Raw genomic sequence first — 60,948 nt, forward strand, 5'->3', positions numbered from 1 at the left:
GTAATATTCAGTAGACTTGAACGGTTTTTATATGACGTTTGATTTGGTGAAAATTGTCGGGAACAGTTGGCTTTGTCGTTCTCTACATGTTTACGTCAGCAATAAAAATAAAATTTAATTCAATTAGTCTTTCGTTCCGGTGAAGTGAGGAATGGCAGAAGACTCAATGTGCCCTCTTCTTGTTTGATTACAATAGGAAACGTGAAATGCCAAAGCAAATGTAAAAATAAAAGATTATAACGACTTCGTGCAAAACAAAAAGAAAGAAACAGTGCAACGGATAGGCTACAATAAAGTTAATCGAAGAAGCAAAAACCTTCGCTGCATGGAGAAAACCGATGCCCACACTCGTCTAGAGCGAACAGAGACTGCATCATGAAAATTATCTTCTTTGTTTGACCATTTGAGGCCGAAGGTCTATTCTTTCTATCTCAGGTTGATGATGTTTCCTGGAATAATTGAAAAGCTAATATAGAAAGCGGTCAGTTTTCGGGTTCACCATCCAAGACACGTGAACCTTTTGCTTCAATTAGTGGGTTGGAGATGGTTGATGACGTTGATGACGTTGATGACATTGATGACGTTGATGACGTAGTTTACGGTCTATTTACCACACTTTTAGTAAGGGGAAGATGCCACTCTCTATTGGTGCATGGCTGAGAAGAAAAGTCTGACACAAGTCCGAAAACGGTTTAAACTCAACCACGCCTGTCTCTATACAGATCGACGACCGACGTGATGGGTGTCGAGCGTCGGAGATAAACGAACAGAGTTCGGTGGTACTTGACTTCCATTTCGATTCTAATTTATGGCTGCCCAATCCGCCTAATCCGCTCAATTAGCCGCAGAGATACTTTGTTTGTCAGCTTTAATGAGCAGAAGGTGAGTGGCTGGTAGCCTAGGAATGGGTGCTTTGATTCCAGTCAACAAGGTGCTCGTATGAAAGCGAAAAGAAGACAATAAAGCGGAGAAAAGACATAGTGACAAACAAAGATTTATCGACTGAGGGGCAAATTGGCTTCTTCTCGACGAACCTCAGCGTATTGGATGCCAATAAGAATAGAGAGATTGTCCAATGGTGTGAGACGCAGGCATCCCGTCACTATGGGCAGTGATCCATTGATGTTATGGCAATGAGCACTGTGGCACCAAACATGTGCATAATATTGTGCTGATGGGTAGAGAAATGCTAGGGCTGCTGTCATAGGCGTAGCCAGGGGGGGCGAACGGGGCCATGGCCCCCCCCAAATTTTCAAAGTTTGGATTCCGAAGTTGAACCCTTTGTTGAAAATATAATATAATTTGTATTGTTTTCCAAGACATTTGGCGATTAACACCCCCCAGGACTTGTTTTAGACACACAGAAAGACACCAATAAATTTTGCAAATCGTACATCGCGCAAAGTTTACGCGATTTACGCTTCTTTTAACTAATCTGTGGAAGCAATTTCAGAATCGCTTACTCTGTAGGGTTTTTGTGTAGCTGAGTTTTTTGTGTTCTCTAATTTTATCCGCAGTTTTTGCCCGTTTGTGTGTAGATAAGAGCTACCTTTAATAAGTTAATAGCTGTTTATCTGCTAATAAGTTTCATACAAATATTACCCTGAAAGTGTTTCCAGAAAGCGTTATAATCCATTATTTAAGTGTAATTTTGCAAAAATTTTCCGGGGGAGCATGCCCCCGGACCCCCCTAGAGTACGCGTGCCTTCGGCACGCTCTAATCCCCACCAGCTTTATTGCTTCCCTTGCTTAACCAACCAGGATGCGCCACTGCACATCAGGTGGCGATGTCTTAAATCAAACATTTCGTCGTTCTCTTCAATTCATCAAATATTTGGCCCCCCCCAAAAATTTTTTCTGGCTACGCCACTGGCTGCTGTGCGCAAAGTGTCAGCCCTTGCTGCTGCCTAGCTTGAGCCTGTCAGGCGCTTGAATAGCGCAGCGCGCGATGAGCGTTTTCGCTCAAAGACGCCAAATGGTGGCGGTATATGAGCGATCTGTCTAATGTTACCCAGAAGCATTTGGTTTGTCCCAGAAAGACAAAGATTTTCCATTGTCATTGACATTCAGCTTACGATCAGCTTCCCGAACATGTAAATTGAACTCTGCCGCCACAGTTTTGTTGAGTTTCAATCGTTATTTCAAGAAGCTCAAGTTTTTACGTTTTGTCTCGAAGTTTCTTGTAGGTTTTCTCACGACGTTAAGCAATGGAGAATTGCCAAATTTTAATTGTTCTACCTTCAAGGCGGAAAATCATCCCACCAAATAAACACATTTCACCAGGCAATTAAGGTCAACCCGGGTCTTTGATAAAGCGATTCGGGCTCTTTAACAATCAAGTCCGCATTGGTGCTAATTAACGTGGCTACCTGGAGATGTGACCTGATTTGTTACATTTTGCAGAGTTGTCCGAATATTCTTATCTGACTGAAATTTTCTAAAATTTGAATTTTCTAGCAATGATGTAAAAGCTTTTTATTGTTAGCAAGTGGCTTTTGCACTGTTAGTAAATGGCTAACAGTCTGACTGAAATTTTCCGAACAAAGTTTGCTTCATTTCACCAATCCTGGTGACGTTAAAACACATTGTGTCACCTAGGCGAGGAAGTAATAAAGAATTCAAAATATGATTTGTATTTTACACAAAATAGTTCAATCTGGTTCAATTGCAAACTCTTTGTGGCTCACTAGTGATCCATATTCTACCCGTTGAGAAACCGTGCTCGGTACGAACCTTCAAAGTCAACTAAATAAATTGAGTTGACAAGTCGTGGAAGAAGGCTCGTTTCTACATGACTGTTAAACTTGAAAACGTTGGGCCTACTAATGCCGCATATTGCATGGGTAGGCTCCGGCGATTCCTATCTGCTATCATTATAATGTAAGCAATAATGAGACCCGAGTGAGCATGATTATATTCAAAAGAGAAAAGTAGCGACGAGTGGCAAAGATTATATTTTAAAGTTTGAATTTTTGGCCCTGCGTTCAAGATTTCAGCACTTTGCGTATTAGACACGAAATACAACAAAATTGCTCAATTAAGTTTTGAAAAGAAACAAAACTCTTAGCTAAAAAATATTTTATCTCGAAACGAAAAGAAATCAAGGCAAGGAATTAAGTTTTCTTTCAAACAAATTTCCCAAACCAGTGTCTTCTTATTTTTCAAATATAGGTATTTTAATTGCATTAAATCATAAAACGAAAAATTGAAACTATTCGACAGTTACCGATACGACATTATATATTACACTGCGAATATCAGAGTAGCCTAATTGAGCCTACTTTAAACCCAATGGAGCCCATATAAAAACTACGTTTAAAGACTTTTGTTTTGGAAAGATATAGTCTATTTAGCAAAGAAGTTAGCAGTAGGCTACTGTAAAACATTCTGCATTTTTGCAACATTGCGCTATAAAGGGCAAAATGAAAAAGTTTTGTGTAATTTTTTCAGAAACCTTCTTTCCACTCTACCAAAGTTCCTAGGCTGCTCCCCCAAAATCTACGTTGATTATGCAACATGAGGCGCTACAGGGTTTACAATTCTACAGGGATTGGATCATCAAGAAAGCATTGGGAAACTCTGCCATTACTCTACAAAAAACACCGAATGCTTGAGTTGAAAATCAAACAACATAATGTTTTCATAACTTTGTTCAAGTGGACAACTCTATCATTCTCAACATAGGCTAATTGGTGAATGCACAAAAGTGTACATCTAAACGTTTGCTTTTTTATGGACAGTAATATAACAAGAGAAGCTTTTAAGAATTATAAAACTTGTAGATCGCAAAATTTCCTTTAATGCTACACCAGAAGAGATAAGAAATTCCTACTTCACAGCAATCGGAAACACATAACACAAAATTTCAAATATACCAAATATAATGTAGGCTATCATACAATGATAAATCAAGTTGATAATCAAGAAAAAATGTAAGCTACCGTACTAAAAAGGGCCTACTTTTTACTCCGGCCTTTCACAAAGCGAAACAGTCTACTTTTGAAATGAAAGTAACAAAAAAATACAGTTTTCAAGGAAAACGAAAATTGTAGCCTGTATTGTAGGCTATGTACTGTATGTAGGCTACAGTAGCTTACATTGGTGGCATGCGAAACAGCGTAGGCCTACTTAGTAAAGTAGGCTACATATCAGACTATAAGCTTTAATAAAACATGGATTACGTTGTAGATCTATATGAGAAAGGTGACGTTTTATTTTGGAAATCGACACTTTAACGAGTACAAAAAAGCTGCCAGGGAAAATCCGCAAAGACGAATGAAGAACAAACCATGGCTGCAGCGACCAGGGAATAAACTGGAAAAGTTTTCGTGAATACAGGATCCTAAATGCGATAAGAACAACAAACTGTAAAAACTTTGTCACTCAATGCTTGATTTCTTCACATAGTATCCCTTTTCGTTTGGCCGAGTGCTTTAACTTTCTACCTAGGCTATAGTGTCAATCAAATCAAACGCCACATGATGTTGACCTGCATGCACACTTCGTGGATCAATTGGTTTTAAAAAAAGATTTTTAAATATTTTTAATACATGTCATCTGTTTTACTTTTTACTATCAAAATGCAGTTTTATTGGTTATTGCCTCTCCTCAATTTCAGAAAAGAATTGGATATTCAGAGTAACCTGAATATGAAACTGATGCATAGTTAGCGAAACCAAAAGCAAGGTGACCAGACAGGACGCTTTTGCTTAAGTTTGCAATTTCATAGTTTTCATGCCATGCCATCATACAACTGTTTTCCAAGAAAATGTGCAGTGATAACAATAACTTAGAATTAGGAATGAGTAGCAGCCACGTTTTCCATTTGTAAGGAACAAACAGCGATTGTATTTGTTAAATGCGCAAAAGTGTAGGCTACCTTTAAGCTGTTGATTTTTTACGAAAAGTAATTATTATTATTATTATTATTTATTTGCGTCAGACAAAGTTGTCCATATCCAAAACAAAACAACGAAATAATACACAAACTTCAAATGCACAGAGGTCACAGAGAGCCACTTTGGATGTCGTCAGTTTAAACTCTCACTAAATAGGCTATCTACTGTTACAAGTTTACATACAATGGTACGGTAGTGTTACAAGTTAATAGAATTGAAAGTATTCAGAACGATAAAAACAATCAGATGACACGGCAGCCATCAAGACTATAGGTGATAGTATACATAGAATTATTACAATGAAGACGGTAATTTGATATACAATGGCAATCGGACCTCATCAGGGAGGCAACCATAGAGTTAGACAATACTTCACATCTTCCAACAAAAGAAAAAAAAACATATTTACGAAGTAATGCATCAAATGTTATAATTTGCACAAGCCTTGATGTTCACGTACGCTATAGTGTTTAGGCAAATTCTGTATAGTGTTTAGGCAAATTGTGTAATATAGCCTAAAAAGTTGGCTTTTAAAAATGATAAAAACTTAGGGACCGCTAAGTCTCTTAGAATGTTACACCAGATGAGATAAGAAACTCCTACTTTACAGCAAACAAACATAATATATAACACAAAAATTTCAGATATGTCTAAGTAATTTGACAAAATATATACAATAGGCTACGACGATAAATCATCTTAAAAATTAAGAGAAGATAATAAGCTACTAAAAAAAGTCTAGCTTTTACTTCGAACTAAGGCCTTTCACAAAGCGAAATATTTTTGAAAACAAATGGACAAAAAATTACAGATTTTAAGAAAAAGGAAGGTTGTAGACTGCATTGTATGCACATTGCACAACAGCTTACATTGGTTGCATTTGAAACAGCCAATTAGTAGGGTAACCTACATAGCCCAATAGACTGTAGACTTTAATAAAATGTGGTTACGTTATAGGACTGTATGAATTAGATGACATTTTATTGCGGAGACCGATAAGTTATAACTTTATCGTGTTATAAAAAAGCTACCAATAAAAGTTTACAAAAAAAAGTTCAAGATCCAAGCATGGCTGCAGCAACCAAAAGATAAACTGGAGAATTCCTCCTGAAGAGCCTAAATGCAACAAAATAACGATCTGTAAAAGCTTGGATCTCTGAGTGCTTATTTTCCCCATAATGTATCAAACAGTAGCTTATCTCACATTAAATGTTGAAAACTTAAAGAAAAGAAAACATAATGTCCAATTGTCCATCCTTGTCTTGAGAAATTCATTCCTGTTCTTCTTTCTTCAAGCGTTCCAAGCAAAGATTTTGATTTCGTAAGTTTTCCTCCGTCTGTTCTGTTGAGGTTCGTTTCTTTAATTTCTCGAACCGGTAGTTTAATTCATCTCTGAATTGAGAAAGAGCAGCAGCAACGTTTCCCATTTGTAAGTAACACAAAGCAATCGCTTTTTTGTTTTCGGCAATTTTTTTTTTGTGATGATTTTTAGGACGATAGTTTTCTTTACAACAAAGACAATTCTCTACTTGTCGGTATTTTTCCATTGCCAAGTCATAGTCACCTTCCAGAAATTCGTACCGAGCTTTTAGTTCTGTTATTTCGCCCATGCACAAGGCCACATCTCGAATAACCACTTTACTGTAAGCGTTCAAGATAAATGCCCAATCTTTTACTTCAAAAATAAGCAAGAAAATAGGGTTTTTGTCGTTGATAGCTTTTTTAAATTCATTAATCTTAAGCAAGTTGTTCTTGGTGACATCAACTCTATCAGGCCACTCACCTATGCCGTCTTCCAAGTCATCAAAATCAAAAAATCCGTCATCCATCATTTTTACACTGATTTGCAGAATTTTATTCGGAGTAACCCAATCGTTAGTCGTGTATTTAAGTTGCTCCAATTGCAATTTAGTTTCCTTCAAGGAACTAGTTATTCGGTCAAGAGCGTTGTACCTTTCTTTACTTACTTTTTTATTTTCCAGTGCAGAGAGAAAGAGCTTTTTGAAGTGACGAAAATTCGATGTAAAATCGGCAATCTTGAATATCAAATGTAGTACATTGGGAAGTTGAGAGGCTAAATAACGGTCTTCAATGTAGCCGTTCACTAACCTTTGTACTTTTTGCACGGATGCTACAAACTGACGAAACTCTGTGGAATCTTGATTGTTGCAACCTGGTTCAAAAAAGCGCTCAGCTATGTCTGCGTTGGTCGATACAGGTTTGGGATTTAAATCACTGCGTTGTGCGAAACCCAAGTTACAATCTTGCACTGCATTCAGTACTCCTTCACATTTGAAAACCACAAATTTTTCATCAGACTGAAGCCTTACTTTCTCATCGTCGCAATGAAAATCGTCATATTTTGAAATCATTGCAACCATATCCCGAAAGACGTCAACAAGCATCAACGAAAACACTTTTGCTAAAGGGACAGCATCAGCTAATCCACCTGCTAGAGGATCATCACCCAACATTGCAAGCTTTTCTTCTTCGCTAAGTTCAGATCGATCGATCAAGAGACCTAATGAAGCGTACACCGCTCGAGTAGCACTCTCGCTTCCGCCTCTCATTGAACCTCTTAAAATCCCGGAGTCCTGTATATTTTGTTGTCCAAACACAAATCGTCGAAGTGAAAGCCATAAGCAACGAATGATATCAAAAAAGTCCAGAATGCTACGTTTTCCGACAATTTCTTTAAGGGCAGATGCCTTAGAAGTACTGGGTAAACGGAGGTCAACTTCTCTCACTTGTTCGTTGGCTGTTTTGTAAACTTTCATTCTCACTTCATTTGCAACAGCAACTGCATACTTTAAGTTATGCCCTGCTTCTTCAGAAATGCGCTGAGTGTCGATCAAGATGTCTATAATTGCAAAGCAATTAGGTTCTCGGATTTGAAGCAAGTTCCCTATGTATGATATCAATAAGGTGGATGCTCGAAACATCAAGTTTTTGATTGCTGGCTTTTGTTTGCCACCACAAAGCTCATCCAGCGAATCAAACGATTTTAAACTCTTTGTTAACATAGGAACAATTTTGTCTTGGTTTTCATCCAGTCGTTGGTTTACAGCATCTTTGTATTGATTGTACAAGCCTTCATCTCCTGCAACAAAAGCAGATCTAGATAAAACATTGGACAAATGAAAGTCACTGTCTTCTGTGTCTGCTTCAGATTCCTTTTCAAGTTGATTCTTGAAGATATATGAAACCATATCAGCAACTGACTTTATCAAGCCCCTTTCTAAAGGAAATGCAGCTGAAATCTGACGTCCCAAAGGATGCACGCATGCATTAGATTCGTTGCTGTCAAACTGAATGCCACATTTAGTGACGTAGTCATAAAACCAATCTTTTGACTTGTCTTTTACTGTGAAATCGTTCAATGCTGGAATGCCCAAAAGACGAAGAGGGGATTCCTCTAAACCGATAATGATCATTTGAAATATAACTGAGTACCACTTAAATCTGTCCGTGATATAATCATCATTTAAAACATTGTTATCAATTAAGATCATGTTTTCAAAGTCCGAGTACACAGTTGCATCTTGCCTTGCTAAGGATCCCAGTGCAACGTGTGAAAATTTACACGGTGGTTCACCATTGAACAGGATTGAACAACAGATGTCGGAAATGCTTTTCATTATTACAATGTATTGTTCTGAGATATGAGCCAATAAAACTTCTTGAATGAAAAAAATTTTACTTCTTTCCTGATCTTGTTTGTCATGAGCATTGTCTTGCACTTGGGGAACTTCATTCAATAAGTTTGATACATCATCTCGCAAGGACATAAATGAAGCCTTTACATTTCGAGTTATCTCCAAGAAAGTAGAGTTTGCATTGAGAGCATTGGCTTCTGTTAATAACTTTTGCCAGAGGATTTGCATATCTGAATAAATACTTTCATGTTTCTCAGGATTCCTCACAGCAGCTGCAGCAAAAAGTCCAGCACTGTAAATGTAATTAAATTTGTTGTTTCCACTTTCCATGTAAAGGTTTCCTAACCTTTGAAAAAGTTCAGGCATTTTCTTTTTTTTGGAAGAATTACCATTGTCATCCTTATACTGCCCATTCTCGAATTTGCAACACTCTTTCACTTCTTTTGCAACAATATCAATTTCTTTTAAAACGTCGCAATTCATATCAAATCAACTTTTGCATTTAAAGACATCAACGAAATATCTCACAAGTTTAATATTGCTTCACCAATTCTAAATAATTAAAAAAAAAACCGTAAATTACACAATTCAATTTGTGGTCTTTACTGTTGAACTCATAGCCTTACGAGCCAGGGGAACAGGGGAGGCAGCTGCCCCCCCCCTGTTGTTTCAAAACGTCGCGAATTCGGGCGAAATCTTGCAACTATTAGGGCAAAAATTGCTATATGAAAAGCTTCAAAATTGCATGAATTAAGAAAAGTTACAAAGTAATATCTTTTACTTATCAAACTAAGTAGGCTACGGTACAGCCTCTTATTTGCACAAGAAATGTGCCGCAAAATTTTCATTGGGCACACCCGTATTGATGTATTGTATGGTGATCAAACTGTAGTACGAAATGCATTTAACCAACTGCATCATGCCAATTTGGGCAGCCACCAAAATATGTCTCTAATACTTTTGTGAAACTGCCCAAATCAAAACACAAAATTTGCTATATAGCTAATTTCATTAATTTTCACAAATGCATCGTGTTGATTTGGGCAGCTGAAAACATGACATTATCTGATGAAACTGATTAGTCTGTTTATGCAACTGCCCAAATTAGCGTGAGGCAGTTTCCCCAAAATGAACAAATTCATTAATTTTTCCCATTTACATAACTGTATCGTTTAGATTTGGGCAACAAAAAAATATGAAATTATCTGATCATAGTCTATTTATAAAACTGCCCAAATTGGCATGATGCAGTTGCCTCGGCATCAAAATTTACAAAGTCTTTAATTTTTTTCATAATATCCATAAATGCATCATCTTGATTTGGGCAACTACAAAATATGAATTTATATAGGCCTACATCTGGTGAATACTTTTATAAAACAATTCGGGTGGAGAGGTTAGAGTACTTTTTCAACCATAAACGGACATAGCTAAGCAACACCACAACATTTAACAAAAAATGTTAATTCAGGCCCGTAACTAGCTTGGAGCAGCAGGGGGGGCAAAAATTATTCTAGAGGGGGCCCAACTTTTACTTTCCGTATCATGTACGAAAACGACGTTTGTACACAATGTGGGTATATTTACGCAAGAACATTAATCGTAGGCCTAATACAACGTTTACATTAAACTAGTTTATCATAGATCCAGTCAGTGGCGTAACCAGGAATTTTGAAAGGGGGTGGGGGTTGACGGCCGACGGGCAAAGACCGACGGCGTCTTCGCCAAAGGCGACACTCAGCGGCGGGGGGTCTGGGGGGCCTCCCCCAGAAAATTTTGAAAAATTACTTTGAATTTGGTGCATTCTGAAATCATTTTCAACAAACATGTGGGTATAAATATTCCTGTAAAATGGTGCTGTCCGGTGGCATAGCAAAAGGATAAGATCATGTTTTCTTGGGCATTTTTCGGTAATAAAGCTAAGTCTCTATGTTTTCTTGTTGCTAATTCATGGCTGAGATATTTGAATGTTTGGTATTGGCAAAACTCGCTCTTTTAATGCAGTTTCGTTTAAAATTAAGGCAAACTTTATTTTAGAGACAACATTCTACCACACCCTTAAACACACAATGTTTACAATTAAATAACACAAGAAAATTGAGTATAAAACTGAAAAGTCAGCGAACAGAGCTAATTAACATAATTTTTTCCAGGGGGTGCCAACATTTTTGCAGGGGGGCTTCGCCCCCCTGCGCCCCCCTAGTTACGGGCCTGAATGTTATACCTGTTAAATGTAATGTTAATGTTGTGGTGTTGCTTAGCTTTGTTTGGTTACTTTTATAAAACTACCCAAATTGAAATGATGCAGTGTGCCCCAAAATAAATATTTAGTTTGGATATGCAACTGTGTCATGTTAATTTCACCAACATTTAAAATGCTACAGCTGAAATATATAATACTTCTAAATGTTACTCCTACCTACCATGCCAAAGTGCAGAAGCATCGAGCAATGCACAAGCAAGGTATATTTAAAAATGAATTCAGTTGTTCTATCTTGATTACTTTGGTAAGAAATTCTAGCTAGCTGGTGATCTTGTTAGGTTAGTTTTTCACTGTTATCATGCACCGCATACATTATATTTGGGCAATTTCTATAAAAGCGTGCAGATTTGGGCAAATTTATGTTCTGCCCCCCAAAATGGTTTGGTCTCGTACGGCTATGGTTGAACTTGACCACCAAATCCAAAAATAAAATATACCGAAACTCGCACTCGACTAAAAAAATACCGTAATCAAATTTGGGTTCAATACGCCTATTTTACGAAATTTAACGTTTAGATTTACCGCATCAAAGCAGGCATAATATACTAGTATCGCCGGGGAAAGAATTAACGGGAAAGTTTGATGATAAGTCATTGTTGTTTTTACATAGGCTAGTACTTTTTTAATTTTTCAAAACAGCATTTTTCCAGAAGAAAACATTAAAATTGTTGAAAAACCACGAAACTCAAATTTGAAAACAAGCTAAAAGTGAGTCACTCAAGCGTAAATTGACTCGAAATGCGTGTTGGCAAATTTTGTGCTCTGCATTGATTGAAACCAGGCAAGAGAACTGAACGATTTAGCGTAGCCTACAGGCTACTGTGTTCAATACAGGTTTACAGGTTTTCGGGCTTTTAGGTTTTCAGGTTTTCATAGATGTAGAAAATCCAAGAGTTGAAACCAAGACACCAGGCGTTGTGAACTGAAATTGAGTTGTAAATCTAAATTAAGATAAATCTTTGAAACCAAACTCGAACAATGACATTTTTCAAATAAAAAAACAACAGTAACACACTCCCAAAAATATTTAGTTTACTTTAGCTTTTTTTGAAAGCTTCAACTTCTGATGACTCTAAACATGGCAAATTTAAAACTTTTTTTAATTTTTTTCTCACAGCATAATAATGTCGTGACAAATGTCTCACAGCATAATAGTAGGGGTGGGCAAATAAAGGCATTTTGATAATAGTATTTCCAGGACCCAATTTTTTTATGGCCATTTTTTTCTCTGAATAAGAATCCGATGAGTTCTTTTGTCTATGACGTCATTTTAGGTTGGTTCAGCGGCCATTTTCAAAATGGCCGCTGAAAAATTGATATTTTCTATCAATCAGATGAAGATTTGATCATATGGGTCATGTAATATGTCTAAATATAGGTTGTTTGGGGCGTAGATTCTAAAAATTAACTCAGTTTTGCGATTCACTGCATTGCTGTGGCGATATCATCTGAAAGTACGAAAAAAAACGCTTTTTACATGAAAAATTAAAATTTTTTAGTGTGTTTCACCATCTAACCGAAAGCAATCATACGAATATCTCATTGACAATCATTCTCGCATAATTACACATGCCAGTTCACATAATTCTGCTCAAAAGAGAGTCCACAGTCGTCGTAATGTTGGATACTGGCTTTAGTACATTTTTAATGGAGGACTTCAGTTCTTCTGCACCAAATTTTTCAACCCGGTATCGTCCGTCAGCCGCCTTAACTCGTCTCATTTGTCGAATTTCGGGTGCTATAGTTAGTCAAAGATGGCTAACTTCGGCTAAAAGTTGTTTTCCACTCAAACATTCCAATAAATCAAGCGATGTACTTGTAACTGGACCGCCATGCAACTTGCACAAGTCGATCTGACGTAAGGTCTTCTGTGTCTTCTTGTTCTTTAGATCTGCTTTTTTAATCAGTGAAAGTTTTTTTGTTGCCTCGACAGTAGCCAGAAAGTCCGATTCCAGTTTTTTCACGCTGTTGACTTCTTCTGAGCATCTTGCCCATTTCCAGCGTGCTTTCTTTTCCAATACAGATTTTTGTTCAAAGCTGGAGTCCACCAGTAAGCAATTTGTGAAAACCACATTTTTCCGCGAGTGTGTAGTAACAGACGTACTCCCACCTGTAACTCTTACACGATTGTCAAATTTTGCAAACTGTGACTCGCAGCCCAAATTTGTCAGTGGTGCCTGCTTCAGTGCTTCTCTATTTACGCCCACGTTTACATCTTGCCACAGGAATTCGACTGCCGAAAGTTGCCTCTCCACAGAATCAATAACTTCCCCCATCACTGCAGCTTCCAACTTATCCAGACCACTTGGTTCGCCTTCTCGCTTGGCCTCCATCACTTCTTTCATCACATTCAATTTTTGATAAAAAAAGCCTTCACTCCATTGCAATTTCTGTCGTCATGCCGCACCTTGTTGTCAGTCTCATCAATGCCCAAAAATTGCATCAGAGGGAATATGATTACATTTCCCATTTTGGTGTAGATTTCTGAGCATCGAGTGAACCATTCATTCTGAACGTATGCGGCAACTGCAAGCACCAACTTATTGCTGTTGATGTCTACCACTTGGTTAAAGAACGCATCTATGTGCACACGATGTTGTAAATACAACCGCGCTAAATCTGCAATACGCCCAAATCGGTTAGATACAAATCCTCTGAATCCTCGGTGATCAATTTTATTATCTTCCATCCACTGTGTATAGTCATTGTAAAGCGAAACACTGTGAGACGCATGACTTGGCGAAAACAACTTAACGAGTGCTATGAGTCCTAAGGTATGAACTGATGTGCCATGGGAGCCGAAGACTTTCTCACCAACAGTTAGTGGTAAGAGATTTTGCAATCCAATTTTCTGCTCAGCATTTTTGTACACTTTATCTATGCCGTGGTCAACACACAATATTATGTGAGCACAACATTTTAATCGCTTGTTGGTGTCTATGTCCAGTTTGTCCAGTAAAGCATTACAATCAGCTGCCCGGTCAGACATCCAAAAGTCAATTTGACTCTTGATATCCTCCACAGTGCAGTTCGCGAGGACAGCTAAGGTTTTCAATTTGAAACTGTACGCTTTCGCTCCGTCTTTACCGGAATGACTCAAATACTCGGCAGCAGTGGCCGAGTGGTTAGCGCGTTGGGCTCACAGTCGAGAGCCTGCATGTTCGACTCCAGCCACCCGCACTTGCTGTTGTTTCTCTAGGCAAGAAACTTTACGATAATTGCCTCTACCCAGTGATCAATTTCGAGTAATGGGTAGTACCAAATTTCAGTCATAAGTAGAGTAGACAACCGGAAACAGACATTGCCGTCGGCTGCAGCGTGGGTCAGGTGTACGTCGGAAGGCGTACACCGATGCATAGCGCTCAAGTCCGCTTTCCCGCAATGCAGGATAAAGATAAACAAACAAACAAACAAAACAAATTTCCACGTAGTAGTAAATGACCTTTTATCACCAGCATTTCCAACGATTGTAATGTGATCTCTTTTAACATCGTAATGACGGTGACCGGCAGCTTTCTGTGTGTCATCGAGGCCTGTAGTGATAACTTTATCATCTTTGTGCAGCAGCTGTCGCGCGACGTACTCGAGATTCAAATACGATGCGTCTTCCAGATAACGCGATATCGTACGTCGACTTGGGAGTACGTAAGTCAGATCACGTACTGTTTGGTCAGGTTCATCATCATTATCGTCATCGCTATTCATTCCATCATCATATTTGTTCCCGGCATTGCAGTTTTCCTCGTTCTCGGTTCGCCATTGTTGACCAAATATCATATTAGCTACGTTGACGATTAGTTTGCATATTTCATTGGGCGATGCGGCCGTTTCTGAGAAACACTGGACCAAGCAACGTATGACTGTCTCATTGAAAGATTTTCGGCCAGTCCTCACCTTCACTGACGGGAACTTTATTTCTTCTGATGTTACGGTTTGTTTCTCAGCTGACTCTTTTGACGAATGAAGCTTTCTGTTGGGAAATGTTATTTGGGATGTCGATGGTTCAGAAGCCTCGTAGCTGACATCCTTGTTTGTGTCGACTGCACAATTCATTGCTTCTATGCTCTCTAGATTATCCAGTTCTCGCTGTTCTCTCTTCCTTTCCTCAATCGCAAGATGCTTCCTTTTCAGCGAAATTTCTCTATTTTCCTTCCTCTTTTTTGATCTAAGCCAATCTTTTGGCACAGTATTACTACACACAGCTCTGTATGGGCCAACACAGTTATCTTCATAAAACTTCTGATCTTCTGCTGTCATTTTTACTTGATATTTATTTTCTAACTTTTTCTAGTAGTCTATGTTTCTGCAGCGGATGTCATATCCATAATTAGTAAGCCTGTCATTGAATTCAGATGCTTTTTTGAACCAAGCATCACTTTTAGGTTTGCTTGTACATTTCTCGGCCTTTCGCAACTCATTGAATTTTTCATAATCTTCCTTAATTTTGGCAGCAACAAACTTTTTCTTCATAGGATACACATTTTTTGTATGTATCCAATCACATCTCATTTCTCTAGCTACAACTTTACTCGCTTCAGTCCTGCTTAAGGCTTGCTTCCCCTTCTGTCGTTTGCATAGCTGTAGCATTCGTCCAATTACAACAGTCCCATTAGCTAGTTTTCCTGTGGGTTTATATTCCTGTATTTCAGTGTAGTTGAATCCAAAAAGTTCTTTCCTGCTTTCACTTCTTACTCGTCGTTCAGTTTTCATAATTGATTAACTATATTGCATTAGTTAGTGCAACAACTAGTCAACCTGGATGTAGACAAAGGAGCCTAAGGTCAGTAAATATGCATATAACAAGAAGCTCAAACGATCATTGGCGTAATAAATACACAAATAATAACCTAAAAATGATCTTTTCTGCAGAAAAATACAAGAAGGTGTCATGCCAGGTAGCTAAAAGTGCTTTTATTGGAATCTTTGACCCTCAAAACATATTTTTAGACATATTGCACAGGTATATTCGTCTCACTCGTATGTCCTGAGAGCAAAATAGCCATTTTTGGCCGCCATTTTGAAAATTGCCACTGAACCAACCTATTATGACGTCATAGAGCAAAAAAATCAACGGATTCATATTTACCAGCCCAAATGGCATTAGAAACAATGGGTCCTGAAAAATCGACCTGGATTCGCCTACCCCTAATAATAGCCTAGCTGGCGCGTTAAGCCTTGTCTCTTTAAATTTAGTTTTAAATTTATATAACTGAAGAAGGCAAATGAATTGTGTGACTTTGGAAAAACTTAGGCTAAAGAAATTACAAAGCCCAATACAAAACAAGCTAATTTACACAAAGACAATATTTTATCCACCTAAATAAAGGAGCCCTATTTCTGAAAGCAACACAGCATTCTTTTGTTAAAAGAACAAAAGAGTTTTTTTTTAATTAACACTGCTTCCTTTTTTTGAAACATTGAGTTGCCGGTTGTAGTTATTCACGCTAGCGTTTGTTTCTTTAAAATATCAAATGACATTTTGGCACAGCGTTTTTTTTTCAGGACTAGGCTACCTTGTGAAAGGGAGTAAAAAGTTTTTTGTGTTCCACAAAAACTAACAAAATGATGTAATATTCCAAAGTAAACACTGCGTACTCAAATAGCCTGGTTAACCAACAATTAAATTGATAAATTTCAATGAATTTAAATGTGCCGTGAAAATGCTATCGGTGAAACGAAGGTCAGATCACCTTAGATAGATTTTTGAGGTTCTAGACTGCTGAAAGGCTGCACCATACTGGGCTATAGCCAGTAAAGTTTCAAGAAACAACTTATTGAAATCCTTCTGTGATCATGCATGATTTTTTTTTAAATGGTAAGCTAACTAATATTTTAAACTAAACATTCTACCCCAGTCTAATTTTTATTTGATAAATTTGGTTACATGCCAATGGTGCGTCTTAATACAAAAAAACAAATTGTTCCTAAAAAACATTATTGTTCCTAAAAATGTCAAAAAAGTGAACAATACAAGCCTATATTTGTTACCTCCCACATCCCCCTTTAATTTTTTCACCTTTCCCAACTTTGTTCCACATTGCCACTGCATTGTCGACATAACCTATTTATTTTTTCTTCCAGAAAATCTTAAAAGTTGTTTAGCGTACTCTTTGCTAAGATAGTGAATATATATTTTTCCCCACATTGAAAGAGTCCATGACCCTAAATCAGTGGTTCCCAACCTTTCACCCCAAAGTATTGTAAAACGCACCCCGTTGGGAATCACTGTAGCCTACTATAAATCTTTTCTTATCTTATTTTTAAGCGCCATCACTAAACATAAGGACCGCTAGTGAATTTCTGGAGGGGGGGGGCAAGACGGTGCTCACACGGCCCTGGGTATAATAATAAAACGTGCAATGTCAAATTTTCATAAGCGTGACATCGCTAAAACGTCTTCTAGAATCTAGATAGACTGCTTAATCAAAACGGTAAATCGTCTTCAATTGGCTACGCTGAGTCACTACCATTTCCGGGTCTACTTGCTACACCACTGTCTGACACAAGCCTTACGCAAACCTGTAGCAAGTAGCAACGTCACTGACTATATTCTAATGCTATCAAGTTTTAACTCGTTTCTTACTGTACCGAAATGTAAGTTTGAATTTTAAAAGCACCCTTTAGTTAGGTGACCGCAGGCTACTGCTGTGATTCAGAACACACCAGATCGGAAACTATGTCTTGTGATGATGGTAACTGCCGCAATTTTGCTGAGCAATAATAAACTTAACAAAAACAATAGGCTACACAGAACAGCGAAGAAAGCTTTCTTGTAATAAAATGACCTGTGATAAGAGGAAACAACGGTTGCTATTGAAAACTGTTTTGTCAGTGTAATAGGAACTCTTTTGTCCACGCTCTATCGCACAACAATCGTATGTTACGGTTTTGCAACTTGTGTAGTTTTCGCTCAAGTTTAGGATTAGAAGAAAACTCTTTTCTATCGTGCGTTATAAACCCGTTTTGTAAGATGTAACCTACTACATGACGTCACGAAACATAAAACCTGCATGAAAGTGTCAAATTTTGAAAAAAATGAGTAGGCTATCTATTATCGAGTTAAAGGTGGGCCTAATTAGATTTCCATGCCTTGATCAGGGTTTCTTAAAAGTTTTACTCATGAAACCCCAAGTTTTATTATTTTGCTTATATGGAACACTGAGGCACAAAACACAATTTTGTCAGGATTACAAATGAACTTCCATAATAGGCCTACACGTTACAAATGACATAAAAACTTAAAATTCTTAAAAAAATATGTAAAGGATTTCATTTACCATTTTTACGTTTTGTTTACTACCTTTTAATTTGGCTATAAATGCACAAGAATGAACTGGCAAATGTGAGGAAAGGTACATCACATAACGGTTAATTACGCAAGAAAAAAACTCATCACATGTTGCATAAAAAGCCTAAGTAAAGACATTTAGCAGACGCCTGCGGCAAACAACTGGCTATTGAAGTGAGGATAGCAAGATTTTATATACGCAAAGTCTCCTGGATTTTAATTTCAAATTCGGTAAAACATCTACGCACAATTTAAAAAAGACTCCAAGGATGGTTTCTTGTTTAAACAAGTTTGGCAATCGAGTAGCCCATATGGTCTTTAATAGTAGCCTACTTTTTTTCTGTTGAGAGCAGTTACATCTAAATGCTCCCGCACTCTCGTAGCCAAATGTCGCGTGGACATATCAACAAGGCATTTCAAGAGTCAAGACTGCTCTCCATTTAGCCGTAGTCCATCTAGTGCAGTGGTTCCCAAACTGTGGTACGCGTAGGCTGCCACTAGTGGTACGCGAAGGTCTTTCAGATGGTGGATAAGATAGTTTGGACAAGTTGACACGTGGGTGTCCGCGGTTGACAGCAGTTAAAATAAAATAATGCAAGCAGAAACTCAACAAATGATACAAGAATGATTACGAGTAAATAACACAGTAGAAAACAGATCACATGAAGTATAAAACACAAATAGGCTATATGTGACAACAATTAGAACACACACAAAAGGAAAGATGAGCCACAGGAAAATAATTGCCTGTTGAGAAACGGATTATTACGCTTGATTCGTACGGCTTCTATGATCTTAGTCTGAAATTTAGATCTGCCTCGAGAGATGATTTTAAATTGGACGATCTAGACCAGGGGTTCCCAACTTTTTTTTACACCGTGGCCCCTTTGAAAATTTTGAAAAATCAATGGCCCCCCTATTTGTTTCAACCTTTTCAAAAAATTAAGAAACGTCATATTAATTAAAAAACTTGTTTACGGTATACAGTAACCGGTAGTTAGAATGATAAAATGATATATAAAAGTACAACACACAATAAACATGATATGGTACATTAATTAGTTATTATCATATTCAGTTAATATGATGGTTGAACTTGTTTTTGCTCTGACAATGTCTTAATTGCTAGTTTGGTGGTGGAAAGAACAAGCCGCATGTCATATTGCATATCCAAGACATTGCGCTGCTTTGTCTTTAGAAGTAACATTGTTGAAAATTAACATTCTCAACGATATGTTGACAGGCCCGTAGCCAGCCGGGGGCCAGGGGCCTCGCCCACTATGAAAAAAGTGTCGCCTTCCCTGGCAAAATCCCAACATTCTCGAGCAACAGCTACAATTATAATGATTCAAGTTTTTCGGCCCCCCCCTAAAAAAAGGTGGCCCCTCTTGCTTTGCGGTCTGGCTACGGCCCTGTATGTTGATGGGAAAGGCAACAGCAATGGGATGACAATTTCTTTAAGCTTAGAGTACGATTTGCTTAGTTTTGCCCAAAATGTGGTCAAACTATCTTTCTCAAAGCTCAATCGGGTTGCCGTCTCTTCTTGCAGCTTCAAGAGTTCGCTTTGCGCACCATCGTTTGTGTCTGGAATATTAGTAACAGGACAGTGCAAAGGATCTTTTACTAGTGTAGCTGTAGCAGCTTTATCTGGTATGTCAGGGAAATTAAAAAAATTATCATTTTTCAAATTTTTCCATGGCCCCCTTGAAAAAGGCTCATGGCCCACTAGGGGGCCATGGCCCCCAGGTTGGGAACCCCTGATCTAGACATTGTCAATTCATATTATACAAGAGGCGATGTGCTCTTTAATTGCACTTTTAGTGCAATTCTTAATTTGTGTTTAAGTGCTCCCAGGCCCTCGTCAACAAATGTCTGGCTATAGCATACCAATGAAGCCTACATCTGGTTTAGGCTAGTGGTTTGCGTTGTTAGAAACGATTCCCCGCCCATTTAATATTATTGTTGTATCTCTGCTCCATTCTATTTTCATGCTTGAGTGACCCGGCCATGCATTAACAATTTTTGCTAGTTGATCTTTCTTTTTACGTTTTGGCATGGACTGGAGTGGTCATTGCAAGGATGCCAGATTGGGCTACTTATCGCGAATTGGGCTACTTTTAATTCGCTTCGCGACTTGAATTTGAAGGTTTGCGATTTTTTGAAATTTGCGACTTTTTGGGCTACTTTTTACTTCCCAAATCTCAATGCCTAACAAAGATGAAAGTGGAAAGAATCACAGAATAATCGACTTGCATCACGTCCCTCACTTTGGAGAGTTTTTACGTTTTTCTCTTCTCTTTTTTTTTGGTAAAATTGGCGTGATTATCCCTTCCACGTGACCACGTGTACTGTTCCTAGCTGATGAGCGAGTAGCGTCTTGCTGAGTTTTACCCAGTCGGCCGAGTCGAACTCGAGTATTGGCTATTGTCGCCTCACTATCAGCATCTAGATCTATGCGTTTGTTGTTATAAGGCAGAAGTTTCCCAGGGGTTTTTGTAAGTAGTTGCTATTGATAGATTAGACTTAAGAGTGTGAATTTTGTGATAGACTTATTTTTTGTGGTTAAGATTTGGGTTTAAGTTTGAATTAGTAAACGTTAAACAAGATATGTACGGTATTGTTTAATTAGACAAAGACTAGAGGCAGGTGCGGCTTTATGGAGGGGGCCCAGGAGGCCCGGGCCCCCCCCGAAATTTTGTGAAAAATTGTATGTTTCCGCATCAAATGGTTTGATATGCTTCTAAACAGCTGATGTTAGTCCCTCGGCATCACAATTGATGAAAATGGTTGTTTTAATGTCTATTTTCTAGCATATCGTATATGTCGTACAGTCGTAGTATCATTGTTCATATCTGTTTAGCTTTTTCTTTCTTTTTAATTGATTTTCAAATTTTCTGGCCCCCCCCGAAAAAAACTCTTAGATTCGCGCCTGACTAGAGGTGTAGTGGGTAGTAATGTAGCAAATGTTATTAGCCCAATGGAGGCTAGCTGTGACAGTCTTTTAATATTTTAAGTCAGCAACAATTTTGTGACCAGTTTTCCTCTGGTTAGCGCTACCAACTAAACTCTTCTCGTTAATCTTTGTTGTGCTACCATCATTGCTCACTTTTATTAAATCTTAAAATAAGTGGAAACAATAGGCAATAATTTTATGTTGAAAAAATAGTCAATAAACAATCCAATAAACAAAATAGTCAATAAACAAAGTTTAATTGTACAGTAGGAACTGATAGGCCTATACAATGCAATATCTTACAATTGGGACATGTTAGAAAATTATGCAACATACAAAATACAGTTTTCTTTGAAAGAAACACATCGCGCAAAAATTGGGCTACTTTCAAATCCATTTTGCTACTTTTGTGCTACTTTTTGTAAAAAAAATCTGGCAAGCCTGGTCATTGTTTTATAAATCTGGAGAACTGGAGATTTGGAGTGACTAGGGAATATGTAAGAATTCGGTAAGCAACTGTTAGTTTTGTTTTATTATTGTCGTTTTCAATACACCATTTCTTCTAATAAGTAAGGCCTGCACTTTATCCAGTCTAGGCAGAAAACGTTTTAGACATGCGTAGCCTAAACTTTTAAACTTATATAAACAGCATTCGAAGAAAGAGCAAAGAGGGTAGGCTACTTCAGATACGGTAAAGATATTGATGAACTTTAAACGTTTTATATAAGCCTAGAGGATGAATGTCACACAAAAATTTCTTTTTTGTAAGTTTTCTATACTTTTTGCAAACCTTGTTGTTTGTTTGTTTGTTTGTTTATCTTTATCCTGCACTGCGGGAAAGCGGACTTGAGCGCTATGCATCGGTGTACGCCTTCCGACATACACCTGACCCAGGCTGCAGCCGACAGCAATGTCTGTTTCCGGTTGTCTACTCTACTTATGACTTAAATTTGGTACTACCCATTACTCGAAATCGATCACGAGGTAGAGGCAATTATCGTAAAGTTTCTTGCCCAGAGAAACAACAGCAAGTGCGGGTGGCTGGAGTCGAACATGCAGACTCTCGACTGCGAGCCCAACGCGCTAACCACTCAGCCACGGCTGCCGAATTTTGCGTGTGTTCTAATAGTTGTTACATAGCCTATAGGCTAATGCTATAGGCCTATTATTTTTCACCTCTTGTGATCAGTGGCGGATTTAGGGCAAAATTTTAGGGGGCGCCAAAGAAGTATGGAACAACCTCGCCACAAATGGCTTGGGAAATTTTTTTGCGTTCTTATCAATAAAATTGCCTATCTAAGTCAGGTAGGCTACCAGTCATTCCCACATCACAAATCAACACCACAAGTGACAATCAGTTGTAAAGTTGAGGCAATAATGCCATAATGCCGCTCGTGGCAATTAAAAGCAATAACAAACGTGAAACGATAATTTAGGTATTTTCCACTAAAACTTTAGGCTATACAACCACAGTCTCTATATTACATTTACACTATATAGTGTAATAATTACCTGAATAGTGTTGCCAGATAAGGAATTCTGGTCTAATTTGAGAAAAGTTTAAAGCTGTTGAAAACAAAAGCCTGAATTTTGTAATTTTTTTTAGTCTTGGGCAAAGATGAAAACGCTAATCTTATTCCTAACTCTAACCCTTACCTTGACCCTTCTTAACTTTAATCCTAACTCTGGCAACACCTGCTTGTAACCACGGCGTTAAGTGTGGAAAAGTAGCCACTTCCAATTGAGTATATGGTGAGGAAAAATATGCAAACACTAATAAAACGTAACTTTAGTATTATAAACATTTCACTATAACATTTAAAATCATAAGACTACATGGAATCGCCAATAATATAAGACTGTATATATTCATTTTTTTGGAAAATTAAACAAAGATAATGAATACCGCTGCAACGCCAACATTGTTAGGCCTATGTGTTTCCGGTGGCTCCAGGTCCCCTGCTGCCATGGGCAAGCATATTAACCCTTGAAAGGGGGGTATCACGGCTGCCACGTCGCTCATTGTTGCCTGGTTTCGGAGGATGTTTGAAGTTCCTTGATTGGGGTAGGATCTCTACACAAACATATAGAAAATCATGTAGTGCAGTCAACCATCTGTAGGAGCTGACAAACCTCCACGATCAGCTAACTCAAACAACTGGGCATATTCCTCTGGTACACAGTCTTGGATTTTATGTACATTTATAATCTTGCACAAGCAATTCTTTGCAAGCCGAGCACTTTCTTCGGTGAGATACACTACGTCCAATGTGTCCACTAACAAAGCACGTAACATTAGCATCAACAGTTCAACATCAGATAAATCATCTATGCTAACTACAACAAAGAAATCATCAAGCCAATTGAAAGAGAAATTCACATTCAAATGACCGTCGCGACCCCCAGGTTGAGAAACGCTGCTATACCGGTATATGCTATATAATATATATAATACAAGTTAAATCTCAGAACTTTTAACCTTTGTCGCTTTAAATTACTGAACCTGCATACTTACCAGTACCGTACTTAAAATTGTCTTGCTAATGCTCTTTGTTTACAAATTATTTTTGGGAGTGACTATTTTGAGTGCCACAGATTGAAACATATCAACTTTTTGTTGTAGGCCTATCACTAAATAAAACAACTTTATGCACTTATGTAAGTGTCAACTGAATTAATTGATCAATCAATGTTTTTGGAAATGATGCTGGCTAAGTAGCATCTGCCAATTACGGTACTAATTTTAAGCCTACTTCAGCTTAAAGCTTCCACAAATATTTAGTAATTATAAACCCTTCAATTATTAAGCTGCTGTATATACTTGGTACATTGAAACTTATGAACTTTAAAGACCACTACTTCAAACTATAAAGTAATCAATTCCTTAGCAATTTGAAAACTCACATCATATTTTAACTACTTGTAGTCATGCTAGATATTAACTGTAACTAACATCCTAAACATTCTACATTAGTTAAAAACAGTCTGCAACCACAATATCATGCAGTTTCACCGTTGATAGTTGGCAATATGCCTGTATTTGCATAGCCTACCTTCCAAGCAGATTATGTAATTTGACCACAGTCTCCATATTAAAATCTTAAGACTAACTTAGAAGGATAATCTGGTAATAAGAAAAAATAGCCTAGGGCTAGGCCTATTTAGCGGTAATCTGCAAATAAGAACTTAGCCTACTAAAAGTTAAAACAACCTGCAGTTGACATTACTCGGCTAAGCCTACCTACTGCCTAGACTTTTGGCTACGACTTGCAAAAGTACTCTACCAACACTTGAGGCGTTGTCTCAAATGCAAAGACACAGCCTTGCCTAGCAACGCCATTGAGTTTCCAGACTAGTATTATAGAGACTGTGATACAACAGTGATTGCTCCAAGTGAATGAAAAGGGGTAGGCTGACTACCAAAATCCATTTCAATAAATCACCAACCTAGAGTGCCTGAAGCTCACTGGCGCATAGCCCAAAAAAATGCACTATAAAATACATTCAAACGGTGAGGCCAAGGTGTACTTAGTACGGTACTACGACAGTTTATCGAACGACAGTTCATCGAACGACAGTTTATCGAACGACAGTTTATCGAAACGACAGTTTATCGAACGACAATTCATCGAACGACAGTTTATCGAAACGACAGTTTATCGAAACGACAGTTTATCGAACGACAGTTTATCGAACGACAATTTATCGAACGACACAGGGCCGTAGCCAGACCGCAGAGCAAGGGGGGGCCAAATTTTTTTAAGGGGGGCCGAAAAAATTTAAATGGGCAAAATCATTATAAATGTAGCTGTTGCTCTTGAATGTTTGGATTTTGCCAGGGGGGGCGGATTTGTTTTTAAGGGGGGCGAGGCCTCCCTGGCTCCCTGCTGGCTAGGGGCCTGGAACAACAGTTAATCGAAAACCTAACCCCTAAAACCTAACCCTAACCCCTAACCCCCAACCCCTAACCCCCAACCCCTAACCACTAACCACTAACCCCTAACCGTAACCCTACCCCTAACCCTTAACCCCCAACCCCTAACTCCTAACCACTACCCAGGTAGCAATAGTCGGCGTGCAGCTGGCGTCATCAGGGCGACAAGCGCTCACATTGGCGACATCGAAAATCGTTAGCTGTAGGACAGCGCCTCACTGGCGAATATCGTCATGATTTTTTTTCTTTAAAGTCATGACGATATTCGCCAGTCAGGCGCTGTCCTACAGCTAACGATTTTCGATGTCGCCAATGTGAGCGTTTTCTGCTAGCTTCGCGCCGTCGACTTTCGAGCGAGAGACGCGCTTCCGATTTTCGCTCGCTTTCCGCTGGCAACGCGCCGTCGAGTTTCGTCAGATGGTGTTGGTTTCGTACGAAAGGCCGAGCTTCGCGCTGGATTAGAAAAATTTCGCCATCATACCGTTTAGTTGCGCTTGATTGAAGTCACGTGCCATTTCAAACACGCGGTTGATTTGATTTGAAGAGCCTGTTTGTCTGATTAATTGTCTTTTGCGCTTGCTCAGTTATTGGGTAGAGTGGTAGACTGCTGGACAATAAAGCTTACTTTGCACTTATTTTGCTGTACCCGGTTACGCCTACAGCATGTAAGAAAGTGTCGAAAGAGGGAACTGTGTCCTAGTCTGTTGTGTTTTAACCTTAATTACATGAAGATTTAAGCAAGCTAACAAACTCTCTATTTTTGATCTGGAAGAAAAGTTAGAAGAAGATGCGGATGTTTTGGCAGCTATTGTAAGTCACTGTACTCATTTTTTATACACTTTTATGCCACAAGCTACTGTACATGTGTGGTAGGCCATGTCGGAATAGCTACATGCAATCCTATTCCGACATGGCTACACCAGTCTTATGTCATGCAACAACCGATCAGTTAAATTTTAACATGACCTGTTGACAAAATATTTGTTATTGCACCTATAAAGTAACTGTTGTCATATTAGTTACATGTTTGTTTTCGCTTTGCAGGTGGTAACTACAGTAAATCATACTCAAAAAAGATTAGAACCTCCCAGACAGCAAAACCCGTCATTTTTACATTGATGTGACGTCTGCGGACATTGAACCAATGTAAAAATGACAGATTTTGCTGTCTGGGCTTTTAATTATTCAACTGCTCAGTTTCAATTTTTAAAACTTGTTTGTTTTGCTCTAAATGCTTCCACATACATTTTGTGTGCAGAAATACTTTAGTTTGTAAAATAGAATCATGTTTATTAAACCAATTTATGATGATTTTTAAAGAATAACCTAACGATTAACCAATATATAGAACGTGTGGTTGTTTGGTTTGTGTTCACGATCTAGACTTCGCTTGTTACCTTGTTCTGATCTAAACTGACTATTGAGTAACGTGTGGATGTTCATTTAACAGCGATGGAAAATAACAACGGTTGGATGAAATGATTGTACGGAAACTGTGTGGAGAGTTATGCGACTTTTAATGAATTACGATCTGGCCGCTCAGTTTAATTGAAGTGGAAAAAACGAAAAAACTGCCTTTCTTGATCTGAAAATAAAAAAATGTAATTTGGTAAGTTTGTATTTATATAATTGTATATTTAAGTAGTTTTACGAGCTACCGTCAGTAATAAGTGCTGCAATGCTATTGCTAACACCATGCATACTACAGTACGATGGTGGAAAATGCCAGGCTTCTTTGTTTTTATTAATATAAATCAAATCAACTGAGGATTGACAAGTTGGACGATTTATCAAGGAATGGAATATTTTTCTGTAATATAAACGTTAAAATGTGACAACGTCCTGTAATAAGTTATATCAGTTTCTACTATTTAGCCATGCCTTCCCAATATCACATGCGTGGTTGTTGTTGCAGGATAAAACACGGGTTTCAGCAGCACCTTATCACAAAAGATGTTTCAATAATGCTGAGTATTATCACTGATGAATTATATTAAACCCCCTCTCCCACCGATGTGACGCTAACGTGACGCTTTACATAACCCCCCCCCCCCCCCCCGTCGAAGGCGTTACGCAATATTTGAACGTTCCCTAATTACAATTTTTTTATATTACTACCCGTCTTGCTACGTCATAGGGGGGTTTATACAGTTTATTGTAATGAACCCCGCTCATGTCCTCATGCAGGTTAAGGATACTTGCCATCGGTTCGATCCCTAATAATGAGTTAGTAGTGTAATTAAGTTGTTATTGTGAGCGAAATTGTTTTCACAGAGAGCTCATATTGTATTATTACAGATGTGATTCGAAGGCAAGCCAAGGCGACAGACAAAGTTTACAAATCTGCAGTGAAGCGGTATTTGAAGGCGGCTGGTGACAGAAATGAAAAAAAAAACGACGATACATGAACGCTATCTGTTTTTTGATTGTTTGTTGACCTTTTAGTGTTCTATTTTAACATCTTGCTGCGAATTATTATTTTTGTGCCTCTTAATTCGGTTTGCTTCCTTCGTACAGTAGTTGTATTTGGAAAAATCTTATCCCGACAACCTATTGCCAAACACTGTAGTGCCGTCTATTCACTAATATTAATTCTTGTAGTGAAGTCGAGTTTAATGTTATTAATCATTTAATTAATATGTTTAATGTTGTTATTCAAACGTGTTTTCGGAGGGGTGTTTTGCCGCCAGTCCTAATCCCTAACATTACCCCGAACCAAAGCTCTTTGGCGTCAAAACAACCTGTTCCCATTTTTTTTATATTTACCTAATGGATGTCGGAACGCAATAATCACTTATGATTGTTGGTATACTGCATGTATCATACGTGGATTTACATTTGTTTTCATGCAATGGTATGTTATGAGGGTTCGTTTGAATTTTGTGCTATCTGGCTTTGAAGGTTGCCAGCATGACAGCCACAACAGATGTGCAAACGAAAATGCGTTATGGTCGTCGTTCAGGCGGCCCTTCCTTATAATTGTGGTTGCCGTGCTGGCAACCCTCAAAGCCAGATAGCCCAAAAAAATCATTAATTTGAATTTCCCTGCTGGCTACGTATTAATCTTTATTACATCATAGAGTACAGTGCAAGCAATAGTAGTGTTCTTGATGTTGCTGTGTATTTTCTTCCAGTGCTGTGATTTAGACGTATTGCAATACCTATCATATATGCTTATATAATTATGACACTGTCGTATGTAGTACACAATTGGTTTCTAACCGGGAGTAAATTTTACTTACCCCTACCCTGGGCCTAAGGTTAATCTTCCAATCAAACATTTTAATCAAACTCATTATAGTTTGGAAAACCAAGAAAGTTCTTTTTTAATAGAATTTTTGCTTAAAAATTATTGTTTCGCGAAAACTGTCAAAATTCACTTAACAGCTGCTGGGCTTTTACAAATAATTTCATGTTTATAGTCTTTAGCTTTGCTCTCACATGGCTTGGACTTGTAAATTGTTCTGTTATTTGTATTACAAATGATCAGAAAAACCGCCATTCATTATTACTGAAACATTTTTTAGCATTGTGCTACGAAAACGGAGCTGTGGTAAGACAGTGTAGGGCTGTAGGCTATTAAAAATCTTCATTGTTTTCGTTGTTTTACATTCTTGAATTGCGTCTCGCTTTAACCACAAAAAGATAATTAATACACGAAATGCTCAAGAAGTTTTAGTGTTTTGTTTTGATAATTTCGCAAACAACAGCCGCTGGTGGCCGAAAAAAAAGAGCTTCAGCAAGGCGACATTCGTCAGTCCAGCGACAGCTCGCGCAGCCGCAAAAACGTGCCAGTAAGTTTAGCGAAATTCGTTGGCGTACAGACAGCGCGCCGTTAACTAACTTGAGCGACTTTCGCGATCGAGGCGCTTTCGCACAGCCGACTTTATTGTCGAATTTCGCCAGCGTTACGCCGGCTATGCGATGAGCAGATCGGTGGCGGCTAGATGGCGATTATCGCTGGCGCGTCGCCAATAACTTCGCTAGCGTGGAGCTGGCTAGACGCCAATCTTTGCTACTTGGGTAACTCCTAACCACTAACCCCTAACCTTAACCCTACCCCTTAACCCCCAACCCCTAACCCTACCCTTAACCCCTACCCCTAACCCTTAAACTCCAACTCCCAACCACTAACCCCTAATTCTAACCTTAAGTCTTAACCTCTAGCCCCTAACTCCTAGCCTCTAGCCCCTAGCCCCTTCGATGAATTGTCGTTCGATGAACTGTCGTTTTGATAAACTGTCGTTCGATGAACTGTCGTTTCGATGAACTGTCGTTTCGATAAACTGTCGTTTCGATGAATTGTCGTTCGATAAACTGTCTTTCGATAAACTGTTGTTCGATGAACTGTCGTTCGATAAATTGTCTTTCGATAAACTGTCGGGTCACGACTTAGTACAAGTGAGTGGTACTCAATAAAGATATTGCGAATAAAAAAATAATTCAAATATGAACAAAGCGCTTGCAGCAATAGAGTCTACCATTTCTATTTTGTAGAATAAGCGAAATCGGGCCTATGCCCTATCAGCAAAACAAAATATTGTGAACTGACAATGATGCAATTGAGCAAAAGAACAATACGATTAAACTATACTCATGCTGATAATATTTCAAAAACGTCTCAATACGTAATTGTAATTTGTAACAACGTATAAAAATGACATGACATTTCCTCAAACAAGAAATTCGATCACAAACATGTTTTGAATAAAATACGTAATAAATTTAGCAGAGATGTGTTCAAGACTAGATCCAGCTTTACTGTCCAAAAGGTTGATGTATGGCATTCCATCCTATCTATGTGCCTAAACTGCCATAAAATCTGGTTTGCTACCATGCATTATATTGTTTAAACCTGAGTTATCCCTAACCTGAGTGAAAAAAAGTTTCTTTATTAGCCTAGTTATTAGTATTTTATATAATGTCCATTGTCTCTTGTACCGTTATCAGCGGTTATAATTAGCGGTTAGTAGGTCTACTTGCCGAGACTAAACATCACGCATTGTTTTATGTTAGTAAAATGGAAAGTTACAAGTTAAAGTATACCATATAAAAAGGAAATTTGCATGTAGACATAAAAAAATAAATTTGAATTTTAAGGGGCGCCACGGCGCCCCGGCGCCATAGATAAATCCGCGCCTGCTTGTGATCTGTTTCTCGCCATTTTAATTACTCATAATCATTCTTGTGGCTTATCGCTTGTTGAGTTTCTGATTTTCAGTCTGAAGTATCGTTACAATTATAGTGCATAGTCAGATTGATCTTATAACTCTCACTTTATGTAGCCAAAGTAATTCCTGATGAGGACACAAATAGCCTACGTATCGCATACGTTTGAATTTATTTTAATTATGTTATATTTTTTTGTGTAATAAAATATGTTAAACCTGTTGAAGTTACTTTGTTTTGTCTGTTATGATATTGCACAACAAAATTAAACAATCAATAAATCAAACGTTTTCATATGTTTATTATTGAACAAAATGAGAGGGCGAGGAAACTTTTATTGAGCTCGTAATTTCATTCAAATACTTTTGCGCCGCAGCTGTTTGTATACTACTGTAGTCTATGCCTATTATTCCTTTTTGTGATTTGAATGTGGACATTCTTGTCTGATGCAAAATAAATAATAAATTATGCATGCTCGACCTTACCACAAATCACCATACATTTCGCAAAAGATGCGCTTGAGCGCGTATGTTATGCTCGAGTGGCGTACAGTACAGTGAGAATCGCTTCAGCACAGTGTTGTTGTTGTCACTTGTCAGATTGGGCGACTTATCTGCAATTGGGCTACTTTTAGTTGGGCTTGGCGCCAAAAAATGTTGGTTTGCGACTTGCGCTTTTTTGGGCTACTTTCAGTCTCTGATTTGGCGCGAGACGGCGCTTAAATTTGGCAGAATTTTAAGTTGTTTGACAGTGAATTTTGAGTTGGCAGAACTGAATAATTGGTAGAATCCAACCAGCCTTTGAAAATGTTGGTAAAGTTTCGGTTTATTACGGAAAAAATGACGTTATTTTTTTGATTCGGCATGAGGATTGATTTTACTGCTGACCATTAGCAGCTTTGACTGTTGTTACAGCAATGCTGTATTCATTTTCATCCGGGAGAATGGAAGGACTGACTGGCGAGTGGCGAAAGCAAAATTGCACTTGTATCGAATATCGGAAATTATAGGGTAGTTATGATCTTGGCTTAGTACCGTACCTTTGCTACTTGTCGGTTTGTTGTCATTAGTCGAATCCAGGGCTCACCACGTGGAGGTTGACAACTTGAGCCCCACTTGAATCCCAAACAAATGGACCAGTCAGACCTCAACGCCTATCATCAAGGCGCCCATTCCATCGATATGCTACACAACTTGTGGATAAGAACTTCAGCTGCATGGAAACATGGGCCCAAGAATGGAACGAGCTGCCACACATCCCTCCCCAGTTTTCAGTTATGCCAGCACTCTCCATCCCTCCTGGAGCAGACCTCTCAAGAAAGGCATGGGTCACATTGAACAGGATCAGATGTGACGTCATACGCGCCGACTTCCAGGGGGGCCGGGGGGCGGCGCCCCCCGTAAATTTATGGTTGAGGGGCAACAAACTGGTTATTACAAGTGGTGTTTCAAAGATAAAACACTTCGCGAAAGAGATTTAGATCATTTAAACAGACTTAAAGAATGTCGAAAGCGAAATATAGCCTACGTTGCTCTTGCCCGCAAAACAGCAGCTGATCGCATGGCTTTCTCACACGGTATGGAAATTTCAAAGTAGAAGGTAGAGTAACTTACGCTGCTGGAATAGTCACGTAACTATTCACTGCAATATTAAGTAAACCAGCTAAATTAGACGCGCAATTTTCAATGAGGTCTTCCCGCTGTGAGATCAATTATGATTCAACAGCACGCATTGTTTTTTTCACGATGTGTGAGAATTAAATCGAAAACCGATAAAAGAAAAGGTGTTTAACTTGGTCGCAGATATTGCTTGCATTAACAACGTCTCTTACCGCTATTATCACCTAACTAACCTGACCTCATTGTTTTATGCAGTCGCTAAGGTTTAACATCGACTTCCACGATCATGGAATGTTACGTAATTAGAACGATTATATCCTACAAGCAAAAATAAAAAAATCGATTTCTTACAGCAGCTCTTTCTGTTTTGTCTTGTGAGCTTTGCATATTGCTCAACAAGTGCATAACGTTTAAAATTGATAGAAATCATTAGATTTGAAAATTAAGTTTGAGTCACTGCAAATAATCGTATTCAAAACTTTGAATTCCACCGACGCCATTGCACACTCCGTAATCTACGTTGGCAATGATTTTGCCACAGCAAAAATGTGTTCATTTTGAAAACTGCTGAGCTTGTCCCGTGTATAAGTTGAACCTATCTTTTTAAGATGAAAATCACTTGTGAACATCTCGACCTATACTCGAGTATATACGGGATTCGATAAAAGACTATAAAAACTTTAGATAAAAACATAAGAGAAAACACTTCGCCGTTGTTAACGCTTTGAAGGTAAGTAATTAGCAAAACGAAGCTAATAAAACTCATAGCAGGTTTCCACTCTGCTTGAGATCATGATTTTTTTGCGTTTTATTTCGTAATATATAACTTCACTGTCTTGATTGTTGGTATTCACTCCCACGAAAAGGAAATGAATCGGCTTGTTTTCCAACTGTTCCAATTATGAGCTAACATAATCAAAAATTTTACTAGACGTAGGCTACTGCATGCGTAAAACTAATCGTTTCAAGCAGCAGTTCTAATAAACTCGGCTTGCGACCTAGGTGTCAATATAAACAAGACAGTAAGCTTAATCAAAGACTATTTTAATTGAGCAAAATAGCATTATGGTTATGACGTCATCACCTTTCTCGCCCCCCCCAAGGTTTTTTGAAAAGTCGGCGCCTATGTGTGACGTTGGCTGTACTGGAGCTAATCTGTTTAGGTGGGGGTTGCATAATTCGGCGATATGTGTCTGCGGAGCGGTAGAACAAACAATGCAACACATACTCCACGAATGTTCCATCTTACGACCCCCAAGTGGAAACACTGGTATTCGACAACTGGACCCAACTACCGTATCTTGGCTGCACGAGGAGGCATTGCCAATCTAAGCTACTACAAGTCAAACGAGAGAAGAAGAAGAAGTACCACCGTACCATAATTTTTGAAGCTTTTATTGGTGTCTATAAGCTATAAATTAAAGTGGGAAAAATTGAATGTCAGTGGAGAAACTTACTGAATGTAAACTGGTCTTCCTTGTATGATTAAAAAACAATGATGGATTGTTGTATTTTTTATACCAAGGTGTACGAGTTTAGAAATGCTGCAGGGGAGTATAAATTTAGAGAAGTTGCTCAATTGGCACTAACAATGTAGCCTATACCAATCAGCAATGCATTATAGTAGTTGAGCGAGCCTTTTCGAGAGTTTCTGCAATCAAAACCAAACTGCGAAATTGTATCGGACTTCAACTTTTGTCAGCGATTGTGAGGATCAAAACTTTGCTGCAACAATTGGAAAAATGCTGTTTGATCCCCGGTCATCAATGCGGAAGCATGACAGCTCTATATATGAAAATGAAGCTTCAGCAGTTGATGATAGAATTTTGTTGGGTGTTGGTTCTTGGTAGTTCATCTGAGTTGACGGGCTTATGCTATGCATTAGCATCTACTATGGAACCATTTGTATCTTGAATTTGAAAATAGGAATTTGTATGAAGTCTGTATAGCATTGGCTCGTCTAAGTTTTTTTCTATTGAACAATGCTTGATTCAATATTAAGCATTGTACTTATTGTATGTTGTATTAATGTATGTATTTTGTATCTACACAATCAGCATGATGGACAAAGCAATATCTTTGTCTTGACTCTTGGGGGCATGACTCTTGGGGGCATGCCCAAAAACCCCCCTAGAAAGCCTGCGCCTTCGTTGCTCAACCGTCGACGTCGCGACGGCAAATTGGGCTACTTTTAAGTTGCTTTGGCGCATTTTTGGGCTCTTTTTTTAAAAAAAATCTGGCAACACTGCTTCAGCACTCAACAGCAAAGGCGAGCCTATATTTCACCATCTCCACTCTCCAGTGACTGGATCTATGATTTCACCATGTGCTTAATATACAGTAATATAGCCCAGCCTGTGTTATTTTTTAACCATACGATTTTATCACCATATGTTTTTATTAATGCCAAGTTTGTGTGTTGAGTTTGCATACGCAAACTTGCCGTATATTTGGCAAAATAAATTATTCAGTGTATTGTAGTGTGCTGGTTGATTTTGCAGTTTTTTTGTTCATAAAGTTAGATGCTTGTGCATAAAATTATTGATCTAATGGTTGTATCTTGTATTATTCTTAGCTTTTGATATCGTACTTATAAATTTGCTTACTGACTGTCATGGGTAAAACAAAGTCTAAAAAGGGAACAAAACGAAAAAGCCCTGATGGTGATCCTGATTTTATTCGAGATGATTATGATTTTGAAAATGAGGATGAAGATGTTGCTGGTACTTCTTCAGAGATTTATAACTTGCCTTCTGCTGCAGGAAAACATATTGATAAAGATGATGAGGCTACTGTGGTCACTCACGATCAATTTGGTGCAAAAGATTATCGTAACCAAATGACTATGAAATCGGATCATGCATCTCGACCACTTTACGTTGCACCAGATGGACACATTTTTCTTGAATCATTTTCTCCAGTTTATAAACATGCTCGAGATTTTTTGATTGCTATTTCAGAGCCCATTTGCCGTCCTAGATTTATTCATGAGTTCCGCTTAACACCTTATTCCCTTTATGCCGCTGTAAGCGTAGGACTGGAAACTGAAGATATCGTTGAATATTTGAGTCGTCTTAGTAAAACAACGATCCCACAAGGAATTGTCGACTTCATAAAGCTTTGTACACAGAGTTATGGAAAAGTAAAGTTGGTATTAAAACACAATCGTTATTATGTTGAAAGCACTCATGTAAAAATCATTCAGTCTCTTCTCAGAGATGATGACATTAAACAATGTAGAAAAATCTCTACAGAAGAAGATGCAAACAAGGATGAAAGTGGGTATCAAGTTTCTACATTTGTAGGAAAACAAGCACTGCAATTTAATAAACCTATGCAAGAAAGTAACATCAATCCACATAATGAAGGTGAAAGTGATGTTCCAAATGACATTAAAGATTTATATGAGCGGATCGACAACGAAGAAGAAACTGCTGCTGAAGAAACTGAAGTTGTCTCATTTGAAGTAGAACAAGAACATGTTGAAATACTGCAGAAACGTTGCATTGAATTGGAATATCCTTTGTTGGCCGAGTATGATTTTCGCAATGATACCGTAAATCCTGATCTCAAAATTGATCTCAAGCCCACCACTGTTTTACGTCCATATCAAGAAAAAAGTTTAAGAAAAATGTTTGGAAACGGAAGAGCAAGAGCTGGTGTAATTGTTCTGCCATGTGGTGCCGGAAAAACACTGGTTGGAGTAACAGCAGCTTGCACTGTTCGTAAGCGGTGCATGGTTCTGTGCACATCAGGAGTAGCTGTTGAACAGTGGAGGTCACAATTTAAGTTATGGTCCACAGCAGATGATAGCATGATATGCAGGTTTACTTCCGACGCAAAAGATCGTCCCCATGGCTGTAGTATTGCAATTAGCACTTATTCAATGATGGGCCACACTATGAAGCGGGCTTATGAGTCTGAAAGAGTCATGGAATGGATTCGAAGCCAAGAATGGGGCCTTATGATCCTTGATGAAGTTCATACCATTCCAGCAAAGCAGTTTCGTCGTGTTTTAACTGTTGTTCAATCGCATTGCAAACTTGGATTAACTGCAACACTGGTTCGAGAGGACGACAAAATTTCTGACCTTAACTTTTTGATTGGGCCAAAGCTGTATGAAGCTAACTGGATGGAATTGCAAAATGGTGGTTACATTGCAAAAGTCCAATGCGCTGAAGTATGGTGCCCAATGACACCAGAGTTTTACAGAGAATACCTGGCCATAAAGTCAAGAAAGCGAATGCTTTTGTATGTCATGAATCCAAACAAGTTTCGAGCATGCCAATTTTTAGTTCGGTTTCATGAACGAAGAAATGACAAAATTGTTGTGTTTTCTGACAATGTGTTTGCATTAAAAGAATATGCAATACGAATGAGAAAGCCTTTCATTTATGGGCCGACAAGCCAAGGAGAAAGGTTGCACATTTTGCAAAACTTCATTCACAATCCCAAAGTGAATACCATTTTTATATCAAAAGTTGGCGACAATTCTATTGATCTCCCTGCAGCAAATGTTTTAATTCAAGTTTCGTCACACGGTGGTTCCCGACGTCAGGAAGCTCAGAGATTGGGAAGAATTTTGCGAGCCAAGAAAGGATCTCTTGCTGAAGAATACAATGCTTTCTTTTATTCTCTAGTATCTCAAGACACAGTAGAAGTTGCATTCTCTACAAAACGACAACGCTTTTTGGTTAACCAAGGTTATGCGTTTAAAGCAATTACCGAACTCCCTGGAATTGAAAATGAAGAAAATCTAGCTTTCAGCACAAAAGAAGAACAACATGTGTTGCTGCAAAAAGTTCTCGCCGCAAGTGACATTGATGCTGAAGAGGAGTTTATTCCAGGAGAAGGGAACTACAACCCATCTGCTGGTTCCTCTCAAGTCATCAAACGCAAAGGAAATATGAGTTCAATGTCCGGTGCAGACAGTGGTACTGTTTACATGGAATATTCCAAAAATAAACACAGAAACAAAGTCCATGACTTGTTCAAAACCTTTAGATAAAGCATTTCAGTTTCTTGACTTTGTGATAGCTTGAGTTTGATGAACTGGTTGGTCAATGATGATTTTTGTTGATTGAACAAAACTAGCCTATTCAATATTCATTCTGTTTTATTGCATACCACTTACTGCTGCCTTAACGTATCTCCTAACAGATATTTTAACCTTTTTGCAATATTTTTGCATTGCTTTGACTTACAAAGACCATTGTACCTACAAAGCATTTGGAATTATTAGCATATGCTTGTATATGCATTAAATTTTTAATTTGGAAAATACTCTTTCACAACTGCTATTATAACTTTCTGCAACGACATCCATTCATAATTTTATTGGTTGGTTGGTTGCCGAGGATGGATATATTAGAAAACTCTCAAAGTGATAATATACTCATCTGACAGTGAAAACATTGGCTGACCTGTACATATTGCAACAACAATCCTTGACGATTGAAATGTTGTTTAGAGGAATTTTGCAACCATAAAGTAAATGTGCGGTACCAAATGTATTTGTTCCAGTAAACAGGAATCAAATATTAAAACCTGTTTTTACATGTTTGTGAAAATATTTTAATATTTCAAATTACTATAAGTGATCATATCATAAATTACAAAATAACTTTACATTACCGCGTTAAAAAATACTTGGTCTAGTGAATTTAAATGGCTATTGTCTTCTGGCTACCATTTTCATGGCATCTTGATACATATTGCAATGTGGGATTTGTTTATTTGTTTCATTGGTTGCATTATTGTTTGAATAATGTTGTGATACTATTTTATTATCACTGGCTTGTTTGGGACACAACTAATTTACTTCCTAAAGTTATACATACAATTTTGATATATTGCCCAAAATAATGATGAATGATTTTTAATGCATTTTAGTTTGATTTTTGATCTACCAGTATATTTCCTTAAAGCAACACATTGTGGTTAAAGTTCTAGGCTACAACATACGGGTCTGCTACTATTCGGTGAGTCCGATTCGGTGAGAGCCTTTTTCGGTGAGAGCCCTATTCGGTGAGTTTTTTTTTTTTAATTATTGCGCGCCGTAGCCTAATTATCATTGCCGTTATAGGGTTAGGGGTTTTTGGGGTTGGGGGTTTTTGTGTTTTTTTTTGAATTTTTGTTTGAAAATTATCGGGTACCGTAGCCTAATTAAAACCCCTAACCCCAAAACCCCCAACCCAAAACCCCCAACCCAAAACCCCCAACCCAAAACCCCCAACCCCAAAAACCCCCAACCCCAAACCCCCCAACCCCAAAAACCCCCAACCCCCAAACCCCAAAAAACCCTAACCCCAAAAACCCCCAACCGCAAACCCCTAACCCCATATCCCCAAAACCCCCCAACCCCATATCCCCTAATCCCTAACCCCTAACCCTATAACGGCAATGATAATTAGGCTACGACGCGCAATAATTTAAAAAAAAAAACTCACCGAATAGGGCTCTCACCGAAAAAGGCTCTCACCGAAAAAGGCTCTCACCGAATCGGACTCACCGAATCGGACTCACCAAATCGGGCCATTCCGACAACATACAGTAGTGTATGCTATACCATAAAACTAAAATGAAACATTGACCACCGGTTTTTCATGTTCAGGGCTAAAAGATCGCGCTTAACAAGTTCTTTGAAAGTTTTGCTCCACCTTGACCCCGCTGCAAACTTGTCATAAAAGTTACGTTATAATAAATTTATTTGAGGCTTTTATAAGTTTGATGACTTTTATTATGCTGGAACAAACGTTGTATGCCACTATTACCGTACAGTTTATGGAAGCAACCATAACATTCCCTAATGAAAATGGTATTGTGTAAACTTCTTTTCATGGACATTGTTCAATGAAGCCTCATAAATTATTTTGTTTGATAAATTGTCATGTTAAGTGTGATGATAGCAAAACGTAATTATCATCTCAATGACATATTATTTGTTGCTTACCTACAGTCCTACATCGCTGATTGGTGAATGAGAACCTGCAAATTCTGAGAAACTCTAATGCTTTTGAAACAGGAATCATACACACAATTAAAATTAGGACTTTGTTAAGCAGTGAAACTTTGTTTTGCTGTGTGATGTCATTGAACAGCCAGAAGTTCTACCATTATAGCTGAATATTATTACAAATTATTTTTCATTGGCTTTAGTGTAACTTACTGTTTTTGTTATGCATTTCATATTTTCATTTTCATAGGTGATCATAAATGCAGAGTATGATGCATATTAAATTTTTATCACATTTAAAATAGTGAGAATATAGTTTTGGCTAGACATGTATTGTATACTTTAACACAATCAACGACAGTATGATGATGGAAAAGCTTCGACGAGTATACCTGTATATATTTGGACCAAATGTTAATCGGATTCACAAGTCTTCAGATGGAAATAACAGAGTATGTGCAGTTTAATTAGCATGACATCTTTAAAATTGGTGCTACTGTTTTGTAGATAGGCTATCTAATTTTTAGCATGTGCATTCTTATAATGTGAATGGGTCCATTTATTGAAAGCAAATGCTGGCCTGGTTGTCATATCTATTCTGGATCTTTATAGAAGCCAGCCAAGGTTGGCTGGTTAGCATGCTACCCGGTCATTTGGTCGACAGGACGTTTGGTCGACAGACATTTGGTCGACAGGACGTTAGGTCGACAGAACGATTTATTTTAGGGTTAGGGTTAGTTAACTAACCATAACCCTAATCTAACCCTGACTCTAACCCTAACCCAAAAATGAATCGTTCTGTCGACCTAACGTCATGTCGACCAAACGTCCTGTCGACCAAACGACCGTGCACCGGTTAGCATTACACTGAATGCAGATAATTAATCAGTAAGAATATCTTCTAATAAAAGAACATATCCTCTTTGAAATGTATGTTTTAAATTTTGAATTGTCTAATCAACTTGGTTTCATATTGTAGTTATTATAATGGAAATGTGTTCCAGAAGCTGATAAAGCTTCTTTGTTGCAGGCTTATTACTACGAACCAAATGATATTGAACGACCCGCTCAAGGAATTCTTACAATTTCTTATGTCTTAAAATTTGTACTTATCTACACACTGCCTTTATGGGCTTGGTACGCCTACAACGAGGGAGATAGTATGTTGCATTATTAGAAATACCTGTCAAAAATACGTTTTTATACAACAAATACATCAATTGACAATTTATGTAAACTTAAATTTGTAAAAATGTGTGCTATACTGTATATACATTGTTTCAATGTATATATTTAGTATTTTTAAGTTGAAGCGGAAGTAAACCAAAGTCTGTTTTTTGTGGTTTCATAGTAAAATTGGAGTTTTGCCTTAGTTTAATTTTATCTACTGTATTAAGTTTTTTGCCTTTTTTCAGGATATTTCACAAAATCTAATTTTCGAGAGGCTCTTCAATATTTTGGCTGGGGATCTGCATTTCTTGTAGGTGCGCTTCTGCTGAGAGGTACATATTAGGTTGCTTCATTTTGTTTAGTTAATTTTCTGTAAGTACAAAAATTAACCAAATATATATACAGTTTATACATTATTTTATAAACTTTACAATCCGTGGTGCTGATAAACTTGGTTCAACTAACTATAAAATTGTAAAATATCTGGAAGAAATATTTTGATTGGTTAAACAATCAGTTGTTTACCGCTTCCTACATTGCTTCATGCACCTCAGAACAAGGCAATTAAAAAGTTTGACTCCTAAAGTAACTTCTTTAGAAAGAGGTGTGTGGTTTGCGAACCAACAACCACAATCAGCGATTCCACTATTAAACACAAATGTTTACTATGAAAGCAACTTTTGATGCTACACCTCACACACTGCTCAGATCTTCTGTTTTTTAGTGCCTGCCATCTTTTGTGCCAGGCAGAGCAAATCTCTTGTTTTAAAATATTTGTTTTGTTCTCCCAGCCCATGGACGATCAAGAAACCAAGAGTACGTCACTTTTCTTGATATATTGCAAAGATCATTGAATGATCCAGGAAATGGAGAAAAAAAGGTTAATAGCCATTTATAGCTTGTGTAGTTAGGTTATTATTTTGGTTTGCTATATAATACCGGTGCTTGTGGATTTGAATCTATTGTAGAATATATACCGACTCTTAGAATATCGAATCCAATTCGATACATTTCAACCAGACAAAACACACTTAACAAACTATACTGTAAAATTCATACTAAAGGCAACAAACTATGCCCATCAAAGCGTAAAATTATTGCTCTGTAGAACCAACGCCAGGTAGAACACGATTACAATTTGATGGCTTTCAGCTCTTCATTGGAAAATAATAATATGCACACTTACTGCAATGGAGGTGCAGTTCTAATACTGCAAATCCACTAGCAAGTAATACAGTACCGGTATTCTACTTTATGAGCTTATTCACATATATATAATACAAAACAAACAAGTACAAAACTAATCAACAGACTGTTTTACGATGATGAATAACTTAATTCAAAGGCTTTACATTGTTTAATAAACACGTAATTTTCTATTGCTTTTAGAAACGGCTTCGGAGGTATGAATTTGGTTTTAAATATTTTCCTGTCGATTATTCGTGGGAACATATGGAAGAAAAGAAACCTAGGCCAAGAATTTCCAACTGGAAAAGGATATCTTCTCAACATTCCAACATTTTCACAACCATTGTTCTTGGATTTCCAAAAGAAATTTTGGCTTACATCATCGCCCACACGTTTGGTGTCAGGTTGTTGTACCCTGGCTGTGTTGAACTTCTTCATGCTGCTATGAGTAAGAGAAATGATAGTAAGCGATAACGTTCTTAATTGTTTTATGCTTTTCACTTTTTATGGATATTTGGTGTCCACAGAAAACACACTAATCCAGCATTTAATAGATTACCATACAATCGGGAATGTTACATATAATTTGAATTAGGTATACGCATTTCACGCATGTAGTACGATACACACATCATAGTCTACCGACTTCAACAACCACTACTATTAGTATCATAATGCACTTGTATGACAGCGAGCAAAATTTGAGGATTTGCAATTCCGATTAGTTCACAATAATATTTTGTATTATTATTATTGTTGTTGATCTTATTGTTGTTTTGCTTGTTAGTTGAATCTACAGTACTGTAAGTGATTTTTGTTTACTCTGGTGTGTTATTTTAAAGCTTTTATTTTCTTTGAATACGTGATTGGCTTGGCATCTCAGTACCTTTGGATACTGTTCAGCTATTTTACATGAGAGCTTGCAGGTAGTTGTAGCAGGTTCTCTCTTGCTTAAGTTTATTCCATAAAGAATAATTGAATGGACGTTGTTAGTTCGTCTGTTGCTATTAATGCTTGACAATGGATGTAGCCTCCAGTTCTAAACAGATTTCTTGTGCGTCAGGCAACTTTTAGAGGCAGTTTCGTATTGTTCTATGTTGCCAGAAAAAGAGAACTCTGATGAGAAGAGAACCTTTACTGGTGGCTAAAAGCGACCCTTTTACGTTTTTTAAAACTAATAGTTTTTTAACACTATACATAATCATGCAAACCTAACCAGATTTATTCTAGAGTAAGTATGAGTAAAGAGTAGAGAGTATTCTAGAGTAAGTATGAGTAGACCAGCACCTGTGGCTCAGTGGTTATCGCCTTCGGCTCTGGTGCTGGTAGCCCTGAGTTTGATTCCAGGTCGGGTCATACCAAAGACTTTAAAAAGGGTACCGATTGTGTTCTTTCTTGCATAACGCAGTGAGGACAAATCGGGTAATAATCTGGTGACATATCACCCTCTTCCAATCTGCCTTGAGCCAGCATGGAAGCAGTACGGCTCATATAATCACATGGAACCCTGTCAAGTAACCCATTTTGATGCGCAATCTGCTGCAAGCGGAGATAGCGAATGATTATTATGAGTAAAGCAACTCTAGCGACTATGTTGCCAATTGTCGTGTGTTAGTTTAAGGAGTACAAAGGTTAATGACTTATTAGCAGTTGCTTACAATAAAGAGCTAAAGCCTTGCTATGTTCAAGAAAGATAATTATGAAGATGAGAGTATTGTCAAGACTGTTTGCTAGCCGTTAAATCTGGTTGTGATTTACAGACAGATCTATGTGGGAGGCCAGGAGCACACTTGTGGAAAAAGTAAATTCTTGTACAGATTTATGACGCAGTGATAAGCTTAAAATGCCTAGTTCGCTTTGTATGTTTGTAAGAAACAACTTTTTTCAATACTGACTAATAAAAATTTTCTGTTTTTGTGAACCAACCCAGCAAACTGTCCACTTGAAGCGGTTGACTGTCTCGTATCATTAAATAAGCCTTGTTACTCAATGCAACAAACAGTTTACCAGCTTCCTTTTCTAATCATAAGTCGATTTCGCTATCACAGCATGATCATGCCAAGAGCAAAAATAATAATAAAATTCTCCAAAGGTTTCAGGTTTAGGTATCGTGGTTACTGCAAAACTTTTGTGTTTTGTCCAGCATGGAGCCAGACGAAGCAAATTGCGTGCTGAGGATGGCAACCTGATTGATACTATATTCATTGACAGGCGCCACCGGTAAGCGAAACACATTTACTATCTATTCCATGAACTGCTAAGTTATTTTTGAGCGGATCAATTCGGCATAGTTCCACATTCAGTTCAATGTACAGTAGCAGAAAATGTAACATATTGCTGTTATTCGTTTTGAAACCACACCTTTCAGGCACCGAAAAAACGAGCAGCTATCTAATCATCAGTTATTCAATGCGCTTTATGATTAGAGTTATCTAATTTCGTTTCAATCTGCCTTTTCTGTAGGAAAATTTTGTTTTGCTTCACCAATGGCCATCAAGTAAAAGTTATTCCAAACTACGTTAATTTTGGATCTGTGCTTGAGGTCTTGCCACATTGGTGATACAAACAGTAGGCTACATGGTGTTCAATGAGGTTTCATCTTGAATTCACATTCCACTTCATGAAACTAAGATAAAACTTACCTTCACTGCAATTTCAATAAATATACTTGACCAATGCGACCGGCAAAAGTTAAACAGTTTTGTAATACATTTATTATTGGAGACTTTTGCATTAGCAGTTGCACGTTTTCTCAGAGCAGTAAAGCCCGGTGTTACTGTTTCCGAAGCTGTGTCACCCGTTTCAAGTAATGATAAATATCTTTGAGCAGGACGGACAAGCATAGATTTGAAGCTGAGGACGCTCCTGAGGTCACTTCTCGTCATGCTGAGTATCTTGTCATCTGCTGTGAAGGGAGTGCTGGGTTTTACGAAGGTGGTTGTATGGGTACCCCCATGGATTGTGGCTTCTCTGTGCTTGGATGGAACCACCCTGGCTTTATGCATAGCACAGTAAATATACGTTTTTGCGCGTGATAAGGATGAGGAAGGTATTTTACGAATCGAAACTACTTTAGCCAAGACGTATAAGTTATAACAGATATGGTTTGCACAGATATTGACGATTTAAGTTGCAAAGCTGAATAAACTTACTTCTATAGGCTGCATAGTTTACTTTCTATTCAGATTAGTGGCTTTAAACCTTTCCGTACTCCAGAAGCATAATTTTTCAATGTGGGATTATATGCCACTTTATGTAGGCTATGCAGCTTACAAAGGAGGCGTGGGAAACAGAAACATGTTTAAGCACCTTCTGGATGCTCGTCAATAATCCCGGAATTGATGCTTTTGGTGACTTTAAGTATTTATAAAATTAACCCTACTGTTACCAGGAAGTGCATCTTGCGTTAATTCAGCCATGCGTCATAACATCTTGTTTTACCAAGGGAATGCCTTTTCCTGAAGCGGACGAGATGGCGATGGACATGGTGATGCTATACGCACTTCATAAGCTCAACTTTCCACCTAAAAAAATCCTTCTCTACGGTTGGTCAATGGGTGAGTTGGGCACTAACATATTTAACAGTACTTAACAACTTGTAAAATCACATGCACCCAGGGTAGTTATACCAATCCTCTACCTGGCCAGCTGTTCAACTACCTTAACACTAACAATTCTTGCTTTACGTAGTGCTGCATCCGTCTCAGACATGCGTTACCCTTAGGACTTCATAATCTCCGATGTTTCATTTAGTAATTATTACACTAATTTATAATTTTTGTACATTTTTGAAACACTTTTGTTTCAGGTGCTCACGCTGCCATTAGTGCGGCGGTGGCCAATCCCAATGTCCGAGGAGTGATATTGGATGGAGCTTACCATGACCTTCTTCCGTTTGTGAGGAGAAGATGGCCTTGGTGTTTAGGTTCGAGTTTTGATTTGATGAATTAACTTGAAACAATTTATTTATTGTCAACCAGCGCTGGACCAAGGTTAAAGACTTAGTTTGAATTTATTTTAATGGTATAGTTTAAATCAGTGTTACTCGAATTATTTTTAATACGACGCACAATGTTTGATTTTGCGATGAACCATCACCAACAGACTCCTGCACGTACACATTACCAATTTTATTGTCGCTCGATATAATACGGAAAATGTGGACAGTGCGACGACTGTATTTAATTCAGTACTTTTTATTAGTATCGCCATTGACCATCAGTTTGATCTTTTCTTACTGTCAGTTAAAGAATTCTACTTGTTGAAAATCACGGAACTTTTAAGCGTGACATATTGCTCAATGCTCAGTGTAGTTACTTTATAAAGTTATTGAATGACGCTCTTGAGCGTCGCGACGTGTAGTTTGAAAACCACTGGACTAAATGTACGATACCGGTTCAACTAATAATAATAATAATCGTGTTTTTATTTGCGCCCATTGCGATAACATACAGTTAGGGACGGTAGATACCGGGACGCGCAACTCCGTTGTTCCGCCAACATTAGAAGGGTCAATTGCCAATTTGACATTTTTTTCACGCTTTGTTGCTCGCTTGTTTTCAAATAAAAACCTTAAATTACTTTAAAACCAACTTCATTCTTCTTATATAACCTATAAAATGTACATTATTATGTAACTCGGAAAAATCGTAACCCTTCTAGTGTTGCGGATAAGCCAAAAGCGGGTGTAGTTGCGCATCCCGATATTCTACTGTCCCTACATACAGTACACTGCGATCACAGATGCGATACAACAGACGACAGGAAGCAGCGAAGTGACATATAGTCTTCTAGTCAGCTGCTTCGCTTATTTTGGCTTGCCATTAAGTGTCTTTGCCGAGATACAGCCGCGTGCTCTGGAGCGGTGTCGAACCCACGTCCTTTCGATCGTCGCGCAGACGTTCTCACCACTCGGCTACGCAGCCGACGTTATTGTTAAAACTAGTAAAAGAATGCGCATTGCCAATGCCAAGAATCAAAGCAAACCTAGTTTCTACTCTTCAAAAACCTTATCAAAGTGAACGCATCGTATTAAGATTAGCCTACGTAACTGTGCAAATAACATTTTTGTCGTGTGCAGGTCATCTTGTTCATTACACCGTGCGCAATTACTTTAACATGAACAACTGTGAAAACCTCCGCGAATACTCTGGTCCTGTCTTATTCATCCGCCGCACAAAAGACGAAGTTATGAATATGCGTAAGTCATAAAAGAGACCGAAATATTTTTAGCAGAAAATACAAGCGTTGTTACTGACGGTCAAGAAAAGTGGTAAATTGTTTAGAATATATACTGTAGTTTATCATCATCCAAATTAAGTGTGGCCCTTCTAGAGTGGGAGTGACATGACAGAGCACGAAAAGCAGATGATACAAAGTAAATTGAGTAACCGTTTGGCCGTCTGCATCATGGCGTAGCGGTTGGGGTTTGGAAAGTAGTCATTTCGATTACATGGGTTCGATTCCCACCATTGTCATAACCCTTTTTTCTTGTGAAATTACCAAACAAAGTTTAAAGCAAGGATTAAATCTCTGACTGAGTGGTGGAAGGGTTACAATTTGACGGAAGCCACTTAAAACATGTTCTGATTGGTTGGCGATGTCATTGCAGTGATTTGGATCAGGCAGAATTTCTTCATGTTAAAGTGGCTTTTGTTTTTTGCAAGTTGGTCTATAGCTTTATATTTACCCTCATCTTTAGCGTTTCCATCAATTCTTAGATATTTGTAGGTTTATTGCTCAATTCCTTGTTGATGTCTCTGATTCGTTGCATAATTTGTTTTGTGTGACCATTGGTCTCATTAGAAAGCAGAAAACGTTACTTTTAGGATGTTTCATTTTTTCACGATTTTTGAAATTGAAAATGCTTGGGGTCTAATCAGATCGGATGTTGGCCACATACAGCCGATCCAAAATATTTTTTCGATCGGACGACTTTTAGAGGGTGCGCGCCCCCCCCCCCCCCCAAAGGTTGAAAATTTGAAGCGTGGGAAAATTTGCAGGAAAATATGGGATATCTCGGTAACGGAAGGAGATAGGAAGACGGACAAGGTGTCAACTTGTTCGGAATGGCCAACTTTCTATCTGCGCTTAATACATTTTGCTACCCTATCTGCAACAGAAAAAAAGTTAATTGCGAAAAACTGTTTTTTTCATATTTTTGATGTTTTCTTCCCAGTTCTACAGAAGCAAAACCCTTCCTGTAACTGCAGTGATGACAGATGACATTTTTTACGAACAACAGGTTTTGTTAAATGTACTATGACCTAACAATGCAGGTGGACGACTTGTAGAATATTATACTGTGCTTTTTAAGTTTTCAGAACTACATTCTTGTTCGAGTTTGTAGTAAGAAGATTTGTTAGTTGTAATGTATAGGGTTGTTTTGAGAAGCTCCCGTTGCAGATTGAGTCGATGTCAGTCGCCATCTGCTGTTTTAATTTACCACGGATTGTCATTGCAGGTGTTAAGATTTAAGTATTGGCTATTTGTACCCAGAAGTAGTTAGTTCAATTGCTATTATGCCAGAAACAAGACTTGACGCCAGTGAGACATTGCAGAAATTTGAAAAGCTGCCAGGGAATGTATTACCCACAAACATAAGCGTTCTTCACCAATCACCACTACAATTTTTTATGCAAGCAATGCAGTGAAACGAATCCCAAGTTCTTTAAGAAGCCTCCATGTTTTGCTGATGTCAAGGGACCGTTGATAAATGATATAGTTCATGTTTGGGTTAGTGCCAGCCTTCCGGTGATAAGCATTATTCGAGTTGAGACCTGGTTAAAACTGCTCATAAACAAATTTAAGGCAATCAAGAAAAGAAAACAGCCACCGACGGGAGCGACAGAAGGTATATTCCATGAGCTGTTTGATATCTGCGAGTGTAAATGTGCCATTCCATCACAGGTGAAGTTTTACAACGGCAGACTTTCTTGTAGCTGTCAATGGATGCACCGTATCCCAGAAGAGGAGGTTGAGTTTTTCCAAGATCAAAGGTCTGCCAGAAAGATGTTTATTACTGCATCTCGCGACAGATCTTTTACTTTAAGGGTAAAAAATAGATTGAGTCATCAGAGTTCTTACCAGCAAAAGTTACCAAGTGAAGATGAACCATCTTGCTCTTATTCAACCAGCTCAGAAACTTCCAGCCTGGTAGCACAGGAGAGGCTAAGGCGAAGACCTGCAGATATGATTACACCTGATGTAACTGTTTCCAGCAGTGAGTCTTTGGAAGATGAGACACGAGGCTTAATTCTTGATCCTGATTTCGCCAAGAAAGCAGTAACAGGTGGCAAGATGTACACAAAAAAAACGAAAAATTGCCGTAAGTTCTTTAAGCTGTATGTTAGCTGACCGGCGAGTTCTGGAAGAGCGTCATCAACCACAATAGATTAAATGAGAGGGAAATAGGGAAGCTCAAAGAATTGCTACAACGAAAGAAGATTATTAACAACTCTGATCAACAAAGCAAAGTTGATGTTAGACTGAGGTCGTATTTAAGCAATGCTGAAGAATAATCATTAAGTGTTACATGCCGGCAATAATTTTTATTCTTGGGTAACATGCCCGATTTTTCGTTCCACATGATGTTGCTTATTTGTTTTGCTTTCACTGGTCCAGGAACAGGGATCCCTGTTCCTGGAGCTGCGCTTGAGTACCACCTCTAGCCCGCAAGTATTGTACATACTGTTGAATTTATAATTTTTTTCGCGTTCACATGGTGTATCACTCTTGATTTGCACAGCCACGTCAATGTCAACTGTTTTGTTTAATTACTCTGTGTTGGTAGCTTATGTTGAAACGTTTACATGTGAGAGACACTGTGCGATAGGAGATGACGGTATTCTAAGCCAATCGTGAAAGGAAGTCGATTGTTGTGTAAAATTCGATGCACACTTGTACCCTATGCCATAGCACATGTTTGTTGCTCTCTATAACTTGTAATCACTGTAGTTACAGGTTCCAAGGGTTTTGCTTCTGTAGAACAAAACATCAAAAATATGAAAAAAACAGTTTTTTGCAATTAACTTTTTTTTCGTTGCAGATAGGGTAGCAAAATGTATTAAACGCAGATAGAAAGTTGGCCATTCCGCACAAGTTGACACCATACACGTCTTCCTATCACTTTCCGTTACCGAGATATCGCATTTTTCCTGCAAATTTTCCCACGCTTCAAATTTTCAAACTTTGGGGGGGCCGCGCCTCTTCTAAAAGTCGTCCGATCGAAAAAATATTTTGGATCGGCTGTTTGTGGCTAAAATCCGATCTGATTAGACCCCAAGCATTTTTGATTTCAAAAATCGTGAAAAAATGAAACATCCTGTTTATGGATTGTTCATGGATGCCTGGAACTTATACTTTTCAATAATGTTCATCGCTTAAATTTTTAAACTCTTTTGAACAAAACCTTTAATTAACTTTTTCAACAACTGATCTGACTATAATTTATCACGCAGGTGGCCGCCATGTAGTGTCGAGCAACGCAGGAAATAAATTTTTGGAAGATTTTCTCCGCCATCGGTTCCCTAATTTGTTCGAAGACCGTCTCGTGTGTGTGGGGGTGCCTGGCCAGTGCTCCCGGTCTCCCCAGTTGAAGGTGCTCAATGACTGGTTTACTGCGATTGATGCACAAGACCGTGGTATGGAATGTTATGAAAATTAACGTTTGTTTTTTTACTTCGGTTGAATAAACTTCTTTTTCGTTGAGGTCTCCTTTTACTGACATCTTCATTCTTCAATGTACATCTGTTTTTGGTCAAATAATTAATCTTATAAACACCTAACTTCAAATGAAAGCATATTCTTTGGCCGCTTCCCGCTTTCTTTCTCTCTCTGTTTTTAAAAACATAGAAAACTACGGCCTATCTGTTTGCAAATAAAGTGATAAATTCTTCCTTTTGCTAGCTCAGTTGGGCTACAACTGACAAAGCGGAAATTGAAACTGTGGTAAACACAATGCTAAATTCTTTTTTTTTGCTACTTTCTCAGTTTTTTTTTTCTATCTTGCAGATGACTTTCTGAACAAATGGGGTGCTTGTTCCTTACAAACGAAATCCTTGTTTTTCAAAGCTAAGTTTGGAGGAAAACAGAATTTTGCTTCCCAATTGGGAACTGACCTCACAACAATCGAGAAAAATCAACTTGTTCTTTTCCTGGTATGTTCTTGCTCTACTTATTGTAACACTAACTGACGACTTTTAACAAAGGTATCTTCTACTCCAGTGATTTCCAAACTGTGGTGCGCTTTCAGATCACCCAATGTGCATTTTTGTGTCATAATAAATTTTATTTGTAAGGGATTCAAACGTTTATAACGCAACACCTAGGTCTGTGGTTCTAAGGCTTTGATAGTTTTAAAGCTTTTGGAAAAGTTTACTGGACTTGCAATGCACCCAGCGATGGGAATTTCACTCATTTTTATTTGTGTCTTCTACCTTCATTTGTCTCACGGCGATGTAAATTAGATTTGCGCTATGTGATTGTTTAATCGTAATTGATTGCTACAGTTTCGTAATGATGAGTTCTCACCCATGTCAGGGTATGATAAGATCTGTGAGCGTTTTATTACGCAAAATTATTGAGTTTAGATAGGAAGCGGAATCATTGTGCGACGCTCGTGAAAAATTGAAACCAGGCACCAGGGCATTGCGACTCACAGTTTGACAACCTCTGACCCAGGTTGTTCAACAGAAAAGCCAACACTTTTCAGTTTCAATGTTGCTGCTGATGGTAGCAGTAGTAGTGCACCCTATATTTATTGATCTTCTACTTATGCGGCAGCTAAACATCCTAGTTATATTCAGTTCAATATTAATAATCTTTTCATCTTGAAACCTTGTGCTGATATTGGTTGAACTTGTTTGCTTTTTATTGTATATTTTTGAGATTTTCTGGATGTAGGTGATGCGCGATCACTGCATTAAACAGCGTAATGGTGCTCGAATAGAAAAAGTTTTGAAAATCACTGTTCTGCTCTGTCAGTTCATGTGGTCAGTTTATGATGAATTTTTTTGAAGAATGGAGTGTTTAGAAAACTGCTCATAGCTTAATTGTTTTTATATTTTTTAACTTACGTCCACTTTTTAGGCCAACAAGTATATGCGTCACTACGAAGCGTCCCACTGCACTGCGCTTGCGCCTTTTCTATTCGGTTATCCGTGGAGAGTGGAGTCTCTCTTCGATAAATCACAATCCCGCGATTCCTCTGATTCAGAAGCTGTCAACCAACCAGGAGGCGATTTTTAAAAACTTATTCTTTGAAACGACTTATATCTCATGCGCCTGCTTAGTGCTATACAATGCTATATTACTGTAGTTGTGGTTTTTTATTATTTATACGTTTGCGTACTTTTATAGTTTTTTATAGGAAGTGCGACAGGGAGTGTTTATATTTTGGTTTTTATCATATCCAATTATCCAGGCTAAAACCCGGTTGTTGTAGATTTAAGTTTGTCGTCGCCGGTGAAAGGCAAGGAATGCCAGTCTATGCCGCCTTTAAGGATACCGCAAGTGTCTTTGCAAAGGCATGATCTCAGTGGGTGTAGAACCTATGTCCGTTCGCACATCGTACCACCACGTAGCCTACCATGCAAGAATGTGACCTACCATGTCTCATACTGTATTGGAATTATTTCGCATGAGAGTTTGCTTTTTGTACCAAAAACAGGCAGGGCACAACAATTGACGTCGACACGTTTGTCCCCCTTGCGCTTTTTTTTCATAAACGTTTTTAGTAAGTTGTTTTGTAAACTTGCATGTTTTTTACATGACATCGTCGCGTGACTTATGTTGTTTTAGCAATAAATTGTTGCTAGTTAAATAAAATATATACATTTGGTTTATCGACTTCAGTAAATTGTGCATTTTAAGAAAAACGCTGTATATTTAAAGAATACGCGATGGCTATAAGTTCCCCGGCTCCCGGGAAGGTTACAGGTCCCTAAAATTATCTCGGTTCCAAACCTACCCCTTGGACATCCTCTATCAACGATAATGTGACCCCCCGCCCCCCCCCCCCGGAGAGGTTGTCGGTATCATCACGTTGCGTTATATTCAGTTTGGCGTCGTATGAGGAAAGGGTGAAGAATCCAGCTCAACTGGTTACAATAAGAGGTCACTTAGATGCAATGTGTACTTAATTGAAAGAACATAGATTCGGCAGCATAAACTAAAGGGAATTCAACTCAAAACTTCCTCTTGGCTTACTTGACGAAGGCAGTTGCACTGGAAACTCCATATAGCGTCCGGCAATCAAAGTGCGGACACCTAATTCTTGAATCCTTAATGAATTTTTCATTATGTGCTTCTCGTCGCTGTCACATGAAATTGCTTTGAGAATGCGCGTTTTATTATCTACTCACACGTGTACAGCACAAACCAGATAATCACTACAACATTACGCTCCGTACCCATCGGTACAAGCCAAAGGAACTAGCGGGTTATCGAGGTAGCAAACCCCGCCAAAATCACAAGCCGATGGGGTCTGAAGCGTGTTGTAGTAAGACATGAAAACGTTCTGAGATGCTGTCCATAGCGCGTTGTAGTCGCAGCTGTAAGGATCTCCGTAACAACACGAAATTGCATCATTTCCAGCTGAGCATTCTTGTGAAACCTGAAAAGTTTAAAAAGCCATTGTAAAGAGTGGACCTACCCTGTAACTTTAAGAGACAGTTAAATCGCCTAGTAGAGTAGGCCGAGTCAGTCACTACAAGGGATGCCTATACTGTACAAGAATTGTCCAACAATTTTCAAAACAATATTAGTAACCATGTTGTTTTTTCTTGTATCTAGGCTTATCTCTGGTACCGGTACTGAAAGACTAAGTAGGCGGGAAGCCAACCATCATGTTCTCTCAGTCAAATCATAAAGATTTTGTACAACAGTGTCCAACCGGCGCCCTTTCGAATGCGAATCGGTGCTTCTGACATATCGGCGAATTTGAACAGGCTTCAACTTTACGTTATTTCATGTTTTGTCCGCAATAAAAAAAAATGTAGTAACCCACTGGCTACAATCGATGTATAAGCGATATGACATCAAGTCAATAAACAGCAAAAGGGTGCAAAGTCTGGAAGGGTTCATGTGCGAATAGTGGTCAAAAAGATAAGTAGCCAATAACATCCTAATAAGAACATAATATCAGGCTACGCTCTTCGATCCGCATAGGGGATAACTAATAGATGCAACGGAAAGGGAAGAAGAAAATATTATATTTTGTAAAAAAGGGGATTTATACAGTAATTATAGGCCTAATGGAAAAAAGAATTGGAATATATACTATAGAAAGGATAAGAGCATCGTACGCTATTGAGACGCAGAGAACTAGGCTTAATAACTTACATCAGCGTAACTCTGGCTAGTGCAAGCCCAAGTCACAGAGCCGCACATGTCGCCAGCATCAGCGTCCGCTCGCATAATGCACTTGGTTTCTGGTACTTCGCCAAGATCTCCGTCATTCAAAACGTAATTCTTCTGGGCCGTTCCACTGAAATCACATGTGTCGTCGCTGTTCACTTGTTCATCATACGAGGAGTATACAGCGCTCGCCAATCCTGTCACAAAAATAAGTTCAATTTGCTTTTCTGTGTCTTTGGATTTTGTTTAAAAGGAACAAGATTTTTCGAAGAGTAGGCTAGCCTTGTTTGGATTCATAAAAACAGACCGCACCTGGGCGCTGAGTTTGTTGCCTAAAGGTAGGCTAAGTGTAGATTAAGTAGGCTACCAAGTACAGGCCTAAGCTTAATGAAGAATAGTCAATAATTATCCATGTCGCGTTCTTCGATCGTAAGGGTTATAAATAAAAAGCTTACTTTGAAGAGTGTTGTAGTCGCAACTTTCTGGAGAGCTGCAGCAAGTTTGTAGTTCTCCAGTGCATTGAGCAGACACATCAGCGTAGTTTTGCTGGTAACAAGCCCAGTTCACGCTTCCACAAATTTCGTTTGGATCCGCATCAGATTTAGCAACACACGAATATGTAGCAATATCCTGAAATGAAATTCAGAACAATTTTTATAAGACTTAATTGCATAATCTCGGCTACTTTGAAAATGCACTTCAATAATAAATCTACTTCAGTATTGCAACTTATAGTCAATTTAGTTTCAACATTAATGGTCTAATTCAGGTTAGTCTCGAAACAACATTAATTTTCATTTTATATGAAAAGCTGTTTGAAATAAAATCTAACAAAGTTATTTTAAGAAGAAGCTTAATTCGAAAGAAAGCAATTAATTTTTCATTAAAATTTGACAAAAACATTTTTAAATAGGCTGAGTTAGTTTTGTTTCGAACAGATTTAGTTTTATTAGCTTACAAGTGGATGTTGCTTCTGCAAGGAAAGTAGGCTAACTAAACACTTGTATATCAGCTTGTTTGAAAATTTAGAAAGCATGTGGGATTGTTTATTAAAGTTAATCCTAAATAAATATGCATCTTTTTCGTTTCAGCCTCTGAAGCAAGGACTTTTATTGTCCAATAGGTTGACGGTAGGCTATTTGTAGGCTACGGACTTCAATGTGAGCCTAATGAATAGAAACTTATATTTTTCATTTCATCATCCAAGATATTGGGCTCATCTCGTCTAGTTGATTCGCAAAGGATGATGCACATGTTTCACACGTTCTGCGTTCTGTTGCTTTAGAATTGCATTCACAAGAAGCTGATGCATGTAGGTTTAGACATGTCTTGCAACCCAACAGAGTGCTGGTGGCTATGCGGCCTTAACTTGCAGAAGGAACTCCTTGGCAAATAAAACTTAAAAAAGCCAGAAACCAAATAACTAATACAGAAGTCCCCACTTATTTAGCCCACCTTGGAGCCGGACAATTTCGGGCCTAAGCCTAATAAAGGCTGGTGAGCTATTTCTTCTACCAGTCCTATTATCATAATTGACTATGGCTGACTGAAGTCAGCTATAGCGAATAGTTGGTAAATCTGTCATTAACTGTATACAACGATCGATTCTTCTCTTACGTTTTTTGTAAGTTTGTATCAGCAACGAGTAACGAGCAACGAGCCTTGTTTTGTAGGCCTACAACCCAACAAAATGGGATTCAGGTTAAACGATTTGTGATAAAACAGTTGAATTAAGAACTGAGTTAGTAGCGTAATAAAGCGTAAAATCGTCGAAAGCAAGACGAAAAATAGTAAATTGTGACAGCTTTTTCAACAAATTCAAGATGATGTTGGGCTCATAAGGCGAGTTTTTTTAATCCAGGAATGAATAGGAGTAATTCGGGACTGGACCAAATTGGACTAAATAAGTGGGGACTACTGTATACAGAGCTGCCAAAAACAGCATGGATTACCTCAATGGGGTAGACCTTCACATAATCCACATACATTTCAGCGTCTGGGTAATTCCACACTGTGTTTGGATCTGGACCATCGAGATATGCTCCTCCAATAGCGACGTTCAAAATAAGGTGGAAATATTGGTCAAAAGGCTGGCCTGGAAATTATCGTAGCCTGTAAGGTTTTGCATATTGCAGGCTATTTGTATAGCCAAACATAAAGCATACAGTAGCCTACCGTGATAGTGATATATCTATGAAAGAAGTCTTGCGTTTTATTACCAATGATCTGAACAATGGACATATCCTACTACAAATATACTGGAAATGATTCTATCATTTATCAACCAAAACAATCGGAAACTTTGGATGATGCAGCCGACGTTGCAATTACTTAGTATAGATCCTAAACCTAAGATTTGATAAAAACATTTGATTATTTGTGGAAATCTTTATCCATAGACTAAGAAAACCTGGTCGGAAGCCCAATCCTGATAGTTTTATATAACTTGCTTGTAGAGGCTTTGAACCTTTGACCCAGGCCCGGTCCTCTAGATTGACAAGATCAAGTTTTCATTTGTTGAAGTGTTGTTGTCTGTGAATTGTTCCATTCATTAAGTGCTAAATGGAGAGCAGTCCTTGAGATCCTTTGCTCAAGCGCACACCTCGAGAGTCGAACCAGCGCTACCTGATCTTGAGGTCGCCTCCTGTACAAATCAGTCGCTCATTCAACAAAACCATTGTGGCAGACGTTATTTAAGACGTCTCGGTGTAAAATCTCAAATCTACAAATGTCGGAAAACTACAGTAAAAAAATCTCAAAAGAAAAAGGTTTCAGATCTTCAGAAAATAATTCCAACAATTGAGATAACGTAATTCTTGGGGCAAAGAAGTCATTATTTGGCAAATGGTTGACTACAGGAAAGCACGCAGTTACAATATTGTGTGTTCAAAAACATAAAAGATGTTTTGTTTGTCTAAGGTAATAAGTCTATGTGCATTGATACCTGCAGAGTACATCCAGCTAATGGCAGGGTCCAAACTCTGCTGATAATAAGCATTGCCATCCAGTCGATAGACCTGAATGAATTCAAAATAATACAACATTAGACGCAGATGTTTAATTGAAACTAACGTTTACTGACCTATAGGTAGAGCCAGAACACAACGCAATTAGTCCGACCAGACGCGCAATTTTGCTCCTACGATAATTTTATTGTGACGTAAACAAATTTTCTTGAGAATTAATTTTTGCCAAGTTTCAACTTCAAGGGTTTAACTTAATACTAATTACTAATACTGTAAGTTTCAACTTCAAGGGTACACTTACAGTATTAGTAATAATTTACAGCATCTAATCTTTGTTAACAAATCCTAAACCAAACCACAAAAGCCCACCACGAAATTCAAAGAGCAAAACTGCAAAAACTGCGCAAATTTTATGAAGTTTTTATGCAAACTTTACGAAGTTTTTATGCAAAATTTTGTAATTGTTTGTCTGAGATAAACAAATTATTCACAATAATTTAATTTAAACAACAATTCAAGTTGCTTTTCAAAAGAATTTGTTGTTGATTTGTGGATTCAAACTCATTTCTTACAAGTTGAGTTGGTGTCCAATCCACTGAATAAACATGGTATTCATCGTTGTTACATTGAGTTCCCATGTCTCCGCTGGATTGCCAAAAGTGATTGACAGTGTCGCCGCAGCACAACCCGTAGTGGATGGTGCTTGCAAACTCGTGATTGTTTTGTCCTCTTGCCTCCACAATGTCGATTTCTCCGCTTTGGGGCCATCCTCCGTACACTTCATCTCTGGAAGAGTAAAGTAATAGTTTTGCTACTGACAATTTCATCTGAAAAACATCACCTCTTTAAAGGTCTTTAAATGTTTTGTACTTCACAGCATGATCATCATGTTGCTGCTTCTAAAGCTGTTGGTAAAAGCAAAACTCAATCTGTAACAAATATTTTATAAATACACAAAGAACACAAGGGTAAAAGAGAAATTTTGAAAAAAGTAGCTCGGGACAAGAGTTGAGACTGTTTAAAGATCTCACATGTAATTTAATGATTGACATTGTCAAAAGAATGATGTAGTGTCCATGCTGATGCCCGATGTTTAAAGATTTAGATTAAGTACTGTAGACGGGAAGACAATAAGGAAGCTTATCTTTTTATCCACCTTTAGGGAATGATTATTCCCTGAGAAAAATCAGGGTTTGCTCTGGATCTGTGGTTTTCAAAGTTGGGCGTTGCAAAATTTTAGTTTGGCAAGAGTAAGGTTAAAGAAATAATGAACAAAACTAAATCTGGACAATTGCTGCCACGTCAATTATTTCAAATGATTGGGAATACAAAAACTAAAGGCACTGGAATAGACAATAATCAAACTCATGGGTGATCAAGCCGCTGCTGTGTTTACAGCTTTGTTTTATTACCATAGATTGAAAAGTAAAATTTTATGCTGAATTAAACTAGTATTGAAAATTATGTTGCCGGTGTAGCTGCGTTGTTTTAGGAAAACTGGTTTAAATTAAGTAGCCTAGCTGTAAAAGTATTTTTTTAGGTTTTGATTAAACGTAAATAAGCAATAAGATATCCAACCTTGACATCATCCAAATGGCAGGCCACAATCCGTTTCCTTTTGGCAACTTGGCTCTCACCTCCACTCGACCATACTTCCATGCAAAGTTGCTGTACATTCTGCCTGAAGTGTATTGTCTTCCGCCGTAACTGAAAGGCATTGTGGTTATGAATAAAGGTAGAGAATGTAACTAAATGCAAGTTTTCATTCAGTACGCGGCAACAACAGAATGCATCAACTTCCTTCTTTCAGCCGGCAAAGGTTTTTTCTGTTCTTTATAGTTTTAACGTCGTGATACTTTTGATATAATTTGAAGTACATTAATATGTTTTAAACCTGATAACTCAGTTGGTTAAGCACTCGGCTTCATGGATGAAGAAACCGCAAGATCAAATTGTGCCGGTTTGACTCTCTGAGTGTGCGCTTGAGCAACGCATATCAATGGTACTCAACGACACCTTGTGGATGGAATAATTCACTGACAACAACACTTTAACAAGCGAATACTTCACCCTGTCAAACCATTACCACAGAGATGGTATTGGTCAAACTCGGTGACCGGGCCTGTGTCAGTGGTTTAAAGCCTCTATAAGTTTGCAAAACTGTCAGGATTAAAGCTCTCAAAAAGTTCTTTCTCCAAAGATAAAGATTCAATCAGTCAAACTGCTGCAGAAAAAGAAAATTGCTTTCCTTTAATATTATTTAATGAAAACGTTGATTCAAGGCCGGATTTAGAGAAAGAAATGCCCTAACTAAGTTAATGTCAATTTAAGCCCCTAACCTCCACCCTAACAGCTATGGAGACGTGTATTTTAAAGAACCACTGATTTCATAGTGAATTATATATTAGCGAAATAGAAATATGCACGCAAGCAGGGACGTCGCCAGCACATAATTTTGGGGAAGGAGTAATGCAAGTGAGTAAGGTATTATTGCACATGTCAGTGATCCGGGCAGCGTGGAGGGTCTGGGGGACCTCCTTCAGAAAGTTTTAATGAAAATGTTTTAAATTTGCGCATTCTGAGAGCACTTTCAGCCTAAATTAATAGTAAATCTCTGTCAAATGCTGCTGCAACAGAAGGCAAAAAGTTTATTTAAGTTACCTTTGTTTATTTGCATCATTGCAAGACCTGACACTCAATCAATGAATTATTTGTCACAAACAGTAGGCCTACATGTTCGAAATATGCAAGTTTTATGTACACTGAAAAAGTGGCACCTACTGACAGGGAGACAACAAAACGATCATACGGTCTACTAGTCAAGTAGTCAATTGCCATCCTACACAAATGATAATTTTGTCATTTTAAACACAAAAAATGTAACTAACACTGACACAGGATGTCAATGTCTATTGGCCAATAGCCTAGCTAAAAAGTCTTTTAGTCGGTGCATATATAAAATATTTTGGGGGGCAATTACCCCCCTGACTACGCCCCTGCATGCAAGTGTTGAAGCTAACGATTTGAAGATAACCAAATTTTGTAATTTGATTGTAGCCTAAACATTTTGTGAAATATGAGGCTACTGTAAAATAGGAAATGTTAGTCAAAGAAAACAATTAGCTTAACTACAGTAACATCGTTCGTTAAAGATTAACAGATAATTTTCTCAATGACTATTAACAATCAAGCTATTTTCAAAGTAACAGTTAAAAATGTAACCTTTAATTTGTGTCATATTTCCTTTCCATAAGAAACACACCAGAAATTTAGTTTGCACTACGACCTGTTGATATATACTCACTTTACTTTCTTAAAACTAGTTGCAACAAAATTTTACGTTATAACTTAACCAGGTGAAAGTTTCTCCAAATATATAGGCCATGTTTAAACGTTTTTAAATATGCGTGATACATCTTAAATTTTAAGGCCCCTAAATGTTGAGGCCCTAGGCTTCAGCCCTTCTAGTCTAATGGTAAATCCGGTACTGCGTTAAATAAATATAAAAAGAATTGGATTTGCAATCAGGGTAACAGTAGAATGATCAGATGCATGTGTGTGAGAAGCACGGCCAGCAATGGTAATAGCTTTGAAACAAAGCAGGCCTAAGCTGTAGGAAGGCGGGATGAGAATCGAGCATCCAGCGATTTCAGTAGCGTAACCTGCAAGCGATTTGGGTGCTTACCAGCTTTTTCAATTAGACTACGCCTTGTAGTCACCGCGTCAACAAATACAAAGAATATAGCACAGACAAAACTACAACATTCAATACTTAGTTAAAAGAATTATTTCTTGTCCTCATTAGAAAAAACAAAATAAAGAAGAAACAAACTTTTCTTTCAAAGGAGTGATGACTAGTTTCCCTCCTTCAGCCTTAAGATTTTCTGTGCGGGAAGTGTAATATTCGTATTCATTGTTGGGTGGGTATTGCATAACTTCTATATACCAGTCATTGGTGTCCAGAGTATCAAAATTCTCCACATAGATAGGATCAGCTGTAAAAGCATATAAAAACACTGAGTGTTGAATAAAAGTCATTTTTTTAAACAATTGAAAGGTAAGATATGGTTACAAAGCGACGGTTATACACTAAAAACATCAAAATAAAAATCCATTTGCTGCATTAAGTTTCTTTTGTAAACTAACCGTCATAGACATTTTTGTTTCACTCACCGAATGTAACAGCAATCAGCAAAACCGCTGCGAAAAAGCGTAACATGTTGCCTTGCTTTGTTTGGTCCAAGATTAAATGCTGGAAATGATTCATAAACCAGCTTTTATAAGAAGCCAAGGCAAATGTATGGCAATCATATTTTATTTCTATATTGTTTTAACGTTAAAACTTGTGTCTTATTTATCAATTGCTTGCTACTGATATTTGCAAGTCATGTGAATTTGACAGATGGAAATTTCATAACTGAAAATTAGATTGCATAATAAAAAAATAAACTGTACTTGAATTAGGTTAAGGTCACGGTTTTTGAAAAAGTATTTCTCTTTTCTGAAATTTTAAACCAATAAGCTTCAGATCC

At 38.0% G+C, this 60,948-nt stretch overlaps 3 protein-coding genes across 4 annotated transcripts; 2 read left to right on the forward strand and 1 right to left on the reverse strand.

Moving 5' to 3' along the window:
* Positions 1-34,394: 34,394 nt before the first annotated feature.
* Positions 34,395-37,801, forward strand: LOC145774214 (general transcription and DNA repair factor IIH helicase/translocase subunit XPB-like). The gene has a single exon (XM_082585395.1). It carries the CDS (start codon positions 34,395-34,397, stop codon positions 36,786-36,788), a length of 2,394 nt encoding a protein of 797 aa, XP_082441521.1. The 3' UTR covers positions 36,789-37,801.
* Positions 37,802-38,989: 1,188 nt separating this feature from the next.
* Positions 38,990-51,928, forward strand: LOC145774770 (phosphatidylserine lipase ABHD16A-like). 2 transcript variants are annotated; one of them, XM_082586078.1, is made up of 14 exons: positions 38,990-39,187; positions 39,766-39,895; positions 40,151-40,237; positions 40,697-40,785; positions 41,295-41,556; positions 42,854-42,894; positions 43,237-43,313; positions 43,924-44,104; positions 44,539-44,650; positions 44,902-45,018; positions 46,174-46,293; positions 49,553-49,735; positions 50,106-50,251; positions 51,183-51,928. In XM_082586078.1, the coding sequence occupies exons 1-14, from the start codon at positions 39,098-39,100 to the stop codon at positions 51,339-51,341; spliced, it is 1,794 nt and encodes a 597-aa protein (XP_082442204.1). In that variant the 5' UTR covers positions 38,990-39,097; the 3' UTR covers positions 51,342-51,928. The 2 variants fall into 2 exon arrangements, with proteins under 2 accessions (XP_082442204.1, XP_082442207.1); XM_082586081.1 differs by having other exon boundaries at positions 41,295-41,541.
* Positions 51,929-52,430: 502 nt separating this feature from the next.
* LOC145774249 (beta-1,3-glucan-binding protein-like) lies at positions 52,431-60,649 on the reverse strand. The gene is made up of 9 exons (XM_082585440.1): positions 60,590-60,649; positions 60,249-60,411; positions 57,995-58,123; positions 56,989-57,202; positions 56,395-56,467; positions 55,403-55,545; positions 53,906-54,080; positions 53,436-53,647; positions 52,431-52,707 (listed from the first exon to the last, which is right to left on the reverse strand). The coding sequence occupies exons 1-9, from the start codon at positions 60,633-60,635 to the stop codon at positions 52,492-52,494; spliced, it is 1,371 nt and encodes a 456-aa protein (XP_082441566.1). The 5' UTR covers positions 60,636-60,649; the 3' UTR covers positions 52,431-52,491.
* Between the last annotated feature and the right edge of the window lie 299 nt (positions 60,650-60,948).

The sequence above is a fragment of the Aplidium turbinatum genome, chromosome 7, assembly GCF_918807975.1.
Source record: "Aplidium turbinatum chromosome 7, kaAplTurb1.1, whole genome shotgun sequence".
Lineage (NCBI taxonomy): Eukaryota > Metazoa > Chordata > Ascidiacea > Aplousobranchia > Polyclinidae > Aplidium > Aplidium turbinatum.

Coding starts and splice junctions, on each gene's coding strand:
- LOC145774214 (XM_082585395.1), top strand. CDS start 34,395: ATGGGTAAAACAAAGTCTAAAAAGGGAACAAAACGAAAAAGCCCTGAT.
- LOC145774249 (XM_082585440.1), bottom strand. CDS start 60,635: ATGTTACGCTTTTTCGCAGCGGTTTTGCTGATTGCTGTTACATTCG. Junction 58,124..60,248: donor ATCACTCCTTTGAAAGAAAA/GTTTGTTTCTTC, acceptor AATGCCTTTCAG/TTACGGCGGAAGACAATACA. Junction 53,648..53,905: donor CGACTACAACACTCTTCAAA/GTAAGCTTTTTA, acceptor TTTTTGTGACAG/GATTGGCGAGCGCTGTATAC.
- LOC145774770 (XM_082586078.1), top strand. CDS start 39,098: ATGATGATGGAAAAGCTTCGACGAGTATACCTGTATATATTTGGACCA. Junction 43,314..43,923: donor TTCATTGACAGGCGCCACCG/GTAAGCGAAACA, acceptor ATCTTTGAGCAG/GACGGACAAGCATAGATTTG. Junction 46,294..49,552: donor AGACGAAGTTATGAATATGC/GTAAGTCATAAA, acceptor TTTATCACGCAG/GTGGCCGCCATGTAGTGTCG.